Raw genomic sequence first — 66,422 nt, forward strand, 5'->3', positions numbered from 1 at the left:
CAGGATCAGTTGGGGGTCTGTAGAACAGCAGCACCAGCGCTCGGACCGGGTCAGGAGGAGAGTCTTCATCCTTGACCATACCAAAACCAGAAAACTCTATGATGTTTATAATGACATGAGTTTCTGTTATCTTATGAGGAGTAATAAACTCAATGCCCTCATCAATCACATGAGCAACTGTCAAGAATTCACATCCACCTGTGGAGCGGATCTCACAGTGTGGGAGATGAAGCTGACACACAGACTGCTGGAGACATTTAATGTCAAACAGGGGTCCTGCAGGCTTCTTGTGATGATTGGCCAGTATCCTGTGGTTCCAGGAGACAATCCTGTAAACCACGTCCCCTTCTCCCTCCATGTGAAACACCAGACCTGTCAAAGTGCACTGGTACAGGCCTGGACCGGAGCAGTGGAACCTGTAGGTTTCCTCATTTTCATCAACAGTGATATCAGGTGTAAACTCCTCAAAGCTGTCCTTTAACAAAATGTCAGGTAAACTTTCAGCTCTTGTAAAGTTCTTGTTGTCTGGAGAAACTATTTGACTAGATGTGGCCGCACTGTGAGAATTAGGGGTGCTGCCAGAGTCTCTTCTATTCAAACCGGGATCTGAGGAGGAGGTTTGGAGGGACGAGCACTCTTCAGTTAACTGGAGCAGAGTAGTGAGCTCGAGATGGATTTCATCATTAAGATGAGGCATTGATGTATTCCTGCCGTTAATACTTGTCAGGGTCAGAACTTGACATAAAGCCTTTCTTCTGCAAATAAAATTTGATATAATTAAGTGCAAACTCTGCAGAGCAAGACTGATCATTACAGGAAACATGGCACTAAATTTTATGTGGTTAGATATTGGTATTTATCCACACTTTATTGAGTGAATTCAGATCCCCCTCCACTCAAAGATGTGTTTTTTCCATTGTCACTTCACTTAATGTTTGTGCTTCTAGTTCTAACTTCACAGCATTGATATATTTCAAATGATAATCTAATATACAGTATATAAACTACAGCAGTGCATTTTAATAATAATAAAAAAAGATTTACCTTGCATGATCAGTGGTTTGTGGTCTTTTTCCCCGTTGACCTGAGATATATTTCCAAGACAAAAGAAAAAAATAATGAATGCAAACAACATGCACAATATTATACAAACAAACAATAATGCAAACCACATACACTAAATTAATTGAAAAGTAAAAGACAGAATGTCATCTTACCTTTTAACATTATTTTTATGTAGCGCAGTACAAGTATGGTTACTGCTACAACCATTAGTACTACTACTGCTGTTACTGCTGCTGCTGCTGCTGGTGGTGGTGGTGTTGAGCGGTCGAATATATGATATTGATACCCTGTGGACAAAGTTTAAGACTTTAAGTGTAATAAATTGATTGTGATAATTCTGCAATTGCCAGTTCTTTAAGAAACCACAACCATCTACCAGCCTTCAAGTACCACCTCTACAACCAATTATACTTATTAAGAATCCCCAAACACCTTCACATACAATAATATGAAACATAGAATACAACAGCAAATCAATACAACTGGGGAACTGGAACCAAAAGGTTTAGTTTCCTTTTCTTTTTTCTTTTGACTGAACAATAATAATAATAATAATACATTTATTGTATAGCGCTTTTAACAATACTCAAAGATGCTTTACAGAATAACAGACAATTGAAACAATAAAACAACATAGAATAAGTGGGTTAGGGTTAAAACACAATCAATAAAAGCAAAGTAAAGAAGAAGAAACAAATAAAATAAAACAACAAAAACAATCAAACATTAAAAGCTGATTTAAAAAGGTGGGTCTTAAGAAGAGATTTGAATCTGATGAGATCAGTTTTTTTTTAATGGAAACTTTTTCAGTATTGCAATGTGTTTCTCATACCGTCCACTGTGATGAGGTTTATAAATGACTCCTTGATTCCACTATCACTGCTGGTGGAGCACTTGTATCTGCCCTGATCCTGAACCTTCACCCCTGTCAGGTGGAGCGAGGCGTTTCCTCTGGAGATCTGATCCCTGAACAGAGACGTCCTGCCTTTGAAGCGCTGGTCCTGGAGTGCAAGCTGGTCTGTGTTGCTGTAGTAGGAGTGGATGGTTTCTCCAGTGTCTTGTGCTGTCGCGTTCGTCCAGAGGATCATTGCATCATCACCGCCCTGGAAGCTGCACGGTAAGATGCAGCTTTCCATGTAAGTACAGGACACCACATCATCTGCAACACATCAGGGAAACAGACATCCAGCAAACTTCAGTTCAGGAGAACAAAGACAACAGTTAATTAAACATAAAGTTATTTGTCAAAGCAAAGTCTAGCAAAGCAAAGATATTAAACAATTCAAGCAAATAATTACACTATGAGGTTGTTGTATTTGTTGAGTTTAACTAACTCTAGAAGGTATTTAGCTGTACATGAAGTTTCTGTTTTACTGTATGTGCCGATATATTCAGACATTTGCTTTTTGAGAATTCTTCCTTCATTTCCATACAATGACAGTTAGTTGTTACTCAACAGCAGACTTTATCTCCAGAAACAATCTACTTCTTACAGTTTTATTGAGTAATAAATAATATATAGTTCCCCTCCACTGATCTGGAACAAACATTGGTAAATGACACCAAAACTGCCCACTTGGCTACACACTAAAAGTAATTTTGGTTTTGGCCAATATAGCACCAGCACAACACTGAGTTGACCCAGTAAGAATCCAGTGTTTCATACTGTACAAACAACTTCTGCTTAACATTGTTATACATATTGAATACATACAGGACAATATACCAAGCTTAAATATACCTGTGATTTATTTTAAAGCTGGAATAAGATTAAACAGGCTGTGAACACATCACTCACCTCCTCTGCCAGGACTCCACAGAAAGTTGACGACCGCCAAAAACACGACATACTTCACTCCAGCCATACTGCTGTTTAACTTCTTCTGTTTAACTTCGTCAGTTCATGCCTGTCTGACTAGCCTGGTCTTGTCTAGACCAGACTAGTCAGACAGGCATGAACTGATGAAGCGGATAAGAGGGGAAACATCTTCAGACATATATCAAGTCCAGTTGCTTTCGATTCAATTGCCCCTAGAGATGACTATGACCCGGACAAATGAGAACATTCACAGAGATATTCAGTTGAATTAGAAATAAACATAGATTGAGTATAGGGGGTGAACTGGGACACCTTGCCCCCTTACTATTTTAGTAGAGTGCATGAACTAACTGGAGACTTAAGTAAGTTCTTAAACAGTAAGTCACACTCACTTGTAAGGCTGTGGTTAATGTATGTGAAAAATGTGCCTTAATAACACAAGCAGAACTGAAATATGTTAAATCATGAGTACAGAATTGCGCCTGTTCTGAATGTATGTCTTCATATTAACCACTAGATGGTGCTAAAGGACCATGCAAGCTGACTTCACTCTGAAACCCTTCCATCCTATTACATCCCCACATAGTACATCCCCTTTGAGTGATAGTTACACATGCTATTGCTTTTTCTCTAGCATATTAACAATTGAGATATTCAAATTTATAATGGTAGTCTATTGGGAGGAATGATAGACCTCAGTTTGAACTTTCTGTCTTTTATTTTGGTGTGTGTGTGTGTCCCTAAAAGCAAAAGTCTGGAGCAAGGATCAAACCCACAACCTTTTAATCTCATAGAGAAGCAAGCTACCCCCGAGAAAAAGTTAATAAAAAGTTCCCATTTTGTTCAGAAGATTGATTTGAGTTTGTAGCTCAGAGATTTGTACATCATTAACTCTCCTATCGTCCTCCCGGGTAAAATTGACCCTGTCTGTTTTGACTCCCTCCCTCCTTACTCCCTTACTCCCTCCCTTCCTTCCTTCCTTCCTTCCTCTTTTCCTCCTTACTCCTTTCCTTCCTTCTTTCTCCCCTTACTTCCTTCCTCTTTTCCTCCCTCCCTCCTCACTCCTTTCCTTCCTTCTTTCTCTCCTTACTTCCTTCCTCTTTTCCTCCTTCCCTCCTTACTCCTTTCCTTCCTTCCTTCTCAGCTCCCTTCCTTCCTTCCTCTTTTCCTCCTTCCTTCTTTCCTTCCTTCTCTCCATACTTCCTTCCTCTTTTCCTCCTTCCTTCTTTCCTTCCTTCTCTCCTTACTTCCTTCCTCTTTTCCTCCTTCCTTCTTTCCTTCCTTCTCTCCTTACTTCCTTCCTCTTTTCCTCCTTACTCCTTTCCTTCCTTCCTTCTCTCCTTCCTTCCTTCCTCTTTTCCTCCCTCCCTCCTCACTCCTTTCCTTCCTTCTTTCTCTCCTTACTTCCTTCCTCTTTTCCTCCCTCCCTCCTTACTCCTTTCCTTCCTTCTCTCCTTCCTTCCTTCCTTCCTCTTTTCCTCCTTCCTTCTTTCCTTCCTTCTCTCCATACTTCCTTCCTCTTTTCCTCCTTCCTTCTTTCCTTCCTTCTCTCCTTACTTCCTTCCTCTTTTCCTCCTTACTACTTTCCTTCCTTCCTTCCCTCCTTACTCCTTTCCTCCCTTCCTCTTTTCCTTCTTTCCTCCTTACTACTTTCCTTCCTTACTTCCTCTTTTCCTCCCTCCCTCCTTACTTCTTTCCTTCCTTCCTTCTCTCATTACTTCCTTCCTCTTTTCCTCCTTCCTTCTTTCCACTACATACCAGCATACACAAACACACACTCCCCTTTGTCACCTTGTCTCCTCTCTTCAAATGAAGTTGTTTAGAAACAGTCTTCGCTAATTTGCATATATACTTCGGAGCATAAATTACCCAGAAACCCTTTTGTGTGGATAATTTACATGATTGGGGGCTAGACATTGTGTCAGAGGAGACAGATGGTTCACTCTCTCAGCAACATTAAAACAATTCAAACCATGATGAAGATAGATGTGCACATTACTCACTAGCTGCAGACCGTTACACACGACTTTTAGATAACCTCACCTGTAGATGCAACAATAATGTTAACAGAAATTTCAATCATATACATTTTCTTCAGGGATTGCACGTTCAAGTTCACCCTTGTTCTTTTTTAAAATCAAATATAACAAATAAGATGTCAAGGAGCAGGTGTTCGAGGCTTTTGTCATCCAGCAGGTCGAAGAACTGCACGTTTGTAGGTGACTATAATCTTAGTTTCTTTTGACTTCCTTCCTTCCTTCCTTCCTTCTTCCCTTCCTTTCTTTATTCCTTCCTCCCTCCCTTCCTTCATTCCTTCTGTCATTCCTTCCTCCCTCCCTTCCTTTCTTCCTCCCTCCCTTCCTTTCTTCCTCCCTCCCTTCCTTCCTTCCTTCCTTCCTCCCTCCCTTCCTTCATTCCTTCCTTCCTTCTTTCCTTCCTTCTTTCCATCTTCCCTTCCTTCTTTCCTTCTTTCCTTCCTTCTTCCTTCCTTTTTTCCTTCTTCCTTTCTTTCTTTCCTTCCTTCCTACCTTCCTCCCTCTCTTCCTTCCTTCCTTCGTTCCTTCCTCCCTTCTTTCCTTCCTTCCTACCTTCCTCCCTCCCTTCCTTCCTTCCTTCCTTCCTTCCTTCCTTGTGTCCTTCCTTCCTTCCAAAGTTTTTATGGTTACACCACTTAGACATTTTTACCATATTCTCTCTAAATGGATTAAAAGCAGAAATTTGATGCTGGGTCCACAAAAAAAAAGAATGTGTGCAAGTTATTCATACATTTATTTTCATATTTTAACCCTTTAAATTTAAACTAAACCACATGGACACAATAAAACCACCACTGTACAGTAGCAATACAGTAGCCTTTCTCTACTTCGTGAGCTGTTACTGATGTTAACATGCTGCTAAACCAAGCAGCTTTCTGTTCAGATGAAACTATGAAAGAAAAAACAATCTTTCATGAAGCCTGACCTGAGAAGTGTTTTTGTTCGGCACTGTTGAGTCTGACGATGATGATGATGATGATGATGAATACTGTTAATTATAGATTCACATCTGAGCTGCTCACTCAGGCTTTCAGTTTATGTCCTAGCGGTAAGTGATGCTTTGTTTGTGAATGTAATCACTTTCCTTTATTTAGAGAGGCTGAAGGACTCACTTCAAACAGAGCTACACTGTACGATACTATTAATACACAAGCACACACACACTGCACTACAAACAGGAACATGCATAACTGCTTTTTACTTCATTTAGTGCTGCAGTCCTCTCAGATGACCTGCAGAGATCAGTCCATCTCATTACTGCAGTCTTTCATAAAACTGAAGGAAGGAAGGAAAGACGGACGGAAAGAAGGAAGGAAAGGAGGGAGGGAGAGAGGGAGGAAGGGAAGAAGATAGGAAGCAAGGAAAAGAAGATGAGATGAGAAAGAGATGGATATAAGGGAGGGAGGTAAGAAGGAAGGAAAGAAAAGAAGATAGGAAAGAGATGGATGTAAGGGAGGGAGGTAAGAAGGAAGGAAAGAAGGAAAAGAAGATAGGAAAGAGATGGATGTAAGGGAGGGAGGAAAGAAGAAAGGAAGGAGGGAAAAGAAGGAAGGAAGGAATAAAAAGAAGGAGAGGGAGGGAAGGAAGGAAGGAAAAGAAAGAAGGAAGGAAAAGAAAATATGAAGGAAAAGAAGATAGGAAAGAAAGGAAGGAAGGAAGGAAGCAAAGAAGGAAAAGAAGATAGGAAGGAAAGTGGACCGTATGAGAAACCTCGGCGGGCCTGTTTTGGCCCACGAGCCGCATGTTTGACACCCTGCTTTATAACATGCGTGCACAGTTCTCTGAATCTAAAGCAGCTAAATAGAAGTCAGTCATTCATTTTATAATTTACACGTGTACTTTTCCTCCTCTAACACATCAGCAGCTGTGTGTTATTAGAGAGCTGTGACGGGGCAGGAACCTGGAAGGAAAGGAAGGAAAGGAAGGAAGGAAGGAAGGAAGGAAAAGAAGAGCTGTGTGTTATTAGAGAGTTGTGACGGGGCAGGAACCTGGAAGGAAAGGAAGGAAGGAAGGAAGGAAGGAAAAGAAGAGCTGTGTGTTATTAGAGAGCTGTGACGGGGCAGGAACCTGACTGAACATATATGTTGATCCCTGCAGCTCGTGTTGCTAATCACATCTAATTTAATTTGACGTACGATCCCCGCTGCAGTCATGTAATCCTTGAAATAGACTTCTCCGCTCTCTGGGATATCGGTATCTTCCTGCTTCCCCAGCAGCCCGTCAGTCAGATTTAGAATTATGCATTCCTATTAATACTGATGTTCGCTATTCTCCGCGCGGTGAGATAATTGCAGCGCCTGCAGTGGTCGCTCATTAATTCACAGGAAAATTCAATGGAGGAAGAAGGGAGGGAGGAAGGAAGGTAGGAGGGAGGGAGGGAGGGAGGGAGGGAGAAAGGGAAAGAGGAAGGAAAGAAGGGCAAAGGAAAGTAGGAAGAGAGGAAGGAAAGAAGGGGGATGGAGGAAGGAAAGCAGGAAGGGAGAAGAGAGAGAAGAAGGAAGGATGGAAGGTAGGAGGGAGGGAGGATGGAAGGGAGGGAGGACGAAGGAAGGAAAGGACGGACGGAGGGAGGGAGGAAGGAAGGGAGAAGGATGAAGAGGGAGGGAGGAAGGGAAAGATGAAGGAAAGAAGGAAGGGAGGAAGGAAAGAAGGTGGATGCAACAAAGATCTGCAGATGGCAAACGTCCCAACCAGCCAACCAGCCCAGCACAGCAAGTATAAATTGCTTCTTTTTTTAAATGCAGGGAATAATGCATGAGAGATTACATTTTACATTTCAAGCTATATCCTCTTTTGGCTTTAATGAAACACACAGGTGAACATAATAAGTTATTAAAAACCTTTATAAATGTAAAAACTGGAGCCGGTAACGTAATAATATACTAATCTCACTTTATTTAAGTTTTATGTATTGGATATAACTGTGAACATGTATTCTCTCTCTCTCTCTCTCTCTCTCTCTCTCTTTCTCTCTCTCTCTCTCTCTCTCTCTCTCCTCTCTCTCTCTTTCTCTCTCTCTCCCTCCCTCCCTCCCTCCCTCTCTCTCTCTCTCTCTCTCTCTCTCTCTCTCTCTCTCTCTCTCTCTCTCTCTCTCTCTCTCTCTCTCTCTCTCCCTCTCTCGCACATTTATTACATTATTGCTGTCCAGGGCTTTGTTTACAGGGAAGTAAGGAGAGAAAGAAGGAAGGAAGGAAAGGAGTAAGGAGGACCCGGGAGGACGACAGCAGGGTTAAAGAAGAACAATTGAGTGATGTGAGTGAACACCTGTTAGTATAATCAAACATCTAAACATCACAAATGTACCTCCTTTCCTTCCTTCTTCCTCCTTTCCTTCCTTGACTTGAGGACAATATGGAGCGCCTCCTCGTGATTCCTGAAATCAAACTAAAAAAGAGAGAGAATATTAGAAATGGTTTGAGAAGAAGGGAAGGATGTGAGAATTGAGACAGAAGTTGAGTGGAAAAGGTGTGACTTAGATTTAGTAAGGAGGGAGGAAAGTAGTTTAGATTTAGACCATGCATGTGCAGGTGATGTTTTATTATTAAATGATACATGGCTGTTTCCTCTTCCTTCCTTCCTTCCTTCCCTCCTTCCTTATTAAATGATACATGGCTGTTTCCTCTTCCTTCCTTCCTTCCTTCCTCCTCCCTTCCTTCCTTCCTTCCCTCCTTCCTTATTATTAAATGATACATGGCTGTTTCCTCTTCCTTCCTTCCTTCCTTCCCTCCTCCCTTCCTTCCTTCCTTCCCTCCTTCCTTATTATTAAATGATACATGGCTGTTTCCTCATCTACACTTTCGGGTCAAATGCTGTTCATGGATAGACAAGATTAACATGAGTTCAACATGGCAGCCGTGAACCGCCATTAATCAGATATCAGCCTCAACCTGCAGTCATGTTTTATCACCTCACTCGTCTATAAGCCTTGACATTTAGATACATTTACACCTTCCTGTCTGTATTGTACGTCCTTCCTTCTTCCTTCGTTCCTTCCTCCCGAATTTCTTTCCTTCCTTCCCTCCCTCCCTTCCTTCCTCCTTTCCTTCCTTCCTCCCTCCTTTAGGAGCTGAGACATTTGGACGCATGTGCTCTGAGTGTCACACTTTGCTTAGTTTAAATGTAGAAATAAAACCCAGTATGTACTCAGCTGTTCCTTCCTTCCTTCTTCCTTCCTTCCTTCCTTCCCTCCCTCCTTCTCTCTTTCTTTCCTCCCCATTACCTTCCTTCTTTCCTTCTTTCCTTCTTTCCTTCCTCTTTTCTTTTCTCTTTTCCTTCTTTCCTTCTTTCCTTCCTCTTTTCCTTCCTTCCTTCCTTCCTCCCTCCTTTCTTTCCTTCCTTCCTCTCTCCTTTCTTTCCTTCCTTCCATCCTTCCTTCCTTCCTTTCCTCCCTTCCTTCCTCCCTCCTTTCTTTCCTTCCTTCCTTCCTTCCTTCCTTCCTTCCATCCTTCCTTTCCTACCTTCCTTCCTCTTTTCCTTTCTCTTTTCCTTCCTTCCATCCTTCCTTCCTTCCTTTCCTCCCTTCCTTCCTCCCTCCTTTCTTTCCTTCCTTCCTCTCTCCTTTCTTTCCTTCCTTCCTTCCTTATTATTAAATGATACATGGCTGTTTCCTCTTCTACACTTTCAGGTCAAATGCTGTTCATGGATAGACAAGATTAACATGAGTTCAACATGGCCGCCGTGAACCGCCATTAATCAGATATCAGCCTCAACCTGCAGTCATGTTTTATCACCTCACTCGTCTATAAGCCTTGACATTTAGTTACATTTACACTTTCCTGTCTGTATTGTACGTTCTCATTAGCAGAGATCACTCGTGTCGTGTCTGCATGTCAACCTGCAAAATGTTTATCACCGTACAGGCTCGATGCCTCGATGCCTCGATGCCCTGATGGATGCATGTAAATGCCTCAATTACAGCAAATGCTCCATGAATTCCTGCCCCGATGGCAGCTCATTATTCACACACACACACACACACACACACACACACACACACACACACACACACACACACACACACACACACAGGAGCTGTCATGGTCAAGGATTCTGCTGATTTCCCTTTGTAATTTACATGAAGCAGCCCTTGAATATATAAAAAAAAAAGGTTCAAGCCATAAAATCATAGTTTTCAGGGTGAAGAAGGAAACACTTATCAAGGAGATTTAACCCTCCTGTTGTCCCCGAGTCAAGGATGGAAGGGAGGAAGAAGGAAGGAAAGGATGGAGGATGGAAGGAAAGGAGAGAGTGAGGGAGCAAGGAAGGAAGGGAGGAAGAAGGAAGGAAAGAATTGAGGGAGGAAGAAGGAAGGGATGGGGGAAGGGAGGGAGGGAGGGAGGAAAGAAGGAAAGGAAAGAGGGAAGGAAAGGACGGAGGAAAGAAGGAAGGGAAGAAGGAAAGGAAGGAAGGAAAGATCCTTCCTTCCTTCCTTCCTTCTTTCCTTCCTTCCTTCCTCCATTTCTCATCCCTTCCTCCTATCCTTCCTTGACCCGAGGACAACAGGAGGGTTAATGCAAACTGCAAACAAAGCCCTGTACAGTAGACTATTTGAGCTTGTTGAGAAGTGAACATATAAAACCAACTCTGTACCTCTAATAGTAACACTTTAGCATTTTCAGTGAATTACTGACAGGTGGCAGCATTGCAGCATTGCAGCATTGCAGCAGTGAGGCAGTGAGGCAGGACAAAGATCTTTCACATTGGATGCATACAACTATAATGCTGTTAAATGCAGGCTGGATTTACATCTCCAGTTCCTGATCTCTCCTCCCTTCCTTCTTTCCTTCCTTCCTACCTACCTTCCTTCTTTCTTTCCTTCTTTCTTTCTTTCTTTCTTTCTTTCTTTCTTTCTTTCTTTCTTTCTTTCTTTCTTTCTTTCTTTCTTTCTTTCTTTCTTTCTTTCTTTCTTTCTTTCTTTCTTTCTTTCTTTCTTTCTTTCTTTCTTTCTTTCTTTCTTTCTTTCTTTCTTTCCTTCCTTCCTTCCTTCCTTCCTTCTTTCCTCCTTCGTTCTTTTCCTTCCTTCCTTCCCTCTTTCTTCCTTCCTTCCTTTCCTTCCTTCCTCCCTTCCTTCTGTCCTTCTTTCCTTCCTTCCCTCCTTCCTTCCTTCCTTCCTTCCTTCCTTCTGTCCTTCTTTACTTCCTTCCTTCCTTTCCTTCCTTCCTTCCCTCTTTCTTCCTTCCTTTCCTCCCTTCCTTCTGTCCTTCTTTCCTTCCTTCCCTCCCTCCTTCCTTCCTTCCTTCCTTCTTTACTTCCTTCCTTCCTTTCCTTCCTTCTTCCTGCCTTCCTAACTTCCTTCCTTGAGTAGAGGACAACAGGAGGGTTTACATCTCCAGTTCCTCTTTATATACTGTAGCTCATTTGTGAATACTTAGTTTGTCAGGCTTTGCAGACATGAGCAAACACTGCTCAGGCTCTTCCATCACACACAGTGTTGATTAGAGCAGCTGATTGAAGCATCCCTCCGTCCCTTCCTTCCTTCCTTCCTTCCTTCCTTCCTTCCTTCCTGATTGAAGTGTCTCCTTCAGGTTCACTATGAAGATTAAACACCAACAGTTAAGATCACTTCACACAGCGGTGAATCAGAGAATTAGTAGGAGCTCCTCCCTCCTTCCTTCCTTCCTTCCTTCCCTCCCTCCCTCCCTCCTCTCTCCCTCCTACCTTCCTTCCTTCTTCCCTCCCTCCCTTCCTCCCTCCATCCTACCTTCCTTCCTCCCTCCCTCTTACCTTCCTTCCCTCACTCCCTCCTACCTTCCTTCCTTCCTCCCTCCCTCCCTCCTCCCTCCCTTCCTCCCTCCATCCTACCTTCCTTCCTCCCTCCCTCCCTCCTCCCTCCCTCCCTCCCTCCTCCCTCCCTTCCTCCCTTCCTCCCCTCCCTCCTACTTTCCTTCCCTCCCTCCTACCTTCCTTCCTCCCTCCCTCCCTCCTCCCTCCCTTCCTCCCTCCCTCCTATTTTCCTTCCCTCCCTCCCTCCTACCTTCCTTCCTCCCGCCTATCTTCCTTCCCTCCCTCCCTCCTACCTTCCTTCCTCCATTCCTTCATCTCCTTCAGGTACACTATGAAGATTAAACACCAGCAGTTAAGATCACTTCACACAGCGGTGAATCAGAGAATTAGCAGGAGCTTCCTCCCTCCCTCCTACCTTCCTTCCCTCTTCCTCCCTCCCTTCCTAACTTCCTTCTTTGACTGGAGGACAACAGGAGGGTTAATATGTACCAGACGATGTACGTGGAGCAGATTGAGGTTCAGATCCTGGACAAATGGTTGCTCTGTCCTCTCCAGCTCCTCGGAGCCTCAGTGATGAATTTCTTCCATTTAAGTCTCTTTGCTTTGACCTCCGTTTCTCTCACGATGAAGGTGAACTGAATCACAAGAGTTCTTGTTAAAATTCACAAGCTGTAAGACTGAGAGGACAGGAAATACATGAATGCTCTCAAATTAACAAGCTGAGCTGCAGAAGGCAAAACTCTGTTGAAATATGTCAAATTATTTCTAATGACAGGATTGTATTTTTTTTTTTTTTCAGTCATGCAAGCGCTGAGGCTGTAAATATTCTGCAGATATTCATGCAACCTTGGATCCTACTGACATCCATGAAGCTCTGACTTAACCTTCAATGGCAGTAGGTCGGTTTATACTTAAATATGTCAACATTTGCAAGATTGGCCAGCATCAAATTTCTGCTTTAAATCCATTTAGAGAGAATATATTAGAGGATTATGGTAAAAATGTCTAAGTGGTGTAACCATAAAAACTTTGTACCAAATAATTGAACATTGCTTAAAAACAGTAAATAGTCAATAAAACAGCATATCAACTAGTTTGGCATGATCTTACATTATAACTTTTATATTAAATAAAGCTAATGGAATACTATTGTTCTACATATTACATTTAATCTGGGTAACCATGGAGACCAGGACACATTTATATTTATTTAACCCTCCTGTTGTCCTTGTCCTCGAGTCAAGGAAGGAAGTTAGGAAGGGAGGAAGAAGGAAGGAAAGGAGGGAGGGATGGAGGGAGGGAGGGAGGAAAGAAGTAAGGAAGGAAAGGAGTAAGGAAGGAAAGGGAAGAAGGGTAGAAGGAAGGAGGGAAGGAAGGAATGAAGGAAGGATCAGTATCAGTATAAGTCCACTTAAATACACTGTAGGTGATAAAATATTTAATATCTATCATTCTTTTGTGGTTACACCATTTGACATTTTCAGGAGAATTCAGTCTTACGTTTGGTAAAAAATGGTGCAAATGTCATTTCAAGCAAAAATACAAAATAAACATTTTAACAAACCTGATGCTGCTTTTAAAACCTTTTTTTTTTTAAAGATTGAATTGCTCCTCTTGCCAACCCTTATTTATCACTAACCCTAACTCTGTCATTCTGAGCATGTTAACATTTAAAAAACATCCTCTTCACTTTGGGCTGCATTTCTATATCCTGATATAAACACTCGCTAAACTCATTTTATATGTGTCTGTATAAAAAGTAATTATCTTTAATTAACTTTTATTTACTGAACAATGAGGTCAGCTCTGTGCTGCCCTCTTCATCAGTTAATTGTTATGAGTCACCATAAAGAGTCCAGTACAGTCCATTCATAAAGGACCACGTCTCTTGCACCTTCATCACATCCTAAAATTAGACTGAACTGATTAGTCTGTTTGTATTTATCATCCTAACTGTGAATTGACTCCCATCATCACGGTTTTTTACACCAGTTTATACGTAGTATGTAGTATAGAAGTATGTAGTATAGTAGTATGTAGTATAGAAGTATGTAGTATGTAGTATAGAAGTATGTAGTATAGAAGTATGTAGTATAGAAGTATGTAGTATGTAGTATAGAAGTATGTAGTATAGAAGTATGTAGTATATAGTATGTAGTATAGAAGTATGTAGTATAGTAGTATGTAGTATATAGTATAGAAGTATGTAGTATATAGTATAGAAGTATGTAGTATAGAAGTATGTAGTATAGAAGTATGTAGTATGTAGTATGTAGTATAGAAGTATGTAGTATATAGTATAGTAGTATGTAGTGTATAGTATAGAAGTATGTAGTATAGAAGTATGTAGTATAGAAGTATGTAGTATAGTAGTATGTAGTATAGTAGTATGTAGTATAGAAGTATGTAGTATAGTAGTATGTAGTATAGAAGTATGTAGTATAGTAGTATGTAGTATAGTAGTATGTAGTATAGAAGTATGCTGGATGTAGTATAGAAGTATGCAGGATGTAGCATAGAAGTATGTAGGATGTAGTATAGAAGTATGTAGTATAGAAGTATGTAGGATGTAGTATAGAAGTATGCAGGATGTAGTATAGTAGTATAGTACTATGTAGTATAGTAGTATAGTAGTATGTAGTATAGTAGTATGTAGTATAGTAGTATGTAGTATAGAAGTATGCAGGATGTAGTATAGTAGTATAGAAGTATGTAGTATAGTAGTATGTAGTATGTAGTATAGAAGTATGTAGTATAGTAGTATGTAGTATAGAAGTATGCAGGATGTAGTATAGTAGTATAGAAGTATGTAGTATAGTAGTATGTAGTATGTAGTATAGAAGTATGTAGTATAGTAGGATGTAGTATAGAAGTATGCAGGATGTAGTATAGTAGTATAGTACTATGTAGTATAGTAGTATAGTAGTATGTAGTATAGTAGTATGTAGTATAGTAGTATGTAGTATAGAAGTATGCAGGATGTAGTATAGTAGTATAGAAGTATGTAGTATAGTAGTATGTAGTATAGTAGTATGTAGTATAGTAGTATGTAGTATAGTAGTATAGTAGTATGTAGTATAGTAGTATAGTAGTATAGAAGTATGTAGTATGTAGTATAGAAGTATGTAGTATAGTAGTATAGTAGTATGTAGTATAGTAGTATGTAGTATAGTAGTATAGTAGTATGTAGTATAGTAGTATGTAGTATAGTAGTATAGTAGTATGTAGTATAGTAGTATGTAGTATAGTAGTATAGTAGTATGTAGTATAGTAGTATGTAGTATAGTAGTATAGTAGTATGTAGTATAGTAGTATGCGGGTTTGAAGCCATAGTCTCAACATGCAGCGTTCTGCACCCTCACTGACTCCCACTGCCAACGGAGGTCAATCCAGACGTGATCTTTCCTTGTTCCGTCGGTCCCTCGTCCCCCCTCGTCCCCCCTCGTCCCCCCTCGTCCCCCGTGGAGCTGCTCGAACTCGCCTTTCCTCTCAAGGTTAATTTAATTTGAACTATGCCGGCTCATGTACCGGCTTGCTGCTTGTCTGTTTTAAGGTCCCGTCTTTATTGATTGCCAGTGAAATGAAATTATGCCTGGCTGTAAAGTGGGGAGCTGAGCCCTGTTGGACACAGTTAATGATCCTCTCATAGCAGTTCATATTCCCAGACGCAGCTCTTCTTCTTCTCTCTTTTGTTCTGCCTTCAATCCATCAGCTTGTAATTAGGTACGGCTAATGTGTAATGTTCTCCCGTCCTTCTTTCCTACCTTCCTCCCTTCCTTCTTTCCTTCTTTCTTTCCTTCTTCTCTCTTTTGTTCTGCCTTCAGTCCATCAGCTTGTAATTAGGTACGGCTAATGTGTTTAATCTGGTTGATAACAGTGAGCTCTCTTCTTCCTTCCTTCCTTTCCTTCCTCCCTTCCTCCTTCTCTCTTTTTTCCCCCTCCCTACCTACCTTCCTTTCTTCCTTCTTTCCTTCCTTCTCTCTTTTTTCTCCCTCCCTACCTTCCTTCCTTCTTCCTCCCTTTCTCCCTCCCTCTATCTCTCCTTTCCTTCCTCCCTTCCTCTTTTCCTTCCTCCCTCGCTCCTACCTTCCTTCTTTCCTCCTCCCTCGCTCCTCCCTCCCTTCTTTCCTTCCCTCCTCCCTTCCTCCCTTCCTTCTTCCTCCCTTCCATCCTCCCTCCCTCCCTCCCTCCCTCTCTCCTTTCTTTCCTTTTTCCTCCCTTCCTTCCTTCCTTCCTTCTCCCTCCCTCCCTGCCTCCCTTCCTCCCTCCCTCCCTCCTTTCCTTCTCCCTTCTTCCTCCCTCCCTTCCTTCCTTCTCCCTCCTCCCTTCCATCCTTCCATCCTTCCTTGACTCGAGGACAACAGGAGGGGGTAAACACAAATCTTCCATTACAGACATTCATTCATCTATTTCTATATTAATCCTTTCCAGTATTCTACTAATTGAAAACATTTTTGGGAAGAATGCTTTCATGCAAAGAGTTAGATAAGAAGATTGATACCAGTCGATTTTGTAAGAGTGGTTTCAGTCTTCTTATCTTACTGTTGGCAAAAAACCAAATGTGCATATTTCCCGTTCCCAATATTTACTCTTATCTTAATTTCAAGTGGCTTAAACCTTTAGTCTCAAAACAGTTTTAGCAGATATGTACTGTAACCACTCTAATGAATAAATCTTGTTGGTAAGGATGCAGCTCACACACACTTAGCCTTCGTGTCGGCCTCCCGTCTGTTTTGACTGTTCCTTCTTTCCTCCCTTCCTCCCTTCCTTCCTTCCTTCTTTCCTTCCTCCATCCCCTTTCTTCCTTCCCTCCTTCTCTCCTTCTTTCCTTCCTCCATCCCCTTTCTTCCTTCCCTCCTTCTCTCCTTCCCTCCTTCCTTCCTTTCCTTCCTTCCTTCCTCTCTTCCTCCTTCTCTCTTTTTTCCTCCCTCTTACCTCCCTCCCTCCCTCTCTCCTTTCCTTCCTTCTTCCTTCCTCCCTCCCGCCCTCCTTCCTTCCTCCCTTCTTCTTTACTTCCCTCCTTCCTTCCTTTCCTTCCTTCCTTCCTCCCTTCCTCCTTCTCTCTTTTTTCCTCCCTCTTACCTTCCTCCCTCCCTCTCTCCTTTCCTTCCTTCTTCCTCCCTTCCTTCCTCCTTTCCTTCCTTCTTCCTTCCTCCCTCCCTCCCTCCCTCTCTTCCTCCTTTCCTTCCTTCTTTCCTCCATCCTTCCTTCCTTCCCTACTTTCATGCTAAGAGTTAGATAAGAATTTTGTAAGAGTGGTTTCAGTCTTCTTATCTTACTGTTGGCAAAAAACCAAATGTGCATATTTCCCGTTCCCAATATATTTACTCTTATCTTAATTTCAAGTAGCTTAAACCTTTAGCCTCAAAACAGTTTTAGCGAGATATGTACTGTAACCACTTTAATGAATAAATGTTGTTGGTAAGGATGCAGCTCACACGCCTTCGTGTCGGCCTCCCGTCTGTTTTGACTGTTCCTTCTTTCCTCCCTTCCTCCCTTCCTTCCTTCCTTCTTTCCTTCCTCCATCCCCTTTCTTCCTTCCCTCCTTCTCTTCTTCTTTCCTTCCTCCATCCCCTTCCTTCCTTCCTCCCTTCCTCCTTCTCTCTTTTTTCCTCCCTCTTACCTTCCTCCCTCCCTCCTTTCCTTCCTTCTTCCTCCCTTCCTTCCTCCTTTCCTTCCTTCTTCCTTCCTGTCCTCCCTCCCTTCCTCCTTTCCTTCTTTCCGTCTGTCCTTCCTTCCTTCCTCCCTTCTTCTTTACTTCCCTCCTTCCTTCCTTCCTTTCCTTCCTTCCTCCCTTCCTCCTTCTCTCTTTTTTCCTCCCTCTTACCTTCCTCCCTCCCTCTCTCCTTTCCTTCCTTCTTCCTCCCTTCCTTCCTCCTTTCCTTCCTTCTTCCTTCCTCCCTTCCTTCCTCCCTCCCTTCCTCCTTTCCTTCCTTCTTTCCTCCATCCTTCCTTCCTTCCCTGCTTTCATGCTAAGAGTTAGATAAGAAAATTGATACCAGTCGATTTTGTAAGAGTGGTTTCAGTCTTCTTATCTTACTGTTGGCAAAAAACCAAATGTGCATATTTCCCATTCCCAATATATTTACTCTTATCTTAATTTCAAGTAGCTTAAACCTTTAGCCTCAAAACAGTTTTAGTAAGATATGTACTGTAACCACTTTAATGACCTAATTTTGGATAATTTCACCCTTTTTCTCCTGTTGTAATCATGTCATGTGGTCATGTGAAATACAGGAACACACAAGCCAGCAGAGTGACCTTATTGAATAACAGCCATAAAAGTAATTTATTACCTTTTACAACACTGCTGAGAGCAACAGCACAGGATCAATTCAAAAGATTCAAGTAAACTGCACATGGTGAAGAAAGAAGAAAAGCTCTTCCTCGACAGCAGTTCTCCTTCGTGTCCCGACTACAGCATGTTTTATTTGGAGGCGAGCTGTGAGAAGGTGTTTTAGGTTAACGACTAGAGAATAACCAGACTGATGACGCTGCTGCTGGACTCCGCGCGGCTGCTGTTGGCCTTGTCTCTGGTGTTTAACCCTGCGTCCAGTGGAGCCTGTTTAACTGAGGAGTTTAACTGCACTCAGGGTTCATGTGTGTCTAAGGATAGTGTGTGTGATTTTACTAACGACTGTGTGGATGGCAGCGACGAGGAAGACTGTGAGTAAACTAAAAAAACACAAATCTGAAAGGTATGAAAGAGAATGGAAATTGTACTTTGGATGAGAGTAAAACAGGAAGTGATCCAGCTAAGATTTATATTAGTGGTTTCCCTCTAAGCAGTGATGTCCATAGTGGATAAATGGACTTTAATATATCCATGATGTACCTGTTATGTTCATATAATTGATTTAAATAATAGATTAATAATGTTTGACTGACAGCACTGGCCCATTTCTGGAGAAAATGTACATAATTAAAGTCCTTACAAGCTTTTTTACCTTGAAGTTACCAGCTATATTTTCAGTGTAAAACAGGAAATGATATATTTTTTGCCCCTACAGCATCACATGTATCTATGAAAACACCTTTTTTTCATTTGGGTTACAAACTGGACTGTCGCTTTTCACGTTTGGGTCAGTGACAAACAAGGGTTGGCAAGATGAGCTGTTACAAATATGTTAAAAAATAGTTTTAAAAACAGCTTTTAGGTCATTTGAAATGATATTTGCACCATTTTTTTAACCAAAAGTAAGACTGAATGCTCCTGAAAATGTCCAATGGTGTAACCACAAAAAAGTATTATTATATATATTAAATATTAAATATTTTATCTACCTACAGTGTATTTAAGTGGACTTATACAACTAATTACTTTATTTCAAAACATCAAATGAAAATATATTTTTTTGAGTTTTTCTACATTTAAATTTTAAAGTATTTTGTCAATATTGAGCAGGACGTATCCTAAAAGCAATTTCTAAATAATTTTTGACCAATTATGTAAAATTTGTTACAAAACATGGTAATGTGTTGCAAAAGTGGATTATATTTATTCCACATGTTCACATTTATTTTCCTGTAATCAGATTTTTATGAAAAATACTGGTTGCACCAATTGGACAGTGTGTTGCATCCTGTTATTGATTCATATACAAATGCCTAAACACAGACTATATGTATCCTTGCCTTGTTTTTCGTGGCTATAGTTAATAGTTTGGTAGTTTGTTTTATTACCCCAGTGAATACTTTAGTTAAATCCAAATTCAGTATTTATGAACATCAAGACATTGATTGGAATTGGCAGCTCTGATTACCGTATATATAACAGGATATATATTGTCTGCATGTTCAGTGCTTAATCATGTGTACGTGCACCAAAAGCAAGGCAAAAGAAAGGCAAAGTAAATCAAAACTCAACACGCTCCGGTAAAGATACTTTAGAGAGTTTTAAACTCTTCTTCAAACATAAAGTAATTCTTGCACCTCGTTGCATCAATGCTGATCCTGTCCTTTGAAAATACTAAAGTATTAAAACTAATGCTAGTGGTCCCTTGTTGCAGATTTGGCCATAAAATCCAATACAACCCCCCTGCTTAAAATGAGAAACCAATTTTTGTGTCTGTGTCTGGTCTCTGCTGAGCCGATGAATCTTTATAGTGTGTAGAACTCACAGCTTAATCCCAAAGCACTGAACAATGTGTGAAAGAAAAACTAGGGCAGTGCAGTATAAATGTTATTTTCTCCGTGTAAAGTAAAAATAAATATGTGTTCTGAGTTTGACATACCACAGAACAGTGTGTTGTTAACCACCCTGCCAAATTTGAATGATTAAAAAAAATCGGCAAATATATGAAATTAGGCTTCAAAGTTGTGTAAAAATCAGCCTCTTTCTCTACTCCCAAACGCTGAAGCCCCGCCCCCTACCAAGTGTCACCTGTCAATCAAAGTCACCACCTCTACCAGAAACATGGACGCTTCGTCTGAGAGCTTTCTGCTGCTAACTTGGTGGCTAACTCGGCTGCTAGCTCGGCTGCTAACTCAGCTAACTGGCTAACTGTAGACTGTAGTAGTAGTAGTGTGTGCTGAATGTATTTATACTTCTACAGCAGCAGGGGCGGGTTTATGCTAATCACTAAATCCTGAACACAGAAATCTTGAAACACAGTTTGTGAAGCCTAGCTCCACAATTCAAATCTAAATGGTTGAAATGCTTTTTACACCTTTTTTAGAAATACATTTATGACCTATTTAATGTGTTTAGAAGAACATGTCTGAATTCACTTTACACTGTCTTTAAAGGTTCCAGATATAAGAGGTGTGACTTTGGGGAGGGGCTCTGTGACTTGACCCAAAGCTCTGAGTCGTTTTCGGAGTGGATCAGAACAACGGAGGTCCCAGGACTCGAACATGACCACGCCAACAACCAATCAGGTGAGTGCATGATATGGGACTATACTGTACAGCACATCTGTTTTATTTATGGATGCATCTTCACTTTTCTTTCTCTCCTTCAGCACATTTTTTGGCGCTTTTCCCTTCTGGAGGAAACACAACCAAAGCAGATCTAAAGAGTCCTGTATTCACACCTGATCAGACCTGCCAGGTATCACTTTCTTTGACATGAACAGAGACGACCAAAACCACCGACAATCACGTGACAACTGATGATAGCTTCCTTGTGTTTTCAATCAACAGCTGAGCTTCTACTATTATGTCGGAGCAAAGCGTGGAGGTCTTCAGGTCCTGATTGAACCCCATCCATCGGGTCAGAGCACAGCGGTGTGGAAAAACTCCTCACAAACACAAATGGGAACATGGCTGCGGACTGTGATTCAGTTGTCCAGTAATGACAGTTTTCAGGTGTGTGACACTCTCAGTTCACTATGATAGAGTTTTATATTGCTGTTTTCATATGTTTTGAAACCAATGCAAAGGGTCCGGGCGATCTGAAGGGGTCATGAGATGGTTAACATGATAGAAAAATAGACGACAAATATGTTTCTGCAAAAGGAAACCAGGAATTACTGGACAATTTTACCTTTCTGATGTCCTTAACTAATATTCAAATAAACCAGTCTTTGAGGGTATAATCATGTTTTGGTTCAACTGGTCATAACCTGTTGATATAAGGGTCAGTGACAATAAGGGTTGGCAAGATGAGCAATTCAAAAATAGTTTAAAAGCAGCATCAGGTTTGTTAAAATGTACATTTAGTATTTTTGTTGGTTTTATATCATTTGAAATGCAACATTTTTTTAAACCAAAAGTAAAACTGAATGCTCCTGAAAATGTCAAATGGTGTAACCACAAAAGAATGATAAATATTAAATATTTTATCACCTACAGTGTATTTAAGTGGATTTATACTAATAATGTAAATGTTTCCTGGTCTCCATGGTTACCCAGATGAAATGTAATATTTAGAACAATAGTATTCCATTAGCTTTATTTAATATAAAAGTTATAATGTAAGATCATGCCAAACTAGTTGATATGGTGTTTTATTGACTATTTACTGTTTTTAAGCAACGTTCAATTATTTTATGGTTACACCACTTAGACATTTTTACCATAATCCTCTAATATATTCTCTCTAAATGGATTAAAAGCAGAAATTTGATGCTGGGTCCACAAAAAAAGAATGTGTGCAAGTTATTCATACATTTATTTTCACATTTTAACCCTTTAAATTTAAACTAAACCACATGGACACTAATAAACATCCTTGACCCATGTTTAGGCGTCCCATGTTGGGGACCACCGGTCTAGAGGAACAGGGCTGGTATAATATTTCATCTATAAACCTTTCATCATATTTCAGGTTTTTAAATCAAAACATTACTGTATATAATATAAAAACCTTTACCATGATATATCAATATTTATCCACATGTACAGTGTAGGGTTGTGCTAATTATTAGAAGATGCTTGGAAGTCTTTGAGGGTACCAAATTGTGTATATAACACCAAGTCCTACTTAATGAATCTGTCTTTGTTTAAGGAATGGTATCATAAAAGCTGACAAATTGGTCAATATAGTAGGTGTTGGGGTTCCCATTGTAAGATATACTGTACAATACAAGGTTCCTTTAAAGTAATGAAGTCATCACAGTAGAAATGAGCTTCTGGACAAGAGCCGTTTATGTGCAGTTAGGGGCTACTGACCCACCTGGACCCTTCACAGGCCATCTGGAGTCCCATGAAGCCTGCTGTTTGTGTCCTTCCTATATCCTCAGACAATGTCAGTGTCACCCTTCTCCCCTTCTCTGTCTCCACCATCTGTCTCAGACTACAACCAGCTCAGTTTCATAACACGGCTTGCCCGGCGCCGGCGGTGTAAAGAGGGGTCGACTCTTCGCTTTCCCCTTCATTAATCCACTTCCTGTTTCAAAGGCAGTTGAGTTAATGGGGGTTTTTATTTACAGTGCCGCTGAGATTCGGGGTGATTTCAATTTCAGCCAGTTTGCTTAATGATCTGAACTCTTTTTACCTCCCTGAAAGTCTCTAGAGTTTTGTCGTTCTTCTTTAAGTGTTCTGCACAGAAAACACAGAAAGTTCCTAAAAGTTACTCATTTGGACGGCTTTATTAAGAGTTGTGTGGATAAAATATATAATGTAAATATATATAAATTCATCCAGAAGACTAAGTGACAGTGGATGAAAGCACACAGGGTTTTCAGAGAGCAAGGATAGTTGGTTTGCCTGTCAAATCTTCAATAAACGGTGATGTTTACTCAACGCTATTGTCCCTATACATTGCATTGCTTTAATGGCCTCTGGGGTCCAGTAGCAGGAGAAATATAACTGATCAGTATTTACATTTCTCCCATTACCCATCATCAGTCATAACTAAGGGTTATAAAACTCCTAATGTTTAGATAAAGCTGTTCAGTGGACTTTGACCCGTGACGCTATGAGCTGCTCTGAATGGGCTGTGACAATCAGAAATAATGTGTTGATTTTAGGTGTTGAAATATATGAAATATCACAACTACTATGGCATGGATTGGTATGAAATTTTGCGCAGACATTCATGGTCCTCAGAGGATGAAGCCTGCTCACTTTCATATTATCCTGATTCTTCCCTATAGGGCCACCAGCAGGTCAAAAAATCACTTTTCCGGTAAAATATCTCAACATCTACTGAAGTACATAGATTAGAGGGCACAACATTTTGCAAAGACATTCATGGTCCTCAGAGGATGAAGCCCCCCCTGACTTTTATGATCTTCCTCTAGTGCCACAAGCAGGTCACAAATGCTCACTTGTCCAGTAAAATGTTCTCAACATCTACCACAGAGATTAGATGGCACAGAAGTTAACCCATACATTCATGATCCTCAGAGGATGAAGCCTGCTCACTTTCATAGTCTCCTGATTCTTCCCTATAGGGCCACCAGCAGGTCAAAAAATCACTTTTCCAGTAAAATATCCTCCACATCTACCGTAGTACATAGATTAGAGAGCACAATTCAGATTCATGGTCCTCAGAGGATGAAGCCCCCCCTTGACTTTTATGATCTTCCTCTAGTGCTCTGAGCTACACCTCCCTTTCATCTAGCTTTCCATAGTTTGTTGACCATGGAAATTGCATTTGGAATAAAAGAGTCTTTGTAGATTTTTTTCCCTTTCCATATGTACTTTATAACGTCGCCCTAGGGGAAGCAGCTTGGACTCAGAATGGAGGGGGTCCACAATATGCACTCTGTCATCTCAAGTCATCAATATCATTCTGACGTTAGCACTTTCTAAGCTAGCAGGACTGTAGCCTCTTAACCTTGTGTTTAGCTGAGCACCATCCATCCATGCATACACATTAAACACATAATGTATACACAGCAAATACACTATACATACACATTAACCCTCATGTCATTCTCCCGGGTCAAATTGACCCCGTCTCTTTTGACTGTTCCTTCTTTCCTCCCTTCTTCCCTCTTTCTTTAATTTTTTCTTCCTTCTTCCCCTCCTCCCCTCTTTCTTTGCTCCCTCCTCCTTCCATCCTTCCTTCCTTTCTTTCTTCCTCTTTTCATCCTTACTCCTTTCCTTCCTTCCTTCCTACCTTCTGTCTCTCCTAAATTCCTTCCTCTTTTCGTCCTTACACCTTTCCTTCCTTCCTTCCTTCCTTCCTCCTTTCCTCCTTCCCTTCCTCCTTTCCTTTCCTTCCTTCCTTCCTTCCTTCCCTCCCTCATTTTCATCCTTACTCCTTTCCTTCCTTCCTTACTTCCTTCCTTCCTTCTCTCCTTACTTCCTTCCTCTTTTCCTTCCTTCCTCCTGTCCTTCCTTCTGTCCTTCCTTGACCTGAGGACAACAGGAGGGTTAAACACATAATATATACACAGCAAATACACAATATACATACACATATACTGCCTATGCACACAGGCTAAATACACAAGATTGCCTGGACTTGCATAGATTGATGTCTTAAAGCTTTTTTTTTTGTGTGTATGCTGCTCCAGGTGGTGATTCGCGGGGAGATTTCAGCTGACAGCGAAGCCTCTGAGATCTTGGCCATCGATGACCTATCCTTCAGTCCCCACTGCGTGACTGCGCCTGGTACTGCTATCATTAATAACATCTCACTACACACACTGGACAAGACATAGACCTTGACATTTTGAAAATATCACCACACACATAAACAGACCACAATCAAACTTGTTGTGAATACTGATAACACTGGGGAAGACACTAAATCACCCGGGATGAGACTCGTAACACAATAACCGAATCATTAAAATAACGCTTACTACACATTTCCCTGAATATGGCACACACGGTCGTTGCCACAATCCATAACGTTATTTATGTTTGCTACAGTGTGCTGCTTGTAGCTCAATGATGAATATGACACAACTGAGCATCTTGGCTGGGAGCATTTGATAAAGCGCTGTCCACTCGGCGTTTCGAAACAGAATTTTAACATCGGTGATATACAGGCGTTTCAGTCACGAGCACAAACTATATCATCTTTACATCTGCTGTTATTGATCCAATATGAGATGATGTTGCTGCTCTCGGCCTGTAAAACAAACAAGACTCCAGCATTCATTATTGATTGCGTCTTCCAAGCAACAACCTGTAGCCTTCAGCAGCTTCTCCAGGTCTCCTTCCCTTTTGTAGAGCTTCAAGGCCGCTGCTCTGCTCTGGAGACGAAAATTCATGTTAGACTGGTGTTAAATTGGAGCCAAAGCTACACACAGTTTTGTCAAGGCTATCAAATAACCATCCTGAATTATTGAATATATAAATGTTTAAATATCTGTGCTACATTCCTGATGAAAACAGGCCTGCATGCTGTCTTACTCAGAGTGCTGCGACATGCCTTTTTATTTTTATTTAACTTCAGTTGCTGCACTTAATCCTCTTTGAGATGCTCTAAGGCCACAATTAGCCTGGCCGATCATATTAAAACATAAAAGGAAGGAAGGAAAGGAGGAAGGAAGGAAGAAGGAAGGAAGGAAAGAAGGAAGGAAGGAAAGGAGGGAAGGAAGGGAGGAAGAAGGAAGGAAAGGAGGGAGGAAGGAAGGAAGGAGGAAGAAGGAAGGAGGAAGGAAAGGAGGGAGTAAGGAAGGAAGGAGGAAGAAGGAAGGAGGAAGGAAAGAAGGGAGGAAGAAGGAAGGAAAGGAAGGAGGAAGGAAAGAAGGAAGGGAAGGAAGAAAGGTAGGAGGGAGGCAGGAAGGAAGGAGGGAAGGAAAGAATGACAGAGGAAAGAAGGAAGGGAGGGGGGAGGAAAGAAAGAGAGGAGGAGGGAGGACAGACGGAAAGAAGGAACAGTCAAACATGAAGGTTAAGCTGCATGATGCTTTAGATTCTTCCCAGCAGCATCACAAACTTTGCTCCTCTTTGAGATGCTTTAAGGCCACAATTAGCGGCCTCCATTGTTTACCATCTTTGGCAACATGGTGAGCCTCGATCACTCCAGGTTAAGATCATGTTGGTTAGCTTATTCATGTCTCAGTATGATGGAAAAAACGTGATTCTTTACCAACTGAGGTTTAACTGCTACTTAAAGCAGAGGGGTCAAACTCATTTTCATTCAAGGGCCACATACAGTACAGCCGAATTTAATCTCATGTGGGCCGGATCAGTAAAAAGATAGAAGGAAGGAAAGAAGGGAAGACATGACGGGAAGATGGAAGGAAACAGTACGGATGGAAGTAAGGAAGGAAGAAAGAAAGGAAGGAAGGAAGGAAGGAAGGAAGAGAAGACATGAAGGAAAGATGGAAGGAAACAGTAAGGATGGAAGGAAAGAAGGAAGGAAGGAAGGAAGAGAAGACATGAAGGAAAGATGGAAGGAAACAGTAAGGACAGATGGAAGGAAGGAAAGAAGAGAAGACATGACATGAAGGAAAGATGGAAGGATGGAAGAACGGAAGGACCGTAGAAAGGAAAAGAAGACGGGAAGGAAGGAAAGATGGGGAGGAAAGGAAGATAGGAAGCTAGGAAAAAAAACAGGACATATAGATGCATGTAAGGGAGGGAGGAAAGAAGGAAGGAAGGAAGAAAGGGAAGGAAGGAGGGAAAAAGAAGACAGGAAGGAAGGACTCTACAGAAGTTGCTCTTAATAACAAAAAAAACACACTATTATCACCTCTAGCTCTAATAGGTGTTTTAGCATCTTTCAGCTTTTGGTTTTGGTTTTCTGGCCCACACCTGTACTGTTCTGGTTCAGTTTTACTACTTTCATCAGCTCCAAAAAGCTTTGATTGACCCAATGTTTGTTACTTACTCAGCACAAGACGGCATACAAGCAACTTCAGCAACTAAAAATGATGAAGAAATCAGCAGTTTAGCACTCAGATATTTCCCTCGGAAGTTGGTGGAGACCCAAACAGAGCTAAAATGAGACTAAATATAGGACTTACATTGATAAAGGTCGAATAGAAAAGTAACTCTTGACTAATACATTCTGCATATAATCTTTTTCAGTGTTGTATTTTAGATTTATTGTCCTCAAATGCTCCGAAAGATGAATTCATGCATGCTTAAGTTGAGTAAACTGCATTAAACAACAGAGACAGACGCCTGTGCGGTGAACTACAGTCTGCTGGACCGTCACCAGGTCTAGTTTAGCATGTCTAAGTAGCCGAGACAGTTCAGAGTCACCTTGGCACTCGCTCCCTCACTTCCATCTGTCCTCTGCTCATCAACACTCACCAGCTAAGTTGTGTATCTCTGTGTAGCCTGGACGATCATATTAAAACATAAACCTGAATAATACTTAAGCAGCATGTTGTCCTCGAGTCTAGGAAGGAAGGGAGGAAGAAGGAAGGAAATGAGGGAGGGAGGGATGTAGGAAGGAAAGGGGGAAGGAAGGAAAGGAGGGAGGGAAGGTAGAAGGGAGGGAGGGAATGTAGAAGGGAGGGAGGGAGAAAGGAAAAGACGAAGGGAGGAAGGAAGGGGGGAAGGAAGGGAGGTAGAAGGAAGGAAAGGAGGGAGAAAAGGAAGGAAGGAAAGGAGGGGAGGAGGAAGGAGGGAGGAAGGAGGGAGGGAAGGAAAGGAGGGAAAGGAAAGGAAAGGAAGGAAGGAAGGTAGTTAGGTAGGAGGGAGGAAGGAAAAGAGGAAGGAAGAAGGAAGGGAGGAAGAAGGAAGGAAAGGAGGGGGGAAGGAAAGAAGGAAAGGAGGGAGGGAGGCAAGGAGGGAGGCAAGGAGAAAGACAGAGGAAATAAGGAAGGTAGGGGGGAGGAAAGAAAGAGAAGGAGGGAGGGAGGAAGGACAAAAGGAAGGAAGAAAGGGGGATGGAAGAAGGAAAGGAGGAAAGAGAGAGGAAGGAAAGAAAGAGAGAAGGAGGGAGGAAGGACAGACGGAAGGCAGGAAGGGACGAAAGGGACGAAAGAAGGAACAGTCAAAGCAGACGGGAGGACGACATGAAGGTTAAGCAGCGTGATGCTTTATATTCTTCTCCGCAGCATCACAAACAACGTTACACAGGCGAGGATGAATCTGTAGACTTGTGTGTATAATATGAGCTATATGTGGAGGAAGACACTTTGATATGTGTCTCACATCTAATATCGCTAACAACATGTCATTACCATCACTTACACACAGAGTTCTTTATGTCCTTTATTATTCATCCTATCTCCCGCACAGCCAATAAATTAGTTACACTGAATTATGGGTTCATGGCAGCAATGAATCCAGATTAAGTGCACTGTCACAAATAATGGCATTATAACTATTAAATATGGAGCCATGATTAAATGGATGCAGGAAATGAAAAATAAGACAGAAACGCATTATTGTAAATTGTATTTTCGGTAGAAGTTTGTCGCCTCTTTCACATCGTGCCAACATAAATCACACTCTTTGCATGTGTTTCCGTGCCTGTGCATTTTCTTTTTTTTTGGGATGAGCTGGCCACCATATAATTTATTATAACTCTCCTTTTATCTGCCTAACTGATATTCCCAGTCTTGTCTGACCTACTCTTGAGACTCTTTAGTCTACCTTAATCATTTAATCACATATTTTATCTTGCTCTGATGAATCAGCCAACGAGACACTTTTCAGAGGTGTAATGTATTCCTAGACTCTACAGAAGCACAAAATAGGGTTTAGCCGAGTTCTTAAAGCAGCAAAAAAAATCTATATTTTACATTAACAATGGATAATTTGACTACGTGTGATTTGAGAAGTGTTGCTTGTAATGTTTAATCCATAGTCTTATCAGCTTACTCTAGCGTTTTAATGTCTTTAAGCTCCATTTATTTAGTGGTTTGGTTCTTTCCCGACCTCATTTCTATAGCAGCAGCAGAAATGGAAATTGACAACTGAAACAAGAAATGTATAAAAATCCAAGTCTTTGTGCTTCCTGTCCAGCACCAAATGACAGAAAGGCATGACTGAACATCGTATATTTAGGAGCTTAAGAGCCAGATATCTCTCTTGGCAGTCGGTGGAGACCAAAACAAAGCCAAAAGCGGACTTAAATTTATGAGGTGGATGGAAACACGACTCCAAATGAATGCTAATGTAGTTGAATGAAGGAGGAAGGAAGGACAGAAGGAAGGAAGGAAAGGAGGGAGGAAGGAAGGGAGGAAGAAGGAAGGAAGGAAAGAAGGAGGGAAGGAAGGTAGGAGGGAGGGGAAAAAAAGGAAGGAAGGGGGGAGGGAGGGAGAACGGAAAAGAGGAAAGAAGGACAGAGGAAAGAAGGAGGGAGGGAGGAAGGACATAAGGAAGGAAGAAAGGGGGATTGGAGGAACGAAAGAAGGAAGGAAGGAAAGGAGGGAGTAAGGAAGGGAGGAAGAAGGAAGGAAAGGAGGAAGGAAGAAAGGAAAGAGGGAGGGAAGGAATAGAGGAATGGAGGAAGGATGGAAAGATGGACAGGAAAGAAGGAAGGGAGGAAGATAGGGGGACGAAGGAAGGAAAGGAAGGAAGAAATGAAAGAAGGAGGGATGGAGGAAGGAAAGAAGGAAGGGAGGAAAGAATGCTAATATAGTTGAATACACTTTACCTCCAAGCAGCCAAATAAATACCTCTTTCCAACACCTCCACTCTCATGATATGTTTCTCTTTTCAAGCTCTGTATTCCTCTAATCTTGTATATGTGTTAGCTTGGTGATAAGTAGCAGTCAAACACTTTAAATAGTCTTACATTGCATAATAAACAGTGACTGTGAAAGAATAAATCAATCGATCAGCTGAAGGTCTGAGGAGCTAAACATAGCATAGATGACTTTGGAGTAAGCAGGATTTTTTTTTTGGTTCTTTCATCATTATTATAATATAAATCAGAGGTGTCAAACTCATTTTAATTAAAGGGCCACATACAGAACAATTTGATCTCATGTGGGCCGGATCATTAAAGAGATGGAAGGGAGGAAGGAAACAAGGATGGAAAGAAGGGAAAAGTGATAGGAAGGAAAGACAAAAGAAAGGAAGGACGGAAGGGAGGAAGGAAGGAAGAAAGGAAGAAAGGAAAAGGGATTAGTAAGGAGGGAAGGAACGACAAAAGGAAGGAAGGAAGGAAGGAAAAGGTATTAGGAAGGAAAGGAGGAAAGGAAAAGAAGACAAGAAAGGAAGGAAGGAAGGAAGGAAGGAAGGAAAGGAAGAAAGGAAAAGAAAATGAAGGAAAGGTGGAAGGAAAGAAGGTAGGATGGAGAGAAACAAAGAAGGAAAGAAGACAAGAAAACAAAGAAGCAAGGAAGGAAGGAAGGAAGGAAAGGAAGAAAGGAAAAGAAAATGAAGGAAAGGTGGAAGGAAGGAAGGTAGGATGGAAGGAAAGAAGGACAGATGAAAGGAGGGTATAGGAAAGAAAAGAAGACATGAAGGAACCACCCCTGGCATAAATGAAGCAAGTTTGATGACCTCATGTACTGTAATTGCCAGCATGGCTCCGCTTCAAACAGCCCCGTGTTAAAAGCCCTTTTTTTTGTTTTGAACTGAATTACTTCACAGATCCATAAATAGCCAAGAACCATTTGGAGTCTTCTTTTAACGGGGCGAGCCAAATGACATTTAAAAAATCGGGTTATTTTTCACTGCTTTTCCAATACGCCTCATAAAGTGGAATGAAATTGAGCTCATTTAAGAGATTGAGGCTTTAGACGCACTATTGATCAAAATACCTTCATTGATTCATTACTTCAAAGTTGAATCTAATCTTTCATAACACAGCTAATGTACTTACGCTGGGTGCAGCTGATATTAATCCACCATGATCTCCCATAAGTGCTTTTTAATGATAAAATCACAGCATAGGAGCCATTGATAATGACTGTAACTCTATATGTGTGTGGTGGGTCAACGTTTGATTACTCTTCCAGCTGAATATTAAGCATTTCTTATATTGTGGATTTGATTTACATGAAACTATATATTTTTTTTTATTCCAGAGAGCAGTGTGCCCCCTCCTCCTGTTTGCCCCCTATCACAGTTTTACTGTGGCAATGGGGTGTGTATAGACGACAGCAAAGTTTGTGACTTCACCCCACATTGTGCTCATGGAGAAGATGAAGCCAAATGCCGTAAGAGCCCCTTGTTGCCAAATTACACATTAAAATAATACCAGATTGGTCATTTATATTCATCTGACATGGACTATTACCTGTTTTGGATTTATTTTCCTAGTATAAACCAGAGTTGCATCTTTTTTTTACTGTTATTTTTCATTTTGATTTATCAGTGTGAGCTAATGAATGGATTGGTAATGCTAATGAATGTTGCTCTGCTGCTCAATATGCTTACTTTTCCATCTGAATTTCTGCCTTTAAGCTTCGTTAGACTAATAAAATCATACATTAATCTTTAATAGGGTGATTTTCATTATACATAAACTGTAAATCCACTAAGATATTCAACCTGCAGGTTAGTTATTCTCCATGTTGGCTTAAAAGTTGAGACTGTCAGCTAATTTCTGACCGTGGAAACAGCACAATCACCACAGGGTCGAATAGTAGCAGTTCTTCAGCTTTGAATGAATAAACTTTTAAAATTTGGGTCTACAAATCCATATCCATCTGCAAAGTAAGATCATGTTATATGTATGAAAGCTCCAGAACAGCTACTTGTGTACCTGGTTGTGCAAATGTACCGTCAATCTCAGCTTTATTTGAATCATATTAATATACTGTAAAATCATTTAATTTAGTCTATCTGCTCTTTCAGCCTCTGAGTGTGACTTTGAGGACGGTTCTTGTGGCTGGTATGAGCTCACCCTTGGCGATGGATTTGACTGGGTGAGGGGCTCGTCTGTGGAAGTACCTCCAGAGTTTTATGGCCATCCGCCGCCCCTGGACCACTCAACGAACACCACTGACGGTAGAGTAACAAACACACCACATATGTGTAGTATCAACGCTGCTATTTGCCCTAAGCAGCTGGCATTGTCAGGCAGTGGAATAAGAAAAGAAATGTGGTGATCTGATAAGATTATTCCACAGTGTCCAGGGTGCTTGGTCAGAAATAAGTGGTAAAAGATAATATTATCTACAGATTAAATCAAGTTTTTGTGGAGAGAGAGAAAATCCGTTGTCTGTGTGTTTTTGAGAGATAAGCATTTCATGGAGAAACGCTTTCTCAGCCATCTGAATAATAGAAAGGAATCTAACATAAGCTGTACCCATTCAGCATATTAACACCACATCCTTCACTGAAACGCACCATACTTTGCTCACTCCGAAACAACATTAGTCTTTGCTTTGGTTTATGTATCTCATCAGGCTAACTGTGTATCATAATCATCCCATCTCTGGAGGCTTTTCTTCACATCCACCTTCCAAAACTCTTTTGTAGGTTGACTTGATAATATCATGCAGGTTTTTTTAGCAGCACCATCTGTTGTTTTTGTTATGTATGTTGTATGAACATGCTGTGAAAACATGCTCTATTAGGTTCAGATTTGCAGACTGTGCAGGCACTGAAAACAAAGTCTGTGTTTCAGTCCCTGAAGCTTCTTGATGTGCTGCAAGCTTTGTTACTATAGAGACGTACTCTGGTGGGAGCATACGCCTGAAGATTTAGGAAATATGACTGTGACCACCCTAGGGCTTATCTAGTCTGTAACAATGTGCAGGTGTTTTAGTGTTTATTTGGTTATAAAGCACCAAAAACAAGTTGAGAAATCATCCCAACTCCATCACACCACCTCATCCTGTACAGCAGAGGTCAGCAATGAGCCAGTCTTTTCAGCATTTTTCATTCAGGTTATTCATTTCTTTTAATTCACGAAAGAATAAAATGGATTTACAAACACTGTTTAGGATGTGAGGACAGATGTCATTACTCATTTGGCTAAAAATGAATGAAAAGTGAATATATGTTCAGACGTACTTCATTGGTTATCAACATGTGATAAGCAGCGTCCTGCTTCATTTATGGTTAATTTAAAGTTCTGTAAAATGCCATCTGTCAGACTGCCACCTTCTGCCAGACTTCTGTTTATTTTGTCTAAAGTAAAGTTGTGAAAAATTAGGCCTGTGTAAAGGTTTTGATGCAAACTATAAAAGTAAAAATTTCAGATAATCAGGGAGGGATTTTTGCTGTAAAGGCTGAGTTTGGCTCACATGCTGCTATTTGCACACCATTGCTATACAGTATCAGGTAAGATGGATTCATAGTGTTCATAACCTGCAATGGACCAGGCATCATTTTATTCATCATTTCATTAGTTTTCATTAATTTTGGTGAATGCAAGACTGCTGTACTGCCCTCAACCGCCTGCAGGGGGCGACTCCACCTGCTCCAAAAAGAAGTCTATGAGAAAATGAGACTACTTTTCTGACTTGATTAATGAACTCAGTAAAACGTTTCTAAATGAGTTTATGATCTCAATTGCTTGTTTTAAGTCTTCTTCAGAACAGCATTATGTTCATTTTTTAAATTATAGTCCCATTTAATTTGAATTTAAACGATAATGCAGTGTATGCTTTGGGATGTGGTTACATTATTATGCGACTACAGCGACGACATTGGTGTTTTTAACATTTTTATTTCACCTATGATGAAGTCTTATTCAGTGTTTAGCTGTACTAAAGGACCCTCTAAGGAGATGGATGTTCAGTTTTTCTGGTAAGTACTTTTTGTTTTAGAGGTTTTAAGTCAGTTTTTTCGCTAGCAAGAATTAGCATTAGCAGCATTAGCATCATCACAATTAACCATAGACTGTAAATGCACTGTGCTAACCAAGCTAGCAGCTACCTTTTTAGAGTCCACTCCAACCTTTCATCCAACTATGGTCACTTCTTTATTTCTGGCTCCAAATATCCAAGATGGCGAGGGTCAATCATGTCAGTATCCATGAAAAACACCTGAATTTACATTTTGGTGCTTAATGGGAACATTTACCCTAACAGCTGATCTTAGATCTTAGGAAGGAAGGAAGGACAGGACGAAGGAAGGGAGGAAGGAAGGTAGGAAGGACAGGACGAAGGACAGGACGAAGGAAGGAAGGACAGGACAAAGGAAGGTAGGTAGGAAGGACAGGACAAAGGAAGGAAGGACAGGATGAAGGAAGGAAGGACAGATGGAGGGAACATTTACCCTAACAGCTGATCTTAGATCTTAGGAAGGAAGGAAGGAACTACAGGACGAAGGAAGGAAGGAAGGTAGGAAGGACCGGACGAAGGAAGGAAGGAAGGAAGGACAGGACGAAGGAAGGTAGGAAGGACAGGACGAAGGAAGGAAGGAAGGAAGGACAGGACGAAGGAAGGAAGGTAGGAAGGACAGGTCGAAGGAAGGAAGGAAGGACAGGACGAAGGAAGGAAGGAAGGAAGGAAGGACCGGACGAAGGAAGGAAGGAAGGACAGGACGAAGGAAGGAAGGTAGGAAGGACAGGTCGAAGGAAGGAAATGGACAAGTGGAAACACAGAAACACCTTTTTTTTTTCTCAACTTTCTTTGTAGCACTAACTTCCTGTTGTCAGTGTGAGTGGATGTTGTGGATGTGTGACCTGTTGCATATCGCTGCTGCTATTTGCACATTTTCAGCTTGGCTTGCCATCGTCGTCTGACCTGGCCTCATCAACATCAACATTGTTACCGCGGCGACTGCAGTCTACTGTATATATACGCTTTGTTTATCTCACAGGTTTCAGCACACTACGAGACAATGTAGTGCACAGAAATCCTACAGGGAGAGGTATTTCTGAGTAGATGAAATTGACCCATCTGACAGAACAACAATGTCTGAAGGCGTTTAGCTGAATCATAAATTAAAGTCTCGTCTGCCTGCATCCGTAACAGCTTTAGCTTTTTTTTTCTTTTTTGTTGCAGGTGACTCACTGTCTGGCAGAAATGTGGAGGTGTGCTTAATGAAGTCGGTGCTGCATACAGTTTGAATACTAATTGTTTTCTCATTTTGCTCCAGGCCACTTTATGTTTATATTAAAGAACAGCAGCAGTCTTTATCCGAGGGCTGTTCTCCGAGGACCGTGGTTCCAACAGTCGGCCTCCGGTTGCACCATGACCTTCTGGTGAGAGTCACACACTTCCCTCTCCACTTTATAAAGTTGTAAAAACATGTCTCTTAACTAGAATACCATCTTTTAAATTAGCATTTTTAGACATTTTTCACTCTTTCCCCTCTTTCTTCTTCTTCTTCTTCTTTCCTCTTCCCATCATTTCACCTGACTCCGCTTTTGGCATTTCTTTTTATTTCACTGTCACACGCAATGAGAAGATGTGCATCTGAAATCTGTCATATTTTGACAGTTTCGTGGCCTCTGAAAGTTCATGTCAAATGTCAGATCATATTTATTTTTTATCCGCTGGGTGATTGGAGAGGCACTCTTGGCAGAAAAATGCTGGAGGTTTTTAAATTTTTAACCCTCCTGTTGTCTTCAGGTCAAGGAAGGACAGGAGAGAAGGATGGAGGGAGGGAGGGAGGGAGGAGGAAAAGAGGAAGGAATTAAGGAGAGAAGGAAGGGAGGAAGGAAGGAAGGAAAGGAGTAAGGAGGGAGGGAGGGAGGGAGGGAGGAAGGAAGGAAGGAAAGGAGTAAGGACAAAAAGAAGAAGGAATTTAGGAGAGGAGGAAGGAAAGGAGCAAGGAAGGAAAGAAAGGAGTAAGAAGGGAGGGAGGGAGGAAAGGAGGAAGGAAGGAAGGAAAGGAGTAAGAACGGAAAAAGGAAGGAATTTAGGAGAGAAGGAAGGGAGGAAGGAAAGTATGAAGGAAGGAAGGAAAGAAAGAAAGGAGTAAGGAGGGAGGGAGGAAGGAAGGAAGGAAAGGAGTAAGGAGGGAGGGAGGAAGGAGGGAAAGGAGGAAGGAGCAAAGAAAGAGGGGAGGAGGGGAAGAAGGAAGGAAAAATTAAAGAAAGAAGGAAGGAAAGGAGTAAGGAGGAAAAGAGGAAGGAAGTATGGAGAGAAGGAAGGAAGGAAAGGAGTAAGGAGGGAGGGAGGGAGGAAAGGAGGAAGGAAGGAAAGGAGTAAAGAGGAAAAAAGGAAGGAAAGGAGGAATTAATGAAGGAAGGAAAGAAAGAAGTAAGGAGGGAGGGAGGGAGGAAAGGAGAAAGGAAGAGAGTAAGGAGGAAAATGGGAAGGAAGTATGGAGAGAAGGAAGGAAGGAAGGAAGGAAAGGAGTAAGGATGGCGGGAGGAAGGAAGCAAAGATGGAAGGAGGAGGGAGCAAAGAAAGAGAGGAAGGAGGGGAAGAAGGAAGGAAAACTTAAATAATGAGGAAAGAAGGAACAGTCAAAAGAGAGATGGGGTCAATTTGACCCGGGAGGACGACAGGAGGGTTAAAGTAAGCAAAGCCTTCATGTATGATGTCAAGGAAGCATATGGAAGAGGAGTCAGTGATGTATCAGGTGTGAAGTAGATCATTTCAAAGCTCTCATCTCCTTCAGGCACTATAACTCAGGCATATCCGTGGGGGCTGCTGACATGTACCTCCGCATCAAAGGAGTTGAAAACAACACCATCATATGGACGACGTTATACGACCAGGGCACCCGCTGGAACCAGGTCACCGTGCAGCTGGGCCGCATCACCCGGCCCTTCCAGATCGCTCTGGCCAAAATCAGCCTGGGCGTGTTCGACGGCGTCTCAGCTTTGGACGATGTCACCTTCAAGAACTGCTCGTTGCCTCCCGCCGTGGACGAGTGCCCCAAGCACACACACTTCCACTGTGTGCACACCAAGGCGTGTGTGGAGCACTCGCAGCTGTGTGACCTAGTGGACGATTGCGGGGACGGATCGGATGAGGAGGGATGCTGTAAGTGTCTCTTTTGTCCTTCTTAACCCTCCTGTTGTGTTCGAGTCAAGGGAGGAAGGGAGTAAAGGAAAGAAGGCAGGGAGGAAGGAAGGAAGGAAGGAGAGAGAAAGGAAGGAACGACAGAAGGATGAAAGGGGGATAGAGGACGGAAGGAAGGGAGGAAAGGAAATAAGGAAGGAAGGATGGAGGAAAGAAGCAAGTAAGGAAGGAAGGTAGGAGGGAGGGAGGAAAGAAGGACAGAGGAAAGAAGAAAGGAAGTAAGGACAGAGGAAAGAAGGTAGGGGGGAGGAAGGACAAAAGAAGGAAGAAAGGGAGATGGAGGAAGGGAAGAAAGAGAAGAAGGAAAGAAAGAGAGAAGGAGAGAGGAAGCACAGATGGAAGAAAGGAAGGAAGGAAAGAAGGAACAGTCAAAACAGACGGGTCAATTTGACCCGGGAGCACAACAGGAAGGTTAAGAGTCATTTTTGGTTTAGGAATATTCAGTGATGGAAGAAGCACTCGGATCCTTTAGTTATATTTACGTCACATAGACTGTATAAAAGAAATGGACGTAACATCTGTGACGTCACCCATTCATACAAATAGACCCCATCTCTCTTTTGACTGTTCCTTCTTTCCTTCCTTCTTCCCTCTTTCTTAAATTTTTCCTTCCTTCTTCCCCTCCTCCCCTCTGTCTTTGCTCCCTCCTTCTTCCTTCCTTCCTTCCTTCCTTCCTCCCTCCCTGCCTCCTTACTCCTTTATTTCCTTCCTTCCTTCCTTCCTCTATTCGTCCTTACTCCTTTCCTTCCTTCCTTCCTCCTTTCCTTCCTCCCTTCCTTCTCTCCTAAATTCCTTCCTCTTTTGTCCTTTCCTTCCTTCCTTCCTTCCTTCCTTCCTTCCTTCCTTCCCTGCTTACTCCTTTCCTTCCTTCCTCCTTTCATCCCTCCTTACTCCTTTCCTTCCTTCCTCCCTCCCTCCATCCTTCCTTCCTTCCTTCCTTCCTTCCTCCTTTCCTCCCTCCCTCCCTCCTTACTCCCTTCCTTCTTTCCTTCCTTCATTCCTTCCTTCCTTCCTTCCTTTCTTCCTTCCCTCCCTGCTTACTCCTTTCCTTCCTTCCTCCTTTCATCCCTCCTTACTCCTTTCCTTCCTTCCTCCTTACCTTCCTCCCTCCCTCCCTCCCTCCCTCCCTCCCTTCCCCCCTTCCTCCCTTCCTCTTTTCCTCCTTACCTTCCTTCCTTCCTTCCTCCTTTCCAAAGTGACTATTTACTTCTATCTGTTAAATAAACGTAGAGGAGTAAATACTACGATATTTACCTCTGAAATGTTTTACAGTATGGAGGTCGACAAAGGTTCAGCTCAAAGTGCAGCAACACAGTTCCTTTCCAGCCCTGAGAATCCAAACATGGTTGTCTATTTCTCCTGGTGGATGATGTATTGCAGCAGTAACGTAGCTGTCAGTGTGACTTTGTGTTGAACTTCACTCTCCTGTCATGTCTCATAGCTCCAGAGCTGCAGTGTAACTTCGAGCACGGCCTGTGCAGCTGGAAACAGGAGCAGAGTGGAGGAGACGTGTTTGACTGGTCACGCATCCAAGGCCCCACCCCGACCTTAAACACGGGACCCTGGAAGGACCACACGTTGGGCACCAGCTACGGCCACTACCTCTACATCGAGTCCTCTCTGCCCCAGGAGTTCATGGACACAGCTGTGCTCCTGAGCCGAGTCTTCCAGCCGACTCACCGGCGAGGCAAGGACCCGTCCAGTTCACGCCATCCGTGTGTTTTCCGCTTCCACTATCACATGTTTGGCTCGCACGTGTTCCGCCTGGCCGTGTACATCAGGACCACAGACGCTGGCCGCGGTCACATGCTGTGGGTACGATACGGAGACCAAGGCAACTTATGGCACAGGAAGTCTCTCTATCTCACCAGCGCTCGGCCCTTTCAGGTAATTCATCTCAGGATGGAGTGATGAGGCTAAAACAAATTAAAAGAGGTTTTACTCCCCATTTTGCATCAAGACAAAGTGATAGCACATTTCAACACCAAGGAAATTCAAAGTGCTTTACATAAAACATGAAGTGCATCAGGACAGAATAGAAAAGCAACACATGGGAAAAAAATCCAAACATTTAAACCTGATTAAAAGTGTTCAATTGGAAATTAAATTAAGCTAAAATAAAGACAGATATCAAACATATTCCTTGCACTTATTAAAGGTAGATGTATTACAATGTAAGAATACTTTAGTACAAGTAAAGTCTTTTTACTTTTATTGTGTTTTATAATACATATACAGTACATTGCATTATTGGAGCCTCTCAGCAGTATTTTGTATTTTCAGTATAAAGTTTAAAGTGGAGTTTAAAGTGTAACAAGGCATTATATTTTAGAAGGTGATCATATTTTGTATGTTTGTAATAACTAATAATTATTCAGTACAAGGCAAGTATCATGAAGTTGAAATACAGTAAAGTAAAAAGTCTTAAATTTGCTGTAAAATATGTTTTATTCATTCTCATATCACATTCACCCAACTCTGAATCATCTGCATTCAGTAATTAACCCTCCTGTTGTGGGAAGGAAGAGAGGGAGGAAGGAAGGGAAGGAGGGAGAAAGGAAGAGAAGAAGAAAGAAGGAAAGGAGGGAGGGAGGAAGGAAGGAAAGGAGGGAGGAAGGAAGGAAGGGAAGGAGGGAGGAAAGGAAAGAAAGGAGGAAGGAAGGGTAAAGAAGGAAGGTAGGAGCGAGGGAGGGAAGGAGGGAGGGAGGAAGGAGGGAGAGAGAGAGAGAGAGAAAGGAAAAGAGGAAGGAAGGATAGAAGAAAGAAGGGAGGGAGGAAGGTAGGAACGAAGGAAGAAAGGTGGATGGAGGAAGGAAAGAAGGAAGGGAGGAAAGAGAGGAAGGAAAGAAATAGAGAAGGAAGGAAGGAAGGAAGGAAGGGAGGAAAGAAGGAACAGTCAAACCAGACGGGGTCAGATGCGCTGCAGGTAAACACAGTTCCCTGACAGGCAACAATGAAAGTGAAGTGAAGAGTATTTAAGAGCTCACTCCAGCGTTACATGATGAAGATCTATTTAATAGCTTCACAGCTCCACATCGATCCCTCAGGATGGATGCTCTGTCATTACTCATGAGTTAGTATAACTTGTCAGGCAGTTAAAGACTTTTCCTCCGTTTAGGCATTGAAAACAGGAGCTCTATTTGTCAAGTTAATTGACTGCAGAAAAGCTAAAAATGGAACAAAAAGAGATGCAGATGAATTCAGAGTCAGACACAAGTCAGACTCACACAGTGTGCATGCTGCTACGAATGAAACAACATGCTGGTGTGACATCTACTGTACCAGCATCCTCATTCCTAAAGATTTATTTTGGGGCTTTTTTGCCTTCATTGACAGTGGGTGGCAGAGAGAGAGGGAGAGGGAGGGAGGGAGAGAGAGAGAGAGGGGGGGGGGATAGAGAGAGAGAGAGAGACTCTACTTTTTAGATCTCTCAACCCTCCTGTTGTCTTCTGGTCAAGGAAGGACAGGAGGAAGGATGAAAAGAGGAACGAAAGGGAGAGAGAAGGATGGGAAGAAGGAATAAGGAAAGGAGGGAGGAAGGGAGGAAAGGAGGAAGGGAGAAGGAAGAAAGGCAGGCAGGAAGGAGGAAAAGGAGTAAAGACGAAAAGAGGAAGGAATTTAGGAGAGAAGGAAGGAAAGGAGTGAGGAGGGAGAGAGGAAGGAAAGGAGTAAGGAGGGAGGAAGGGAGAAGGAAGAAAGGCAGGCAGGAGGGAGGGAAAGGAGTAAGGAGGGAGAGAGGAAGGAAGAAAGGTGGGCGGGAAGGAAGGAAAGGAGGAAGGAAGGAAGTATTCAGTATATAATTACAGTACGTGCTGTCTTTAGCCTCATCAGTGTTACTGTACGTCCTCTAAAGAGAGAGAGAGAGAGGGAGAGAGAGAGAGGGAGAGAGAGAGAGAGAGAGCAGCAGAAAAGGTCCCTTGCTGGAATCGAACCAGTGAGGCTGCCCTCACTTAGCATGCACCTGATCCACACAGCTACCAAGGCGCTCCACCACTGTCCTCATTCTGAATTTGCATTGAGATCTAATAAAACCAATGCCCCCCCACATCCACGTATCATCTTAAAGAACAAACTGCAGAACATGAAAAATAAATTCATGCAAAATGGAAACGAGCCGACGAGCCGAGAAACATTAAAGTTAATTAAATTGTTTCCAGGACAACTGGTGTGCCTCGGAGCCGAGTGGAAACGGCTGATTATTGGAAAAATATTTCAAAACCGTGTTTGCAAAACAGTGAAGCTTGAATCATGCAAATGTGACATTCTGTAAAAAGCTCCAGTAAATACTCACACGGTGCCTCCTCCAGATAGCCTTGTTTGTTAGAGACGCTGAATGCTGCTCTGCTCTGTTCCTTCCTTCCTTCCTTTCCTCCCTTCCTCACACGGTGCCTCCTCCAGATAGTCTTGTTTGTTAGAGACGCTCAACGCTGCTCTGTGTGTGTGTGTGCTGTGTTGATTACCACGGTAACGCCTCTATCAGCAAAAAGAAACCTCAAATATTTCTTTCCTTCCTTCTTTCCTTCCTCCCTCCCTTCTTTCCTTCCTTCTTTCCTTCCTCCCTTCCTTCTGTTCTTCTTTCATTCCCTCGGTCCTTCTTTCCTTCCTTCCTTCCTTCCTCCCTCTCTTCCTTCCTTCCTTCTTTCCTTCCTCCCTTCCTTCTGTTGTTCTTTCCTTCCTTCTGTCCTTCCTTCCTTCCTTCCTCCCGGGTCAAATTGACCCCATCCATTTTGATTTTGATTTTGACATTCTTTCCTTCCTCCCTCCCTTCCTTCCTTTCCTTCCTCCCTTCCTTCCTTCTCCCTCCCTCCCTCCTTTCTTTCCTCCCTCCTTTCCTTCCTTCCTCCCTTCCTTCCTTCTTTCCTTCCTCCCTTCCCTCTGTCCTTCTTCCTTTCCTTCCTCCCTTCTTCTTCCCTTTCATCCTTCCTCCTTCCTTCCTTCCTTCTTCCTCCCTTCCTTCCTCCCTTCCTTCCTTCCTTCCTTCCCTCCTTCCTTCCTTCCTTCCTTTCTTCCTTGCTTCTTCCTCCCTTCCATCCTTCCTTCCTTCTCCCTCCCTCCCTCCCTCCCTCCTTTCCTTCCTCCCTTCCATCCTTCCATCCTTCCCTCCTTCTTCCTCCCTTCCTTCCTTTCCTTCCTCCCTTCCTTCCTTGACAACAGGAGGGTTAATGATGGCTGTGTTCAGTTCAGCTGTTCCAGTGACTGAGCTCTGATCTGATATTATGTCTGCATGCTGACTGAGATAATTGAATTAAACTGATCAGGATCATTAATGTTATTAGTTACACCTAGAAATAAAATGCCTGTTGTGTAAAAGGTCAATTAGCTAAGAAGTCAATTATGGAAAATAGGGGAGAAAAAAGACAACAACATAACTTATTCTGTTTTGAGAAACCCTAATATGAATTATTATAAGTCATCATCATACTACAACATTCAACCAGCTTATTCAGGATATTTCTTGACATAAGTTATGGCAGTCCTTCCTTCTTCCCTTCCTCCCCTCTTTTTTTGCTCTCTCCTCCTTCCATCCTTCCTTCCTTGCTTCCTTCCTTCCTTCCTCCCTCCCTCCATTCCTTCCTTCCTTCCTTCTTTCCTCCTTTCCTCCTTTCCTTCCTCCCTTCCTTCTCTCCTAAGTTCCTTCCTCTTTCCGTCCTTACTCCTTTACCTTCCTTTCTTCCTTCCTTCCTTCCTTCCTTCCTCCTGTCCTTCCTTCCTGTCCTTCCTTCCTTCCTTCCTTCTGTCCTTGACCTGAGGACAACAGGAGAGTTAAAACCAGACGCTCAGTAGAGCTGCAGAGTCAGCTGATACTTGATTGAAATGCAGTTTTTACACATGACAACTATTTATATAAAGACACATACATTTCTCGGTACATGCAGGTAAAAGTAAAGTCATTGTTACCATTTGAGAAGCTGCAGCTGGTGCGACCAAACCTTGAAATAATGACTCTGGACTGTTTTTGCAAAATTGTGATGAATTAAAGCTGCATTGATTGATTTTCTGACCACCAGGGGGCACTAAACCATCAAAACCAGCTGGCAGACTCACACTACCAGCCTTATTAAGCTATTATGGTGATACTAGCTTGTTTGGAGCTGGGCAGGTAGCATATAGCAGAGTTATTGGAGCTTTTTTTTTAATGCTGCTCAGGTTGGTTTTAATGAGAGCAGTGACACAGAACTGTTCAATAAATCCACCTTAAAACCAGACGTTCAGTAGAGCTGCAGAGTCAGCTGATACTTGACTGTAATGCAGTTTTTTCTAATGATCCAGTATGAATCAGATCATCATCAAAGCCTTGAATAATAACTCTGTTGAATGTTTTAATGTTTTGTTTCACTTCCTTTGTTTGCAGATTTTGATTGAAGGAACCGTTGGAGATGATTTCAACGGAGACATTGCCATCGATGACCTTTCCTTCCTGGACTGTGTCCCATATGATGGTAAATCATTATTATTATGCCATTACACACAAGATGAGTCCTTACTGTGTTTTTTTTTCTTCTTGAGACTCTCTAAAACTATATTTTTCTTCATCTGTCTCGTCGTAGGAGAGCTTCCCACAGTAAATGTCACCCCCCCTGCAGTGACCACCGCAGCCCCCACCGTCCAGCCCCACAGCTGCCCCGATGGAGAGTTTGCATGTGTGGCATACGGAGAGTGTGTCCCTCACATCAAAGTGTGCGACTTCAGACAGGATTGCTCTGATGGCTCTGATGAGACCAACTGTGGTAAAGTGTCGTCTTGTCTTCTCTGCATCACAATTCTTTCACTATCACACCGTTTATTATTAATTTACCGTCTGTCTCTCTGCAGTGAAGGAGAGGTGTGATTTTGAAGGTGGTGACACTTGTGGTTGGCAGGACATCGACCCCTCTTTGGTGCCCAAACATGCATTTTGCTGGTCACCTGACCAAGGGGAAAGCATTCATGATGGAGAGCAGTACCATCGTCCAGTTAATGACCACACACTGTGAGTAGCATCCAGTCATGTTTGTCTTTAAAGCTGAAACAATTATAGTCAACTAACTGACAAAAAAATCAACCTGCAACCATAGACTGTATAAAAGAAATGGACGTAACATCCATGACGTCACCCATTGGTTTGTGGACTGCTGCTCGGAAGCCAATAGTTTCGAATCTAGGCAGCACCATCTTGAAAATTTCAGGTGCATGCTGGGAAAAATAAAAACACAGATTCTACTTATATGGGCATGAGGCGGGGCCATGGGCGGAGCGGGGAGGTTGCTATGGTTGCGAGGGCTGGATCTCGAGGACATTGGTCAATCAACCTGTCAATCAGGATGTAGCCACGCCCTAATGCATACCCTGCTTTATCGTCACATATAAAATATGGGAGGCCAAAATGTCCCAAATGAACATCATACTGCATTGAAGAAGGCTTTAAACTAGCGATTGAGACCATAAACACATTTTGAAAACGTTTACTGAGGTTAGAAATCAAGTGAGAAGTTGGTGAATTCTCCATTGACTTGTATAGAGATGGTCGCCCCCTGGTGGCCTTTTGATAGAATGCAGTTCTAAGTTACTTCCACGTTGGCTTCATTTCAGAGGACCAGAACTCCCCGCCTGCCTGCAACTAAGTTACAATGTGGTTTTGAAGAAAAAATACCAACTATTCTTTGAGAATTTGATGCTAATGAATGAATATAGTGTTTAGGTATTAGACTGTTAGATTAAACAAACACTTTTTATTATTTTCTAACATTTTATAGTCAAAAATTATCATTTGTTGCAGCCCCAATTATTGTTCTGTGAATAAAGTCCAATTATAAGCATCCGATGCTATTAAACTGAATATCTTTCATTTTAAACTGTTGGTTGGACTTTAAATAAACACCTTTTCAACCATTTTCTCCCATTTTATAGGAGAAAAGATGAACAGTTAATCAAGAAAATGATTGACTGACATGAAAAGAATCATATTTTACTGATTTATTCACTGAGATTAAACTCAAATCTGTCCCTGAATTGATTTTGAATTTTTTTTAGAGGAGCTAAATAGCAGAGAGAGTTCATGTAATTAGTGTCTTGCCTTGCAATCTTAAGGGAAAATTGTCCCTCTCTTTTTTTTACGCATTAGCATTTTTTTTTTTACTTCACTAAAAGGAAAGATGTTAGGTAAGAAGAAATCGACTGTGAGGCTGAATGAGTATAGTCAGTGACCTGATTGTCCTTATCTATGTTTTATTGAGTAGACGCTGAAAGCAGAAAACGGCAGCGCACTTTGACCACTACATTTTCGGTAATTTCTTTCCTCGGGGCCAAGAACTGCAGACGCTATCTGTCTTTCATAACCTCTCCATCTGCCTGTAACTCCTCTCTCTCCTGCAGCAGCTCAGTCGATAAGCCCGGGAGTGAAATGAAGAGGAGAGGGAGAGGGAAGGTGGGGGTGAAGGCTGTGTGTCTTATTTAACCCAAGTGGAGTCACACTTCATATGGGAATTTAATATAGTGAAGAGGTTGGAGCAGATATAGGAGAGAGTGTGTGAGGCCAGTGAAAGCAATTACAGCACTGCTCATCTAAAAGGGCTCGTAGGGACTGTTGTTGGTGGCCAGCTCAGTGATTGACAGTTTATAGGATGGCAGAGATGGACGAGTATCAGTAATGGAAAGTAAATTGATGTCATCAAAAAAAAGAAAAGAAGAATAAACACCTACATTTATTGAAAGCTTAGATTTTTCTTCAGACTTATAAGAAGGCAGTGCAAGTGCAGCTAAAGTGAGTTTAATAAAAATTTTAGTGAATTTCATAATAAAAGATCAGAGCAGGTTTAGATCAAAGATATAAAATGAACATAAAAGAAAATACAGTCTGAGACCACTTTCCCATTCAAGTCAATGGACCAAATACTATATGGGTCAATGATGTTTTTTTGTCTAAGTAAAAATGTCTAAGTGGTGTAACCATAAAAACTTTGTACCAAATAATTCAACTTGTTTAAAAACAGTAAATAGTCAATAAAACACCATATCAACTAGTTTGGCATGATCTTACATTATAACTTTATATTAAATAAAGCTAATGGAATACTATTGTTCTAAATATTACATTTAACCTGGGTAACCATGGAGATCAAGGACTATGGTTACACCATTTGACATTTTCAGGAGCATTCAGTCTTACTTTTGGGTAAAAAATGGTGCAAATGTCATTTCAAATGATATAAAACCAACAAAAATACAAAATGTGCATATTTATCAAACCTGATGCTTTTAAGATATTTTTGAATTGCTCATCTTGCCAACCCTTATTTATCACTGACACATAGATGTGATCAAGAAAAAGAAGTCCTCAAAGTAGAGTTTTGAACTCAGTCTTAAGACTTAAGACATTAATCCTGATTGGTCCTGCAGAATTTGAGACCCAAACCCAACCTGAGCCCTTATTAGTCTATATATTTGTTATCATTAATATTATAGTAAGGCTTCCACACGCATTAAAACAAGAACTTATGTGACAACAGACCAACACAGAATATAACTATAACTTTACTACTCTACACCTTTCATACAGGTTAATGCCGTTCAAAGTGCTTCACAGTTGATTGACAAGCTGATTATAAGACAGAACAAGTGACAACATAAAGAAAAGGAATAAAAATGATGAGGGAACAAATACAAAGACTCAAATTAAAAAGAATGAACTGAGACCAATGCTCACACACTGCAGTCGACTACCAGCATCTAACACTAATAGATTATCTGCCTCATTGATTAGTCGATGAACGTTGGCTTTTCTGAATATCGGCCAAACGAACATGTCGATTAAACCCAAAAACGTCTCTCCTAGCTGACCTTAAGAAACCCCCCACACTGTTATAATCCAGAACAGAAAAGCACAGGCGATCATGAGAGCTGCTGTTGGAGGTTTTTCTCTGTAGGCACGACAATCATAATGTTTCCACAGTTGCCCTCAAATCTTTTGGGATTTTTTTTGTAGAAGCTCCCCTTTGCAAGTATTTGCTTCATTTCATGCATTGCTGACCACTCCATGCCTGTTCCTGCTTCCCAGTGGGCAGTGTGTGTGTATACTTTCGATGCACTGGCTCACACGATTGGCAGAGAGTCAGAGAGTCCGAGAGAGAGAAAGAGAGAAAGAGAGAGAATGATCATTTTCTTGTTAGATTTGAAAATGCAGAGCTTAAACTAAGAGCTTTACACAAACACTCAAACACCTCTAAGTAGAAAACGATGGCACACATCTCAGCAGTAAGTCTCCATGTCTGTCCATGTTTTATTAAAATATACTCGCTTGCATGAGTAGACTTTAAAAGCAGATCACTTATGCACAAGAAAATCAAAGCAATGACCTAAATTCACAAATCTGAGGACACAGTTATGATATTAGACTTGTTATGATAGCTACTTTTATTGAACGATAAGAAATAGTCATGATAAATGATATTATTGTCATTTAAAGATCATTTTATACCACTGATATAATGACACAGACTGCCATTATGTTTGGTGACAGAGTTACTTCCCTTTAATTCTTCTGCAGTCTCCACTCAGGACGAGCACAGTGAGGAATGGACGACACTACTCACTGAGCCAATAGCCGCGTTTCCACTGCAGGAGTTCCTGGTAAAAAGAGGGGGGGGATAGGAACTTCTACAGGAACCGTCCTCTCACTCGGCCCTCTCAGTGGCCGTGTCTCCACTGCAGAGTAAGACCCCTCGGCGACGTCATGAGTTTCGATCGCCACGTGATCGTTGTGCGACAGTTTCGACCATGACGTCACCCTGGCAGGTCACAAGAAGCATAACAACAACGAGCAACAACGAAGAAGGATGGAAGGAGCTGAGGCGGTAGCAGCGTTTCTTCTTGCTGTCTTCTTGTTGTTTGCAGCGGTGTCTGCGAGGCTAATGCTCTCCTTCTGCTGGGTTTAAAAAATGACGGTTGTTTTGGTGCTTTCTGATGGCGTCAGAGCTGCTCTAGGTTTAGCCAATCAGCGCCGGGTTAACCTCAAGCCCCACCCAGGAGCTTTTCAGGGCCAACAGAGTACCTACCCTGGAGTAGGTCCTCTGTTGGCCCCCATAAAAGTTCCTGTAAATGGCCCTGTGTGGGGGAGGTTCCTGCAGTGGAGACACGCACCAACGGGACTGGCCCCGTAAAATTACCCCGAAGTTCCTGCAGTGGAAACGCGCCTAATGTGACATGAATAGCCTCTTAGCTGCTAATGTGAAGTGTGGCAATACTAAGGTCAAAGGTCATGTCCATGTATCATACGATAAGTCCATATATAGACGTGATGATGCTGATAAATTATCTTATTGTACGATAAGTCGATAACATAATCATAGTGACAGGCCTGTATAACATTGTTCTGCTCTTGCTCTGTTTCCTGTCGTAGAGGAAGCCCTGGAGGTTGGTACATGTGTGCGGACAGTTCAAACGGAGGCTACGGTCATATCGCAGACCTCCACACGCCCGTCATCTCCACCACCGGGCCTCTGTGCACGCTGGTCTTCTGGTACCACATGAGCGGATTCACTGTGGGATCTCTGCAGGTGAGAAGAGCCTCCGAACTCAGCAGGAGAATAACTCTGTGTGAAGGTGTACAGCTTCCTCACGTCTGATTGTTTTGTGCCGTATCTGCAGGTGTTGCTGAAGTACGGGAACGTCACTCATGAGGTTTGGTCTCAGACTGGTAACCAAGGCAACAAGTGGAGACGAGGAGAGGTTTTCATAGGGTTATCCAATAACTTCCAGGTCTGTTAATGATTGTGTCACTGAAAATTACTTCCAGGTGTGCCATAAACACATTAAAAAGGAATTAAATAGTTCATGTAAAAAGTTTGTAGTCTTCTCGTTAACAATGCAACTTTTGTCCTCCTGGGTAAGGGATACATTTCAAAGACAGCTGAACTTAGATTTTGATGCTTAAAGGATAATTACTGTTTTTTACAACCTGGACCTTATTTCTAGCATAAAATACAACCATATACTCACCCAGACAACTTTGGTGTCATTTGGAGTCGTTCGGACGAAATTAGCTCCAGTGGATGATGTCATTGAAGGTCTTAGCCATGGTGAACTATAATAAGAAGGTTAGCAGGTCAACTTACAGACCCCGGATGTTGATAACACGCCACCACGGGCTCGGAGGGGGATAGCACCAACGTATCATAACTAAATATTGATGAAATGAACAATGAATAGTTTAGCAGCAGATAATGTGTTATATAGAGGCTGCGCTTCAGTGCCCCGTGTACTCACATTATACGGATATACGCAGCGTTGTCTGGGTGAGTAAATGATCGTATTTTATGCTAGAAATAAAGAAAACATTGGTTAGAAAATTAGAAAAGTAATCAAATTTTCAAACTTCCTTCTCTTTTCCTCCTTACTCCTTTCCTTCCTTCCTTCTGTCCTTCCTTCCTCTTTTCCTCCTTACTCCTTTCCTTCCTTCCTTCGTTCCTTCCTTCGTTCCTTCCTTCCTCCTTTCCTCCCTCCCTCCTTACTCCTTTCTTTCCTTCCTTCCTTCCTCCCTTCCTTCTCTCCTTACTTCCTTCTCTTTTCCTCCTTACTCCTTTCCTTCCTTCCTTCTGTCCTTCCTTCCTCTTTTCCTCCTTACTCCTTTCCTTCCTTCCTTCGTTCCTTCCTTCCTCTTTTCCTCCTTACTCCTTTCCTTCCTTCCTTCGTTCCTTCCTTCCTTCCTCCTTTCCTCCCTCCTTCCTTACTCCTTTCTTTCCTTCCTTCCTTCCTTCCTTCCTCCCTTCCTTCTCTCCTTACTCCCTTCTCTTTTCCTCCTTACTCCTTTCCTTGAGCTGAGGACAACAGGAGTGATTATGTTTATGTGGCAGTCAGTTTTATACAATCATAGACTATTGACATTCAGTTTGGACTAAAGGACAGCCTCTTATACACACCATGACTGTGCACATCAGTGTAAATCGCCTTCCTTCCTCCCTTCCTCCTTTCCTCCCTCCCTCCTTACTCCTTTCTTTCTTTCCTTCCTTCCTTCCTTCCTTCCTTCCTCCCTCCTCCCTTCCTCTTTTCGTCCTTCCTTCCTTTCTCCCTTCCTTCCTTCCTTCCTTCCTTCCTCCCTTCCTCCCTCCCTCCCTCCCTCCCTCCCTCCCTTCCTTCCTCCTTACTCCTTTCCTCCCTCCCTCCTTACTCCTTTCCTTCCTTCCTCCCTTCCTTCCTCCCTTCCTCCCTTCCTTCCTCCCTTCCTTCTCTCCTTACTTCCTTCCTCTTTTCCTCCTTACTCCTTTAGACATGTGACTCAGACTTTTGACATTCAGTTAGGACTAAAGGACAGCCTCTTATACACACCATGACTGTGCACATCAGTGTAAATCGCCTTCCTTCCTCCTTTCCTCCCTCCCTCCTTACTCCTTTCTTTCCTTCCTTCCTTCCTTTCTTTCCTTCCTTCCTTCCTCCCTCCTCCCTTCCTCTTTTCGTCCTTCCTTCCTTCCTTCCTTCCTTCCTTCCTCCTTTCCTCCCTCCTTACTCCTTTCCTTCCTTCCTTCCTTCCTCTTTTCATCCTTCCTCCTTTCCTTCCTTCCTTCCTCCTTTCCTTCCTCCCTTCCTTGTCTCCTAAATTCCTTCCTCTTTTCGTCCTTCCTCCTTTCCTTCCTCCCTTCCTTCTCTCCTAAATTCCTTCCTCTTCTCGTCCTTACTCCTTTCCGTCCTTACTCCTTTCCTTCCTTCCTCCCTTCCTTCTCTCCTTTCCTTACTTCCTCTTTTCCTCCTTACTCCTTTAGACATGTGACTCAGACTATTGACATTCAGTTAGGACTAAAGGACGGCCTCTTATACACACCATGACTGTGCACATCAGTGTAAATCGCCTTCCTTCCTTCCTTCCTCCTTTCCTCCCTTACTCCTTTCTTTCCTTCCTTCCTTTCTTTCCTTCCTTCCTTCCTTCCTCCCTCCTCCCTTCCTCTTTTCGTCCTTCCTTCCTTCCTTTCTCCCTTCCTTCCTTCCTTCCTTCCTTCCTTCCTTCCTTCCTTCCTCCCCTCCTCCTCCCTTCCTCTTTTCGTCCTTCCTTCCTTCCTCCCTCCTCCCTTCCTCTTTTCGTCCTCCCTTTCTCCCTTCCTTCCTTCCTTCCTTCCTTCCTTCCTTCCTCCCTTCCTCCCTCCTTACTCCTTTCTTTCCTTCCTTCCTTCCTTCCTTCCTTCCTCCCTCCCTCCCTTCCTTCCTTCCTTCCTTCCTTCCTTCCTTCCTCCCTTCCTCCCTCCTTACTTCCTTCCTTCCTTCCTTCCTTCCTCCTTCCTTACTTCCTTCCTTCCTCCCTCCCTTCCTTCCTCCTTTCCTCCTTTCCCCCCTCCCTCCTTACTCCTTTCCTTCCTTCCTCCCTTCCTTCTCTCCTTTCCTTCCTTCCTCTTTTCCTCCTTACTCCTTTAGACATGTGACTCAGACTATTGACATTCAGTTTGGACTAAAGGACGGCCTCTTATACACACCATGACTGTGCACATCAGTGTAAATCGCCTTCCTTCCTTCCTTCCTCCTTTCCTCCCTCCCTCCTTACTCCTTTCTTTCCTTCCTTCCTTTCTTTCCTTCCTTCCTTCCTTCCTCCCTCCTCCCTTCCTCTTTTCGTCCTTCCTTCCTTCCTTCCTTTCTCCCTTCCTTCCTTCCTTCCTCCCTTCCTCCCTCCTTACTCCTTTCCTTCCTTCCTTCCTTCCTTCCTTCCTCCCTCCCTCCCTCCCTCCCTTCCTTCCTTCCTTCCTTTCTTCCTCCCTTCCTCCACCCTTCCTCTTTTCGTCCCTCCTTCCTTCCTTCCTTCCTTCCTCCCTCCCTCCCTCCCTCCCTCCCTTCCTTCCTCCTTTTCTCCTTTCCCCCCTCCCTCCTTACTCCTTTCCTTCCTTCCTTCCTCCCTCCTCCCTTCCTCTTTTCTTCCTTCCTTCCTTCCTTTCTCCCTTCCTTCCTTCCTTCCTTCCTTCCTTCCTTCCTCCCTCCTCCCTTCCTCTTTTTGTCCTTCCTTCCTTCCTTCCTTTCTCCCTTCCTTCCTTCCTTCCTTCCTTTCTTCCTCCCTTCCTCCTCCCTTCCTCTTTTCGTCCCTCCTTCCTTCCTTCCTTCCTTCCTTCCTTCCTTCCTCCCTCCCTCCCTCCCTCCCTCCCTCCCTCCCTCCCTCCCTCCCTTCCTTCCTCCTTTCCTCCTTTCCTCCCTTCCTTCTCTCCTTCCTTCCTTCCTCCCTTCCTTCTCTCCTTTCCTTCCTTCCTCTTTTCCTCCTTACTCCTTTAGACATGTGACTCAGACTATTGACATTCAGTTAGGACTAAAGGACGGCCTCTTATACACACCATGACTGTGCACATCAGTGTAAATCGCCTTCCTTCCTTCCTTCCTTCCTTCCTCCTTTCCTCCCTCCCTCCTTACTCCTTTCTTTCCTTCCTTCCTTTCTTTCCTTCCTTCCTTCCTTCCTCCCTCCTCCCTTCCTCTTTTCGTCCTTCCTTCCTTCCTTTCTCCCTTCCTTCCTTCCTCCCTCCTCACTCCTTTCTTTCCTTCCTTCCTTCCTCCCTCCCTCCCTTCCTTCCTTCCTTCCTTTCTTCCTCCCTTCCTCCTCCCTTCCTCTTTTCGTCCCTCCTTCCTTCCTTCCTTCCTCCCTCCCTCCCTCCCTTCCTTCCTCCTTTCCTCCTTTCCTCCCTCCCTCCTTACTCCTTTCCTTCTTTCCTCCCTTCCTTCTCTCCTTTCCTTCCTTCCTCTTTTCCTCCTTACTCCTTTAGACATGTGACTCAGACTATTGACATTCAGTTTGGACTAAAGGACGGCCTCTTATACACACCATGACTGTGCACATCAGTGTAAATGCTCTAATATCAGTGAAGGCAGGCTAAATTGAACATGCAGACTCGGTGATCAATGATGAATTGACTGAGTTTAATTGGGTCTAATGAGTCCTTAAATTGTGATTGTGACAGTAATCAGAGTTGCAATCTGTTAATGGTGTCTGCCTGCTGAGGTTACTCCAGGTCAGTAAGTAAGACCACACACACACACACACACACACACACACACACACACACACACCCAGTGGCATGATCGCATGGGAACAGTCATCACTTTGACCAAATACCACGGCCTTTGCACATTTTCTCTGATGCACATTAACCTTTGTCAGAGCAGATGGAGTCAGATGGACGCTCGTGCTACAGTCAGCAGCTGAAGGGCCTTTTTTTTTTTTTTTTTTATCACGGGTGCTGCTTAGAGACGCCCGTTTAGCCTCTGAGAGATTGCAGGTGCCCTTTTCCTCTTCTGACGGAGCTCTTCATCAACTGTCTGCTCTAACGCACCAAACACCGTAACATGCCTCATTAGGACAGTTGCTGCTATCGGCTCTGGTTGATTTGTTTCAGTGCTTTTGCTCATCGCTGGTGTCACCTTTAATCCTCCTGTCATCCTCCCGGGTCAAATTAACCCCCCGTCTCTTTTGACTGTTCGTTCCTTCCTTCCTTCCTTCCTTCCTTCCTTCCTTCCTTCCTTGCTTCCTCCCCTCTTTATTTGCTCCCTTCCCCTTCCTCCCTCCATTCCTTCCTTCCTTCCTTGCTTCCTCCCCTCTTTCTTTGCTCCCTCCTCCTTCCTTTCTTCCTTCCTTCCTTCCTTCCTTCCTTCCTTACTCCTTTACTTCCTTCCTTCCTTCCCTCCTTCTTTCCTTACTCCTTTACTTCCTTCTATCCTTCCTTCCTTCGTCCCTCCCTCCCTCCCCCCTTCCTTCCTTCCTTCCTTCCTTCCTCTTTTCGTCCTTACTACTTTCCTTCTTTCCTTCCTTCCTTCCTTCCTTCCTTCCTTCCTTCAATCCTTTCATCCTTCCTTCCTTCGTCCCTGCCTCCCTTCCTCCTCTCCTTCCTTCCTTCCTCTTTTCCTCCTTACTCCTTTCCTTCCTTCCTCCTTTCCTCCCTCCCTCCTTCCTTCTTTCCTTCCTCTTTTCCTCCTTACTCCTTTCCTTCCTTCCTCCTATCCTTCCTTCCTTACTTGGTTCCTTCCTCCCTCCCTCCTTCCTTCTTTCCTCCCTTCCTTCATCCTTACTCCTTTCCTTCCTTCCTGCCTTCCTTCCTTCGCTCCTTCCTCCCTTCCTCCTCTCCTTCCTCCTCTCCTTCCTTCCTTCCTCTTTTCCTCCTTACTCCTTTCCTTCCTTCCTCCCATCCTTCCTTCCTTCCTTCGATCCTTCCTCCCTTCCTCCTCTCCTTCCTTCCTTACTCCTTTCCTTCCTTACTCCTCTCCTTCCTTGACCTGAGGACTGGAGGGTTAAGAAGTGGGATTCTGTTTATGTGACAGTCAGGACTGAAGAAAGTCTGATCTTGTTTGTCAGGTGGTATTCAGAGCTAAGCGAGGGATCAGCTACATGGGCGACGTGGTGATAGACGATGTCAGCTTCGTGGACTGCTCCCCTCCGCTTCCCTCGACCAGCCGTGCACACCTGAGCAGTACGCCTGCGCCAACGGCCACTGCGTTGCCCAGGACAACCTGTGTGACTTCATCAACCACTGCGGGGACGACTCAGACGAGAACCCCTACATCTGCAGTGAGTCTTCCTCTCACGTCTGACCGATGACACCCGAAGAAAGATTCATGTTTTTGTTTTTTTAACCCTCCTGTTGTCCTCAGGTCAAGGAAGGACAGAAGGAAGGACAGGAGAAAGGAAGGAAAAAAGGAAGGAAGTAAGGAGAGAAGGAAGGGAGGAAGGAAGGAAGGAAAGGAGTAAGGAGGGAGGGAGGAAAGGACGAAGGAAGGAAGGAAGGCAGGCAGGAAAGGACTAAGGACGAAAAGAGGAAGAGAATGAAGAGAATGAAAGGAGGGAGGAGGAGGAAGGAAGGAAGGAAGGAGGGAGGAAGGAAAAGGAGGAGAGAAGGAAGGAAGGAGTAGGGAGGGAGGAAAGGTGGAAGGAAGGAAGGAAAGAAGTAAGGAGGGAGGAAGGAAGCAAGGAAGGATGGAAGGAAGTAGGGGGGAGCAAAGAAAGAGGGGAGGGAGGGAGGAAGGAAGGAAAAGAGTAAGGATGAAGGAAGGAAGGAAGGAGGGACGAATGAAGGAAGGAAGGAAAGAAAGAAAGGAGTAAAGAGGGATGAAGAAAGGAAGGAGGAGGGAGCAAAGAAAAAGGGAAGAAGGAAGGAAAGAAGGAACAGTCAAAAGAGACGGGGTCAATTTGACCCGGGAGGACGACAGGAAGGTTAAGATAATTGGATATTGTGGATTGATGTCTTTATTTTATTTTCTTGGTGTGTCTCATGTCTCTTGGTGTGTCTCATGTCTCTTGGTGTGTCTCTTGGTGCGTCTCATGGTGTGTCTCATGTCTCAGAGGGGTTTAGCGGACGCTGCAGCTTTGAGTTCGACCTGTGCTCCTGGCGCCAGAGTCGAGAGGATGACTTTGATTGGCTGATCAAAGCCGGCAGCACTCCGACAGTCGGCACGGGGCCGTCGACCGACCACACCCTCAGAGACCCGTCAGGACATTACCTCTACCTGGAGACATCCTTCCCTCAGGCTGCCGGGGACAATACGCTCGCATCTCAGGACCCTTACTCAGCCGCACCAGCTCAGAGTGCAAGGTTAGGTCATTTCTTCCTTCCTTCCTTCCTTCCTTCCTTCTGTCCTTCCTTCCTTCCGTCTGTTCTTCCTTCCTTCCGTCTGTTCTTCCTTCCTTCTGTCCTTCCTTCCTTCTGTCTCTTCTTCCTTCCTTCCGCCTGTTCTTCCTTCCTTCTGTCCTTCCTTCCTTCCGTCTGTTCTTCCTTCCTTCCGTCTGTTCTTCCTTCCTTCTGTCCTTCCTTCCTTCTGTCTCTTCTTCCTTCCTTCCGTCTGTTCTTCCTTCCTTCTGTCCTTCCTTCCTTCCGTCTGTTCTTCCTTCCTTCCGTCTGTTCTTCCTTCCTTCCTTCCTTCCTTCCGTCTGTCCTTCCTTCCTCCCTCCTGTCGTCCTCCCGGATCAATTGACCCCATCTGTTTTGACTGTTCCTTCCTTTCTTCCTTCCGTCTGTTCTTCCTTCCTTCCTTCCTTCCCTCCTTCCCTTCCTCCTTTCCTTCCTTCCTTCCTTCCTTCCTCTTTTCCTCCTTACTCCTTTCCTTCCTTCCTCCTGTCCTTCCTTGACCTGAGGACAACAGGAGAGTTAATGACATAGCTGCTTTTGAATAATGCTTTTTGGCTCCTATGAAGTCTTTTTTGGCTGTTATCACACACAGGGAGACTAATGACTGCACACACACACACACACACACACACACACACACACACACACACACACACACACACACACACACACACACACACACACAAAATTCCTAACTGTCAGTTTTATTTCCAACTGTAGCTTCAAGCATTTGAGTCTTATCAGTTGAAATGTGGTTTAAAGTGTTGGATTCAGCTCTTCATGCCAGTTTCCTTGAGGAAGCATTTATCTCCACGGAGACGGACGGACATTTAATGCGAGTCGGTGTTCATTTTTTAAATCTAAAATTAAATTGGAATTAATTTGTAAGTTTTAACGGCTGATTGCGGCAAAGTTTCCACTCCTTGTAAGGCCATTAGAGTAGAGAATAACACTTTGTACTGTAAGTATGTTTATAATATAAAAATATACCACAGTAACACAATACACATTTACTTTTTTTTATACCTTTAACCTTCCTCCCTCCTTTCCTTCTCTCTTTCTTTCCTTTCTTCATCTCTTTTTCTTCCTTCCTTCCTTCCTTCCCTCCTTCCTTCCTCCCTCTTTTCCTTCCTTCCTTCCTTCTTTCTTCCTCCCTCCCTCCTTTCCTTCCTCCTTCCCTCCCTTCTTCCTACCTCCCTTCCGTCCTTCCTCTCTCCTTTCCTCCTTCCTCCCTCTTTTCCTTCCTTCCTCCCCTTCTTCCTCCCTTCCTCCCTCCTTTCCTTCCTTCCTCCCTCCCTCCCTCCCTCCTTTCCTTCCTCCTTCCCTCCCTCCTTCCTTCCTTCCTTCCTTCCCTCCTTCCTTCCTCCCTTCCTTCCTTCCTTCCTTCCTTCCTTCCTCTCTCCTTTCCTCCTTCCTCCCTCTTTTCCTTCCTTCCTTCTTTCTTCCTCCCTCCCTCCTTTCCTTCCTTCCTCCCTCCCTCCCTCCTTTACTTCATCCTTCCCTCCCGCCTTCCTTCCTCCCTTCCTTCCTTTCTCTCTCCTTTCCTCCTTCCTCCCTCTTTTCCTTCCTTCCTTCTTTCTTCCTCCCTCCCTCCTTTCCTTCCTTCCTCCCTCCCTCCCTCCTTTCCTTCCTCTTCCTTCCTCCCTTCCTTCCTTCCTTCCTTCCTTCCTTCCTTCCTCTCTCCTTTCCTCCTTCCTCCCTCTTTTCCTTCCTTCTTTCTTCCTCCCTCCTCCTTTCCTTCCTTCTTTCTTCCTCCCTCCCTCCTTTCCTTCCTTCCTCCCTCCCTCCCTCCTTTCCTTCTTTCTTCCTCCCTCCCTCCTTTCCTTCCTCCTTCCCTCCCTCCTTCCTTCCTTCCTCCTTTCCTCCTTTCCTTCCTTCTTCTTCCCTTCCTTCCTTGACTCGAGGACAACAGGAGGGTTTTAAAAAAAAAGAAACAAACTGCAGGAAGCTTTCAAATTAGATTCACCAAATACAGTTAAGCATTAATGTCCATAAAGCCGGAGGGACTCGTGTTCACTACTCAGTTTATTTTGCATCTGCTTTTGAAATGCACTTCATTTCCATTTTTACTACAACACATTTTTATTAGATTGTATTTTTTCTTTTTTTATATCAATGTGGAAAATGTCACTTTACATATTCTCACTATACAGACGCTTTTCTTCAAGGATTCATATTAAAGTAATGTTATCACGTGGACTTGTTTATAGGTCAGTGATGTTTTATTAGTGTCCATGTTGGTTTAGTTTAAATTTAAAGGGTTAAAATGTGAAAATAAACGTATGAATAACTTGGTTACATTCTTTTTTTGTGGACTCAGCATCAAATTTCTGCTTTTAATCCATTTAGAGAGAATATATTAGAGGATTATGGTAAAAATGTCTAAGTGGTGTAACCATAAAAAGTTTGGAAGGAAGGAAGAAAGGAAGGAAAGGAGGGAGGGAGGGAGGGAGGGAGGAAGGAAAGAAGGAAAGAAGGAAGGAAGAAAGGAATTTAGGAGAGAAAGACAGGAGGAAGGAAGGAAAGAAAGGAGTAAGGACAAAAAGAGGAAGGAATTTAGGAGAGAAGGAAGGGAGGAAGGAAGTAAGGAAGGAAAGGAGTAAGGAGAGAAGGAAGGAAGGAAAGGAGTAAGGAGGAAGGGAGGGAAGAAGTAAGGAAGGAAAGGAGTAAGGAGAGAAGGAAGGAAGGAAAGGAGTAAGGAGGGAGGGAGGAAGGAAAGGAGTAAGGATGAAAGGAGGAAGGAATTTAAGAGAGAAGGAAGGGAGGAAGGAAGGAAGGAGAGGAGAGGAGTAAGGATGAAAAGAGCAAGGAATTTAGGAGGGGAGGAAGGAAGGAAGGAAGGCAGAAAAGAAAGGAGTAAGGAGGGAGGGAGGAAAGGAGAAAGGGAGAAAGGAAGGAAGGAAGGTAGGAAAGGAGTAAGGAGCAAAGAAAGAGGGGAGGAGGGGAAGAAGGAAGGAAAAATTAAGGAAAGAAAGAAGGAAGGAAGGAAAGAAGGAACAGTCAAAAGAGACAGGGTCAATTTGACCCGGGAGGATGACAGGAGGGTTAAAAACCTTTATTAACAACACCCAAAATTACAAAGTATGTTTTTTTTCAAATATAAAACCGACTACTTGCTAAACACCATCTGCACTTCCTGTAGATTTGACAGATTATTCATTTTCTCTTCTGTCCTTTTTTTTTGGGGGGGGGGGGTGGTTGCTCAGATGCGTTTCTACTATCACATGTCTGGAGACGGCATCGGGACCCTCAGCGTGTTCAGGATGAGTGAGGGTCATCTACACCTGCTGCTGAACCTGACGGGTGACCAAGGCAACTACTGGCAGATGAGAGAGATCCAGCTGAGCTACTCCAGAGACTTCCAGGTCATGTTCGAGGGCAAAGTGGGACGAAATCCAAAAGGTGACATCTGCCTGGACGACATCACCTTTTCTCCTGGGTGTCTGCTCGCCTACTCGGCCGGAGTAGAGGACAGCACTCCTCCGCCTCCTCCTGCAGGTACACGCTCGTTTCCCCCTGTTTCATTTTTGCTGAGTTAGCATCTTTTTTTTTCACGATGCAGCTGCTTCCTCCTCCTCAGACCACCTCCTCTCTCTCTCTCTCTTTCGCCCTATTATATTCGGATTAGCTCACATCGGCCTTGTTATCTAAATTGAATTCACTATAATCCTGCTTTTTCAATTCACTCGGTGTAATTGCTACCAATTGCCCCCCCCACACACACACACACACACACATTCGTTCGAAGAAAGCAGAAGGGGAATCTCAAGGTTTCCTTTTGTCTGTAGAAACCGAAACAATGAGACGTTACAGCAGGAGGTCAAACTCATTTTCATTTAAGGGCCACGAACAGCTTGATTTGATCTCATGTGGGCCGGAGCATTAAAAAGAGAGAAAGAAGGAAGGATGGAAGGAAGGGAGGAAAGAAGGAAAGAAAGAAAGAAGGACAGAAGAAAGGGAGGGAGGGGGGAAGGAAGACAGGAAGGAAAGAGGGAGGAAGGAAGGAAGGAAAGAAATGACGAAGGAAAGAAATGACGAAGGAAAGATGGAAGAAAGAGAGGTAAGAAGGAAGAAAGGGAGGGAGTACAGATGGAAGAAAAAGAAGACAAGAAGGAAGGAAGGACAGATGAACAGGAGGAAAGGAAGGAAGGACAGAGGAAAGGAAAAGACAGCAAGGAAAGATGGAAGAAATAGAGGTAAGAAGGAAGAAAGGAAGGAAAGACAGAAGAAAGGAAAAGAAGACAGAAACGAAAGAGGGAAGGAAGGACAGACGAACAGAAAACAGGAAGGAAGATGGAAGAAAGAGAGGTAAGACGGAAGAAAGGGAGGAAGGACAGACGGAAAGAAGGAAGGAAGGAAGAAGGGAAAAGAAGACACGAAGGAAAGAAGACAGGAATGAAAGAAGGAAGGAAGGACGGACAGACGAACAGAAGGAAGGACAGAGGAAAGGAAAATAAGACAGGAAGGAAAGTGGGCCGGATTGGACCCGTCGGTGGTCCAGTTCTGGCCCCTGAGCCTCATGTTTCACCCCCCTGTATTACATTATGATAGCCGCAGTGACCTTTAGCAGTTTCATAGCAGCAGTTGAGCTCTGTGATAGAAACTCTGAGCTTCAACAAGAATCTAAAACCTTGGCTTGTTCAGAACTGCAATAATAATGAAATGAAATGTTCTATTTGTGCCAAAGACTGGATGTCCTCATGAAGGCCGGCCTGTAGTCTGTAGTCTGTAGCCTGTAGCCTGTAGCCTGTAGTCTGTAGCCTGTAGTCTGTAGTCTGTAGCCTGTAGCTTGTAGCCTGTAGTCTGTAGCATGTAGCCTGTAGTCTGTAGCATGTAGCCTGTAGTCTGTAGCATGTAGCCTGTAGTCTGTAGTCTGTAGCCTGTAGCCTGTAGTCTGTAGCCTGTAGTCTGTAGCCTGTAGTCTGTAGCCTGTAGCCTGTAGCCTGTAGCCTGTAGTCTGTAGCCTGTAGCCTGTAGCCTGTAGTCTGTAGCCTGTAGTCTGTAGCCTGTAGCCTGTAGCCTGTAGCTTGTAGCCTGTAGCCTGTAGTCTGTAGCATGTAGCATGTAGCCTGTAGTCTGTAGCATGTAGCCTGTAGCCTGTAGCCTGTAGTCTGTAGCCTGTAGCCTGTAGTCTGTAGCATGTAGCCTGTAGTCTGTAGTCTGTAGTCTGTAGCCTGTAGCCTGTAGCATGTAGCCTGTAGCCTGTAGTCTGTAGCCTGTAGCCTGTAGCTTGTAGTCTGTAGCTTGTAGCCTGTAGTCTGTAGCCTGTAGCCTGTAGTCTGTAGCCTGTAGCCTGTAGCCTGTAGTCTGTATCCTGTAGCTTGTAGTCTGTAGCTTGTAGCCTGTAGTCTGTAGCCTGTAGCCTGTAGCTTGTAGCCTGTAGTCTGTAGCATGTAGCATGTAGCCTGTAGCCTGTAGTCTGTAGCGAGTGTTTCTCCTGAAAGAGAGAGCCAGCACACAGCAGCTTTTTAATTAGATGGTGACAGGAAGAGAAAAATGCTTTAAGACTGAACTCGTTTCTTCTTTTTACTGTAATTAAAAAACTGTATCTGTATAGAGCTGCTTTCTATATGAGAGTTTAAATTTAAAAAAAGGAAGGAAGGAAAAGAAGACAGGAAGGAAAGATGGAAGGAAGGAAAGGAGGAAGGACAGAAAGATGGAAGGAAGGAAAGATGGAAGGAAGGAAAAGGAGGAAGGAAGGAAAGATTGAAGAAAGGGAGGAAGGACAGAAGGAAAGATGGAAGGAAGGAAGGAAGACAGGAAAGAGAGATGGAAGAAAGGAAAATAAGACAGGAAGGAAAGGTGGAAGGAAGGAAGGGAAAGGAAGATAGGAAGGAAGAAAGGAAAAGGAGACAGGAAGGAAAGATGGAAGAAAGGAAAATAAGACGGGAAGGAAAGATGGAAGGAAAAGAAGACAGGAAGGAAAGATGGAAGGAAAAGAAGATAGGAAGGAAAGGTGGAAGGAAGGAAGGAAGGAAAGAAAGGAAAAGAAGATAGGAAGGAAGGAATGAAAGAAAAAAGGAAAAGGAGACAGGAAGGAAAGATGGAAGAAAGGAAGGAAGGACAGTAAAACGGAAGGAAGGAAGGAAAAGAAGACAATAAAGAGAGATGGAAGAAAGGTAGGGAAGACAGTCGAACAGAAGGAAGGAAAGAAGGAAGGAAGGAAAAGAAGACAAGAAAGAGGGATGGATGGTATTGTGACTGTATCTCTATAGAGTAGTTTTCTTCTATAAGCATCAGACTGTGAGTGAAGCTCAGTCTCAGTGAGCAGATCTCAGCTGCTGAGCTCCAACTGTCCAAACTGAATTATCTTCCTCATCTAGAAACAGTATTAAATGACTAAGCTGTAGATTATTACACTTCTGAAAACTTTTTTTATGCAACTATGCGTTCAATAATGGCAATCAGAGAGTTATTGGCTGCTGGGATATTACAGTGTTCAAGTTCAAGGCCAAAAACTGGCAGAAAGCAATTCAATATTTATAACCACAAAAATGAAAATGCAACTCAACTTATCTTTCAGGCATGACTGAAATGTTTCTGAGTAACACTAGACTGAGATTGTGTTTAAACCTTTAGAAATCCTTCTAATCTTTGTCAGATATAAAAAGGAAGGAAGGAAGGAAAGGAGTAAGGACGAAAAGAGGAAGGAATTTAGGAGAGAAGGAAAGGAGGAAGGAAGAAAGGAAAGGATTAAGAAGGGAGGGAGGAAAGGAGGAAGGAAGGAAGGAAATGATTAAGGAGGGATGGAGGAAGGAAGGAAAGGAGTAAGCAGGGAGGAAGGAAGGAAGGAAAGGAGTAAGGACGAAAAGAGGAAGGAATTTAGGAGAGAAGGAAGGGAGGGAGGAAGGAAGGAAGGAATTTAGGAGAGAAGGAAGGATGGAAGGAAAGGAGTAAGGATGAAAAGAGGAAGGAAGGAAGGAAAGGAGGAATGATGAAAAGAGGAAAGAATTTAGGAAAGGAGGAAGGAAAGGAAGGAAGGAAGGAAAGGAGGAAGGAGGAAAAGAGGAAGGAAGGAAGGAAAGGAGTAAGGATGAAAAAAGGAAGGAATTTAGGAAGGAGGAAGGAAAGGAGTAAGGACAAAAAGAGGGACGAAGGAAGAAAGGAGTAAGGAGAGAGGGAGGGAGGAAAGGAAGAAGCAAGGAAGGAAGGATGGAAGGAGGAGGGAGCAAAGAAAGAAGGGAGGAGGGGAAGAAGGAAGGAAAAATTAAAGACAGAGGGAAGAAGGAAGGAAAGAAGGAACAGTCAAAAGAGACGGGGTCAATTTGACCCGGGAGGACGACAGGAAGGTTAAGAAGAGATTTGAGACTCAGCGCTGGTGTCTGAAACGACGCTCCCACTTAGTGTTTGTCGCTGTCTGTGTGAACACTGACTGAAGGCCGTCACATCATCATCATCATCATCATCATCATCTGCATCTCAGACTGGGGAACTATTCAACCATTCCAAGTTCCTCTCCATGTTTTATGAGGAGACTCTTTGAGAGGCGAGAGAAAACAAGAGCTGATTTATAGCCAGTGTCACTGCGGCTATAATTGGCCTATTAAACGTATTGCTCTTCCTCTTGTATTGGACGCTGGGGGGGGAGGGGGGGGGGGGAGATCGTTCCTAGACTGGAATGTGCTCGGAAATGGATGAAAGGAGCCGCGTTGCACCTGCGAGCGTCTCCTTGTCATTTCATTTTGAGCTGAGCTGTAGAAGCTGATGTGTTTGATTTGGCCTTACAGCTCCGTCTCTGTCTCTCTCACTTGCTCCTCTGTCTGAATGTCTCTCTGCATTAGTCTGTAGTGGGGGTCTACTAGTGGAGAGCCAGACTCCCACAGAGCAGCGTTAGTCAGTCACTAGGAGGCTCGGAGGTAGAGCAGTAATCCAGGCTGGTGTTGCTAATGATGCCTTTTGGTGTTAAAGGCTTTTAATGACTATTTAGCATCTCATTGACTGTTAGATATGTTGCTCTCCTGCTCTGCCTGCTCTGCCTGCTCTGCCTGCTGCCTTCACTGATGCTGCTGATAGTGTAAAGTTATTTATGTCTGGAGCAGCATGAGAGTGTCAATGTCTGCTGAAACATACAAACCTATTCTTAATCCTTTGTAGGTCTTAATCTAGAGGTTTACTGTGTGTCCTGATATCTAGTCAAAACCAAAATCTATTGAACCCATTTAACTTTTTGGGCAATCTGTAGCACTTGTATGAGGAATGTAATGCACAGACAGACCATCAGATTGTTCTATGGTTGCTATAGTTACAGGTTCTATGGTTGCTATAGATACAGGTTGTTCTATGGTTGCTATATGTACAGGTTGTGTTATGGTTGCTATAGATACAGGTTCTATGGTTGCTATAGTTACAGGTTGTGTTCTATGGTTGCTATAGATACAGGTTGTGTTATGGTTGCTATAGATACAGGTTGTTCTATGGTTGCTATAGATACAGGTTGTTCTATGGTTGGTATAGATACAGGTTGTGTTATGGTTGCTATAGATACAGGTTGTTCTATGGTTGCTATGGATACAGGTTGTTCTATGGTTACTATGGATACAGGTTGTTCTATGGTTGCTACAGATACAGGTTGTTCTATGGTTGCTATAGATACAGGTTGTGTTATGGTTGCTATAGATACAGGTTGTGTTATGGTTGCTATAGATACAGGTTGTTGTCCTGGCCTTTCTTGGTGTGACCTATAAAGGATTAAAGAGTCAGTTCACCCAAATAACAAAAATATAGATATATTTTCTGATAGTTTTGACTTTGTGAACATGAAATGACTATAAAGGCATTCATTCAACTTTTATACATCCACAATATAACAACGTGAAAGATCCACATTTATATTCATACATAGCACATACACATAAATTATAGTTGTTTAGAAAAGCTGTGACATGATGTGAGGAGATGAAACTCGTGCCATACTGTGAGAAGCTGTGTTTGGAAAGAGTGTTTGTGGCTGTTGAATGTTGTTTTAAACACGCTGGGAGCTTGGCAAAAACAACAATTCACCTCCGTTGTGTCGAAGTGAAGCCAAAAACTGCAGATGCCAACGAGGAGAGTGAGAAGATATTATGGTTTCTTTTGTCATTTGGGTGATTTAACCCTTTAAATTCAAATGCAGGTGTTGTGTAATGTGCCTTTAACTTAGTTTAAATGTATTTCATGTTTTATGAATTTAGCTAGTGGCAATGTGGAAGTACTTTAAAGTGCAATATGCAGGCTAAAAATATCCTGTTGTCCTCAGGTCAAGGAAGGAAAGGAGGGAAAAGAGGAAGGGAGGAAAGGAGTAAGGAGGGAGGGAGGAAGGAAGGAAGGAAGGAAGGAAGGAAGGAAGGAAAGGACTAAGGACAAAAGAGGAAGGAATTTAGGAGAGAAGGAAGGAAGGAAAGAATGAGTAAGGAGAGAGGGAGGGTGGAAAGGACGAAGGAAGGAAGAAAGGAAAGGAGTAAGGACAAAAGGGGAAGGAAGGAAGGAAGGGAGGAAAGGAGTAAGGACAAAAGGGGAAGGAAGGAAGGAAGGGAGGAAAGGAGTAAGGAGGGAGGGAGGGAGGAAGCAAGGAAGAGGAAGGAAAGGAGTAAGGAGGGAGGGAGGAAAGGAGGAAGGAAGGACGGGAGGAAGGAAGGAAAGGAGTAAGGACAAAAGAGGAAGGAATTTAGGAGAGAAGGGAGGAAGGAAAGGAGTAAGGACGAAAAGAGGGAGGAAGGAAGGAAGGAAAGGAGGGAAGAAAGTAAGGAAGGAAGGAGGAGCGAGCAAAGAAAGAGAGGAGGAGGGGAAGAAGGAAAGAAAAATTAAAGAAAGAGGGAAGAAGTAAGGAAAGAAGGAACAGGCGGGGTCAATTTGACCCTGGAGGACGACAGGAGGGTTTAAAGAAGCATCACCTTCTCTCACGAAGTCAGTCTTCTCTCCCAGCGATGTGGACCCTATAATAATAATAATAATATATAATAAGTGTGCTGTTGGTCATATCAGAAGTTATTGCTCCGTTAATCAGATTTAGAGACTTGGAGTAGTTTGGATGTCTGCCATACGAGCCATGATTGACAGCTGTGATTGACAGTTGGCTCACCCGATGCTCCGTCTCTCCTCGCCCTCCTTTAATCACACCGAGTCAGAATAATGTCGCAGTATTAGATTAAATTAATGTCACATGATTATGATTACTGCCCTGTCAGCACTATTTAGGTCAAGTAGCCCAAAGTAAGCTACACAACTCCACTCTGACTGGAAATGAGCCAAAGCATGAATAAACTTACTCTGCGTCAATGTTGGGGAGGTTGCTATGGAGACGTAATAGATTACATATTACTAGTTACTCTATTTAATGTGTAATAAGGAAGGGTTTAGGGAAGTGTTCCCATTAAGCACCAAAAGGAAAGGAAGGAAGGGAGGGAGGACAGAAGGAAAGGAAGGAAGCGAGGGAGGGAGGAAGGACAGATGGAAGGATGGGGGGAAGGAAGAAAGGAAGGGAGGGAGGACAGAAGGAAGGAAGGGAGGGAGGAAGGACAGATGGAAGAAAGGAAGGACAGAAGGAAGGGAGGGAGGGAGAACAGATGGAAGGATGGGGAAAGGGAAGGAAGGAAGGGAGAAAGGACAGAAGGAAGGAAGGAAGGGAGAAAGGACAGAAGGAAGGAAGGGGAAAGGGAAGGAAGGAAGGGAGAAAGGACAGAAGGAAGGAAGGAAGGGAGGAAAAGGCAGAAGGAAGGAAGAAGGGAGAAAGGACAGAAGGAAGGAAGGAAGGGAGAAAGGGCAGATGGAAGGGATTTAAAGTGCGTCTTGAAGGTGAAGATAGAATAACAGCTGCTCTGACAGTGACGTAAAGTTCATCCCAAAGGTAGAGCTGCTCTCTCTCTCCCTCTCTCTCTCCCTCTCTCTCTCTCTCTCTCTCTCTCTCTCTCTCCCTCTCCTTCCTCCCCCCACCTCTCTCTCTCTCCCTCCCTCTCTCTCTATCTCTCTCTCTCTCCCTCTCCCCCCCCACCTCTCTCTCCCTCCCTCTCTCTCTCTCTTTCTTTCTCTCTCCCTCTCCCTTCCTCCCCCACCACCTCTCTCTCCCTCCCCACCTCTCTCTCTCTCTCTCTCTCTCTTTCTTTCTCTCTCCCTCTCC

The 66,422-nt window shown here is 43.1% G+C and overlaps 2 protein-coding genes across 2 annotated transcripts in view; one reads left to right on the top strand and one right to left on the bottom strand.

Moving 5' to 3' along the window:
- Window positions 1–2,930, bottom strand: part of LOC128382818 (NACHT, LRR and PYD domains-containing protein 1b allele 3-like) — a 3,580-nt gene extending 650 nt beyond the window's left edge. The window contains exons 1-3 of the mRNA XM_053342820.1: window positions 2,864–2,930; window positions 1,898–2,224; window positions 1–606 (exon numbers count right to left, since the gene is read on the bottom strand). The exon at window positions 1–606 is cut by the window's left edge and continues 650 nt beyond it. Coding sequence (XP_053198795.1) covers window positions 1–606; window positions 1,898–2,224; window positions 2,864–2,930 — 1,000 coding nt within the window. The remainder of the gene's footprint in view (window positions 607–1,897; window positions 2,225–2,863) is intronic.
- Window positions 2,931–18,131: 15,201 nt separating this feature from the next.
- Window positions 18,132–58,869, top strand: malrd1 (MAM and LDL receptor class A domain containing 1). The gene is given in 20 exon segments (XM_053342821.1): window positions 18,132–18,309; window positions 20,392–20,523; window positions 20,607–20,695; window positions 20,788–20,952; window positions 24,555–24,651; window positions 30,936–31,067; window positions 31,708–31,860; window positions 34,906–35,011; window positions 36,379–36,746; window positions 38,227–38,672; window positions 43,138–43,225; window positions 43,334–43,513; window positions 43,599–43,755; window positions 48,160–48,316; window positions 48,408–48,518; window positions 54,064–54,156; window positions 54,159–54,276; window positions 55,048–55,238; window positions 55,241–55,297; window positions 58,537–58,869. Coding segments are annotated over 20 exon segments (3,351 nt in total).
- The last annotated feature ends 7,553 nt before the right edge of the window (window positions 58,870–66,422 follow it).

Source organism: Scomber japonicus, chromosome 21 (genome assembly GCF_027409825.1).
Source record: "Scomber japonicus isolate fScoJap1 chromosome 21, fScoJap1.pri, whole genome shotgun sequence".
NCBI lineage: Eukaryota > Metazoa > Chordata > Actinopteri > Scombriformes > Scombridae > Scomber > Scomber japonicus.